At 38.5% G+C, this 72,089-nt stretch overlaps 1 protein-coding gene across 2 annotated transcripts; it reads left to right on the forward strand.

Annotated features, from left to right (window-relative positions):
- Positions 1-9,602: 9,602 nt before the first annotated feature.
- Positions 9,603-55,080, forward strand: plod2 (procollagen-lysine, 2-oxoglutarate 5-dioxygenase 2). Of its 2 annotated transcripts, XM_053494406.1 has the most exons (20): positions 9,603-9,971; positions 24,521-24,612; positions 25,566-25,702; positions 28,693-28,856; positions 33,629-33,741; positions 33,994-34,057; positions 34,307-34,404; positions 39,474-39,575; positions 42,413-42,538; positions 42,650-42,771; positions 44,421-44,525; positions 45,636-45,761; positions 46,183-46,324; positions 48,217-48,279; positions 50,751-50,864; positions 51,129-51,194; positions 51,333-51,437; positions 52,669-52,815; positions 53,173-53,298; positions 54,122-55,080. In XM_053494406.1, exons 1-20 carry the CDS (start codon positions 9,890-9,892, stop codon positions 54,275-54,277), a joined length of 2,250 nt encoding a protein of 749 aa, XP_053350381.1. In that variant the 5' UTR covers positions 9,603-9,889; the 3' UTR covers positions 54,278-55,080. The 2 variants fall into 2 exon arrangements, with proteins under 2 accessions (XP_053350381.1, XP_053350380.1); XM_053494405.1 differs by lacking the exon at positions 9,603-9,971 and having other exon boundaries at positions 24,517-24,612.
- Positions 55,081-72,089: the final 17,009 nt, after the last annotated feature.

The raw sequence follows: 72,089 nt of genomic DNA on the forward strand, positions 1-72,089 counted from the left end.
GGAACCCTATGGTTAGATGGAGGCAGATGATTCGCTGTGACGACCCCTGAAAGAGAACAGCCGAAAGTTCTGTTCATCATATTGTTTGATTTAGAACGTTCATGAAAAGTCATTTTATGTCACCACTTAGCACAAGCGTTAAACTGTTGTTTCCTGTTGTTACCAACAACTTGTTTTTCTCTCTCTAGACATTTATACGATAAGGAAAGGTAGTCTGTCATGTCACGGTAAAACCACGAAAAATAAAATTCTCTGTCGTAAATGCTGCACGGACATTAGATTGACTTAACCGCTAATTTACTAACAAGCTTTTTTTTTTCCTTCCTAAAACCCTCCTGATCCAGCATTTGATGATCCAGTACTGTATGTGACGCCTGCTCTCAGCTAGGTGTCACTTTTATCCCCGCCGTTAGGGGAAGTTCACTTTATGACCTGTTGCTACAAGGGTCTTAAAGTTACTACAGAGATTTACTGCTGGTTTACGGCCCCAGGACATCTGAGACAACATTGAAGGATTAGGTTCTGTTCAGGTTTAGCAGCTGAAACCTGTTTGAAGACCAGGTCGTAAAGTGAAGTTATCCTTACCAGTGGGGACTTTGTGTTTCTACCAGGGCTAAAGTACCATGTTTAGGCCTGACCTCTTTGACCTCATCATGACCTACATTGCTACCAAACTGACAAACACCTCAACACCTCACACTTTCACACTCTTAAGTGAGTAGGAAGTTTGGATTCAATGCAACATCATATGGAGACTTTTGCAGCTGACACGCACTTTGTCCTGCAGTTGATTGCATTACTGAAATGTGTGAGTGATTGGATGAGAGGATCTGAAAGCCAGAAGTGTAAAAGTGTGTCAGTTTGGTAGCATGTAGGTCAGGATGAGGTCAAATCCAAAGCAGGATAGGGAGAAGACATAAAGTTATGGTGTGCAAAACCAGATTTAACAATGCGATCTGAATCACATTGTGCCCACCATAACTTTATGTCTGCTTCCTATCCTGCTTCGGATTCATAAAAGCATTAAAACACATGCATTTTGTCTCTGAGTTCGGGATTATGATCTCATGCTGCTGGTCTCTGTAATTCACTTTTCTCCTAACAAGCCAACCACAGAGGTTCTAGCTGTGGTTATGGGTGGGTGAGGTCCAGCCCAGGCAGTGGTACAGAAAGAAAGAGACAGGAGAGTCCTCCATCAATCCGAGCGTGTAATTAAAGCGGCACAATCAAAAAGAAGGACTGAAATTTAAAAGGGACAAAGCTATTTCTGGGCTGTAGTTATGACAAAGGCTCCATCAGGGTTGTGGTACCTTGGCCTGTTGAATGAATGACTCAGTATTGTGATCGGGAAACCATTCAGCTCGAAACCACTGTATATTTTGAATAGGAAAAGCCAGATGGCCATCTTGGATTGTCATCTCATATAAAAGGTCCAAATGACTTTATAATTTAAATTCATTTTTTTTTAAATATGAACTACAGTCTGCTTGCTATTTATTTTATGCATTTGGCATTTCAGATTTGATTCTGTAAAGCTGCTTTGCAAGAATGATCCTTGTAAAAAGTGCTATACAAATAAAATGAAAAAGAAAAATTGAAGATTAATATCTAGATGGTGTACTGTAGATGATAAAGGGTAAAAGATAAATTAATAACTATTTATAGCAATAGTTAATTAGTTTTTGAAAATGTATGAATATTATAGTGGCAGCGTGGTCAGTTAGTGATTAGTCACCCGGCACCTCCAGGTCTTGGGTTTGATTTCCACATCAGGCCTGCGTGCATAGAGTTTGCATGTTCTCCACAGGCTTGAGGGTTTGCTCCAGGTTCTCCGGTTTCCTCCCACAGTCCAAAGACATACACAAAAGGCTAATTGTCATTTTCAAATAACCCTTAGGGTGTGAATTTGCGTGTAAATGTTGACTGAAGGTCCCAGTGGTCTTTATTATCCTTTACAGGCCCTAGTTGGACTACTGAGGTTCCTAGATGGATAGGTGGATGAATATTATAAATATGAATACTGTACATGTCCTAAATATAATAGTTCCAGGTGCCATGGTGGCGTAGTGGTTAGCACTGTGGCCTTGCGTCTCCAGAGTCAAGGGTTCCCACCTTGGGTTTGTGTATTTGGAGTTTACATGTCCTTACCATGTATATGGTTAAAAAGTCTATTCGTTCATTATTTATACTGTTGATTTTGTTTAGGTCATAGGGCACCTGTAGCCTATCCCAAAGAATTTACCTTGAAGGTGGTGCCAACCCAACACATGATAAGAGCACACATACTTATGTGCTACAGGAAAATTGGAAATTCCACTAAACATACAGTGCATGTCTACTGACAAACAATCTCTTGCACTTGTGAAATATTTCATTTAAGATTTGGTAGTTCCATGTGTACAGGCCGAATCACACCATCACGGCCAATTACATGTCACAATTGTGTTCAATTATCCATATGCTGGGAAAGTGATTTCTTTTTAAATTACTCGCTAAATAATTTTCATTCGACCTTGACAGCTCTGTAAATGCAGACGTCTGGCCTATAAAAATTTGCCTTAACAAGTCCTTATTGATCTTAAAAAAAAAAAAAGATTGGTCCAATTTCATTTATGCTTATTAATTACAAATAAAAAAAATCATGTAGTTTAAATAAGATGATTTATTTTACCCATTTGTGCACCAAGTTTAGTAAAAAAAAAAAAAAAAAAAAAAAAGCCTTTCCATAACAACTTAATACTTGTTGCCCAATTTAGAACAGATGGTGGCATCTAATATTTTTACAGTAAATTATAAATACGGGCTTATTTTAACCACCCCATGGCCACCAGTGTGATTTGAACAAATATGGTGCATGTAGTCGCTCTCAAACAGCTAACTGAATACAGATGTGGAACATGAACAGCAGGCTTGTCTTATTGTCTTGGCCAACAGTGAATCCAGATGCAGAGGGGCCCCCAGCCGCTGCCATTTCCTCTCGAGCCAACATAATGGATAAATAAATCCAGGCATGGCATGTCTAAAAGCACATTTTGACACTGCTGTACATATTTTTTTTTTAACTTTCATCTCTGATCCATTATCAACGAAACTAAGTGTATATGTACAGTGCCTCCCAACATTGTATATTGTCCCATTTTAAAGTGAAACTAAAGCCTGGCACTGAAATGGATCGAATTAGGATTATACACTCACCGAGCTCCTTTACTAGAAACACCTGCTCTTTGCTGGGGTTTTCATTCACAATGGCCTATAGTGTTCATACAGAATTGAGCAATTAACCAAAAAAAAAAAAAAAAAACATTATGAGAGACGTTAGAGGCCAGACTGGGTCAAAATTTGGTGTCAACAGGATGAATCCATGGGACCAAAGCCAGACCTACCAATCCTGGGGCCCTAAACAAAATTCTGCTAAGGAGCCCTCCTATCTGTTCCATGAAGCATTTTCTACTGACTCCCAGTTACACCCCAGTGCTCCCACTACAATCCTCCTTCCTCTAAAACAGCTTGCTTCATCCATTAGTGAATAAATGGACCAATACCGGAGCAGAATGGGTATAAACAATATTTATTAAATTAACAATAATTAAACAAACAGTTGGCGTGCTTGGTTGTGTCGGGACTGTTGCTTGCACCTCCAGGGTGTGGGTTTATTCCCACATTGGGTCTGTGTGCATTTTCTCCCTGCAAATCCCTCCGGGTACTCCACAGTATGTTTGCCTGTAGTGGGTGAATGAGTGTGTGTGTGCCCTGTGATGGATTTGGGACCCCGCCTCGTGTCGTAGGATAGGTTTCAGGCCCCCGCGACTCTGTATACAGGATAAAGCGGTATAGATGATGAATGAATAAACAATATTAATTAATATTCAATAGTTTCATACACAGTCTTTTACATGATAAACTCTGTGCTCACTGATGGTGATTCCATTTCATTAACATTGCATACTCTTGCATGTTGTTGTATCCTAGCGACCATAGGCGTCATACCATGTTTTACTGTAACACTTTGCAGTACCATGCTGTGATGCTGCACAGTATGTTCAAGCAGTAAAGGTCCTTGCTGGATAGTCTGTTGCTCTTACCCAGACAGACCAAGAAGCAACCACCCAGCTGGTTCAGCAACTGAGAGAGATGCACACTCCAACTTAACATCTGCTATTGCTGACATTGAATTGGAAAATACTGGTTTACCAGACTGCTGCGGGTGGGTCACTCTCATGGAGTTCTTTTTTTCTCCCCTTTTCCGTGTCCTGGAGGATAATTATGCTTCATCCTCTTAAGATTTGTCCACTGAATGTCGCTTTGATATGAGGACGATGGGGTTGTTTATTTTGCAGAGCCTTACACCATGTCTGGGGCCATACACAACATGCAGAGTTCAATTCAAGCTGCTTTTTGTCAACTCTTCTGGCTGTTATAATGGTGTAGGTAGGGTTTTCTTGGCACACATTGATCAGATTATTTTTACTCAGACATAGTGTGATTGTCACAGCCTATCTGAGTATTGTTGATGACCAGGTGCCTCTCTTTAGGGCCACAATTTTCCCAGCTTATAATAATTACATTTAGCATGTGCCATGTCACAAATCATAAGCCATCTTAAACTGGTTCCATCGACAAGACAAAGAGCTCAGTGTACTCCAGTGCTCTTGCCTCCCCAGTCATCAGATCTGAATCAAATAGAGCACTGTTGAGATGTGGGAGGACAAGAGATCCATAGCAATGTATGTGTAAGGAGTCGGTGAACAGGGCAGGAGGTGATTAGGATTAAATAACAGGTAATGTGTAATTCTGAACAAGCTGGACAGATCCACAGCTGTCCACCAATGTAAGAAGGACCACCACAGGTTGGATACACCACAAAGCTGTGAAGACACCAAAATCCTGTTTAGAGTTTGGGCAGAAGGTATGGAGAGTCAGTAAATGTGGAAAAAGGCTCTCTTACCTAATGGGACCAAAATGTAACTCCTTTTTGGTCTGGTGGAAACCCAACACTGATCATCATCCTAAAAAAACAGCCAATCAATGAAGTGTGGTTGCCTCTTGCCGAGAGTTACTTTTGGCTTTTTGTTTGCTCCTCTGGCTACATTTCTATACTTGGTCAATGAATTTTGTTGCATGTGCTCTTCCAGGCTGAGTCAGGGTTGTGGCATATTCTTTCCATTTTTAATAATAGATTTAATGGTGCTCTGTGGCATGTTCAAAGTTTAAGATATTTTTTGTACTTTTTCAAAATCCAAAGGTGTCTAAAACATAAACCAATAAACCAAAATCCAGTATATTTATAGTTAAGTCATGTGATCTGAGACGCAGGTGGACTTCAATAATTACTTTGTGCGACTTTTCATAGCAGCTGGCAGCACCAGAACTAATATCACAGGAACAAGGTGAATACTTAATACTCAAATGCCATATTGATCCCAATCAGTCCGTTTCTGTTTCAGGCTATAAAACCTCAAACTATGGACAAGGCAGCCAGCAGATTGCAAAGGAAAAAAATGTACAGACTCAACAAGGATGAACAAGGCAAAGTGGTTGGAATTTGCATGATTTCATATATAGCTATCTGTAACCTCCATGCATCCTTTTTTTTTTTTTTTTTTTTTTTGTAAAAAAATTGCTACACATTTTTATATATCTTTGTACAGTCCGTTCCAAAAATTTTGGAGGAAAGAGTTTTTTGTTTGTTTGTTTGTTTGTTTGTTTTTTTGTTTTTACCATTAGACCTCTGTACACTATCATACTATGAAACACTCAAAATGTAAGACAATAAAGACATTTAGCTCTAAATCAAAAAACTGTGGCCATTTTCATACACACACACCTATTTTGCAGCTCATAAATAATGGAATAATTATATATAATGGCCTGTTCCCTCATTACTGCATAATGAAGCAGATAATTTTCATAAATCAAGGAGATTTTTGAAGGTTGTTCTGACTGTTACATATGCATTTGGTAGCTGTTCACCCAAACACCCAACATTTGGTCCAGAGAGGTCTATGCACTGAAAAGAGCCCTTGATTATAATGGAAAAAACAACAACTGAAACCTATCAGAGAGATAACAGAAACACTGAGAAGGCCTATTACAACAGCTTGGAACATTCCTAAAAAGAGGCCGCAAAATACCTGGAAGACCATGGATGACTGCTAAAGTGATTGACTTACCTCAAAACCCTGCCCATGGTGAACCCGAAATGAACCTTTTACCAACATCTAACCAACTCAAAAACATTTGAGGAGGTGGGCGTGTCATTGTTTAAAGTCTAATGTTAAGAAACAGCTTTTTGTGTACTTCTTGTAATGTAAATACAGATGTTTCACTACAAGGTATAAACCACTGGCAGAGCTCAAGAACAGAAAGGCCAGATTAGACTTTGGCAGAAAACTTTGTCAGATTCTTTGGACTGATGAAACCAAAATTACCTTGTAGCAGTATGATGGGAAGAAAAAAATATGCTAAAAGACAGGAACAGCTTATGATCCAAAGCATACCGCATCATTTGTCAAACATGGTGAAGGCAGTGTTTTGGCATAAGTGTGCAAGGCTGCCAATGGAACCGTGTCGCTGGTGTTTAATGAATGATGACCTGACCACTGAGGAAAGTAGCAGGATGAATTCGGAAGTGTATAGGGCTATACTCTTTACTCAGATTCAGCCAAATGCTGCAAAACTGATAAGACACAGCTTTATATTGCAGATGGATAATAAACCAAAACATATAGAAAAAGCTATCCAAGAGTTTCTCAAGATAAAATAATGGAATGTTCTTCAGTGGCCAAGTCAGTCACCCTTAACCCAAAAGAGCATGTCAGGTTAGGTCCAGGGGTTTCAGGCAGTCGTTGATTGCAAAGGATTTTTTAAAAGTATTAATGGCAATGTTTGTAACTGTTAGTTTGTTCCATCATGTATGAGCTTCCCAAAATTAATTTGTGTGGGTCAATGGCTGTAATTCCTGAATGGGCAATGCCATGATCTAGGCCTTAATAATGCACATTGTCTTCTTATACAAGTACACACACACACACAGCATGGTTGAGCATTATGTGACTTAAAAAAAAAAAATCTTGATAGATAAGGAGACTCCTTTCTATAATGGGTCACCATAATTGGCCCAGATCACTACATGAAACAAACCCATCACTGATACTCATCACTAAATGAGTTAGGTCTTGTAGTAAAAATTCTGACAAACCTAATAAAGAGCCTTAGGGCGAAACTTGGGCTTCCCGGTAGGCATTCCTCATGCTTGATAACATCTGTGTTAATCCACACCTGGAGAAAAATGCAATACATGTTCACATATTACCTGGGGGTCAATGCTGAAGAATGCAATGTAAAACAAAACAAACAAACAAACAAACAAACTGCAAAAAAAATATTCCTCCTTCACCATTTAAATCTTCAGATGTGAGTCCTTTCATGTTTACCATTAAACTTTTGTTGTAGGGTTCAAGTAATAAAAATTGCAAAAGTAATTTCTGTATTCAGCAGCTGGTTGAGTTTAAGCCCAGTGAAGCTCTGTTTGGCAGCATGGTGGTGAAGTGGTCTGCTTTGCTTTGACTTTGCACCTCCAGGGTCTGGGTTTCATTCCTGCCTCAGGGTCTGTGTGCATGGAGTTTAGACATGCAGATTAGGCTAATTGTTGTTCCCAAATTGCCCGTAGTGTGTAAATGTTGACCGGAGGTCCTACCACGGTCGTAAAGATGATAATAAATACAATGGTCAAATACCATTGGCTTCCACGGTCCCTAGTTGGACTACAGATGTTCCTAAATAGAGATAGATGGAAGCAGTGTTTACGTTGATGGCATTTAGACAAAATCCTCTGAGCAATCCGATTTGACAATTCCACAACGCTGTAAAATATCTCACAGACTGTACTTTCATTTACCACACCTCAAGGAGAATCCGATACCTACTAGCACACACACACACACACACACTTAGTCCTAAATTTGTGCCTCAACTGTCGAATATAAACATGAATTAGCACATGAATTCACTCTTACTGTGCAAACAAACATGCTCTATCTCATTTGTTTATCCAGCTGGACCAAACAGCAGTCACAAACACCAAGATGAGTAACGTGATATGGGTAACTCTCACATCTGGCAGCTACCGCCCCGCTTTAACATCATGGCTCTCAGTGTAAAGTCTGAATATGCCCCAAATGTCCATAAGGCAGAGCCAGAAGGGATAATTAACTAATTGTCTGAGCATATGAAAAAAAAGGTTGTGCTGTTTAAGGGAGCAACACAAAACCAGAAAGTGTGTCAGTTTGGCATTGCAAAATATCCATATCATATTCGTACTTGGATTTAAACTCAAAGTAGAAGACATTATATTCTCACCATGCTTGGTAGGTTTCCTCCGGGTACCAAAAGTGGAATCAGAGCTACCTTAAAGGTTAAGGCATTGGCCTGTTCATCAGAAGGTCCCAGGTTCAAACTCCAGCCCCACCAGGTTGCCACTGTTATGTGCTTTACCTCAACCCCATCAAACACCTTTGTGATGAACTGAAACGGAGATTGCGAGCCCGATCTTCTCGTCCAACATCCGAGCATGACCTCATAAACGCTCTACAGAATGAATGGACACAAATTCCCACAGAAACACTCTAAAACCTTGTGGACTGCCTTCCAACAAGAGTGGAAGCCGTTATAGCTGCAACAGGGGGACCAACTCCATACGTATTAAAGTATATGTATTTGGATGTAACGTCAATGCAGGTTTGGCCAAATAATTCTAACTCTGGGATTAAATTACAGTCAGAACTATTGAGTTGAGAGCTGGTGCTGTAGGGAATGACTCACACCCTTTGACCAATCAGAGAATTGTAATAATGAAGGAAATGCTGGTTTAAATCACTGGGCTGGATTTTATGTGTGGAAAGTTGAATTATGTTTAATATATTGTATCTGGACATGGATCAAGTTTTCCATTGGATCTTTCTTTGTTCTCTCTCTCTCTCTCTCTCTCTAAATATTTTCAAGATTCAAAATACAAAGGTGTTTTATTGGCATTAAAAATATTTACATTTGTATTTCCGAAGCTCATAAATAAGTCACAGAAAAATAAAAGGAGTAGCTATAAAAAAAAAAGAGTATAAAAAGAGTAATAATAAATAAATGTATATCACACAAAAGTACAAGCATTTACTTCTGCAGTTAAAGAGACACTTGGGAACATCACTGGAAAAAGAAGAGCAAAGATAATAATAATAATAATAATAATAATAATAATAATAATAATAATCATAACAACAACAACAACAACATCAATAATAATAATAATAATAATAATAATAATAATAACAAAAAAACAATAACAACAACAACAACATCAATAATAATAATAACAATAATAATAATAATAATAATAATAATAATAATAATTATTATTATTATTATTATTATTATTATTATTATTATATAAATCTCTCTTTCCCTCTCTGTCTGTCTCTCTCTTTCTTTCTCTCTCTCTCGTGTGTGTGTGTGTGTGTGTGTGTGTGTGCGCGCGCGCGCGCGCGTTAGGGAGGAGGGGTCTTGCTGTGTAATGGGTCAAAGTGATCACTCCGCCTTTTGCGCACTGGACCTTCCCTCCTCATTCTCACTTTCTGCCCCGCTGGAGGTGCACCTCGTCTCCGGCTTCGTGAGTCCTTTGTCTTTTGGTCTGCGCAGGAACTCTGGGACTCCTGTGGGACTGAATGGATTTGGGTGCCCACTGACCCGCACTTCTGATCCGAACACACACACACACACAAGTGAAGAAGAAGGAGGAGGAGGGCGCAGACTGACCGGCGGACCTGCGCTTGTTCTCTCACCCTGTTCTCCGGCTCCTGGGCTTGTTCTCGATCTGTTGTCCTGAATCCACGGACACATCATGGGGATCCTCGCTGGGATTTACGCGCTCAGCCTCGCGCTCTTGCTGGGTTGCGCTCAGTGCGCCATCGAACAAATCCCTGGTAAGAAAATCATGTTTAATCCCCATACTGTCCTTAAAACATTATGTTTTATTTATTATAATTATAATTTTTTTTAAAGAAGCTTCTGGAGATTTTATGGAAATTTTCCTTGACGTGTCTCACAGGTTCATCTTGTGTTCACACGGCAAAAGTCGCACCTGGGTGTGTGTGTGTGTGTGTGTGGGTAAAAAGGGAAAGCTTGAAACTTTAAACAGGAGAGTTTAAACCCTCTCTAAATTTTTGAGGGTTGAAAGGTTTAAGAATAAATCATCCAATGGAGAGCAAAGTTTTAATGGTCTAATGCAATGATGATAAAAATAACGATAATAATTGTATCTAATATTATTTTAAATTTTATGTATTAGATTTAACAATATGCTATTTATACATAATATACTTTGTGTATAAATAAATTAAGTGCCATGGTGGAGGAGTGAGTGGTTAGCGCTGTTGCCTTACACCTCCAGGGTCCGGGTTCGATTCCTTCCCTCAGAGTCTGTGTGCATGGAGTTTGTCTGTTCTCCCCGTGCTTGGTGGGTTTCCTCCGGGTACTCCGGTTTCCTCCCACAGTCCAAAGATTTGCAGGGTAGACTAAGTGGTGTTCCCAAATTGCCCGTAGTGTGTAAACGTGTGAGTGTTGACCCCTTAGGTTCTACCACAGTCATAAAAATGGAAAGAAATGGTCTCCATTGGCATCACGGTTCCGATGACGGGTAATATAAATTATATTATATATAAAATATTACTGGCTTCTAAATCTTTTAAGAGTGCTAAGGATGGCCCCATTTTTTTGTTGTTGTAAAAAACACATCAAAAGAAAGGAATTAGAACCGTCTTAATGTATGACAACTGATGGTACAGAGATAACTTTCTCCTTCAACAATTGCAACTATTTCAGATGACCCAAAGGAGAAAAAAAACACATCATCTTGGGTTTAAAAAATCTATATGGATTTAGACCTTCTGGTTAGCCTGTAAAAAAAAAAAAAAAAAACCCTCATACTTCTAATAAATAGCATGTGCTTTTGAAAAAAAGGAGTAGATTTATTAAGTGAGAATTTCATCCCTTGCTCTGTCCTGTTCAGCACACTTCTCTGAAGTGGAAAAAAACAGAGTGTATGGACATGATCCAAGTAGAACCTCTGGACAATCTGTGATATGTAGGGCATGCAGTGTTAAAGAGGGCTTTACACATATTACCTTCTGAAAAGCCATAAATTTTTATAAAACATGTCTGTTCTGGTTGGATAGGACAAAACTGTATTAAAGCTTTTGCCAAACAACACAAAGGTGACGCCTTATTCCCGCTTGATTGCTATGTCTGACATATGAAGACATTTACTTGGAATAATCCCCCTCCCCCCACACATGCGCGCACACACACACACAAAAACAACAACTTCCCATCAGTGTTATTGATTGATAATAATTAGTTCGTAACCTAGTAACCCAGTGTAAGGATCTGTCTAGTGAAGGAAACTACAAAGCACTTTGTAAGTCGCTCTGGATAAGAGTGTCTGCCAAATGCCTAAATGTAATTGTACTGTACCATGTGTGCACTGGGTCACCCTCACAAATAGAACTTTGTCCGTTTAAATAAATACCTTTCTAATATGACAAAAGTGTTTGAGATACATATGCCTAGATATATAATTAAATGTTTATTTTACACAACAAATATAATGGAATGATCTTTTCTTTCTTTTTCCATACATTTCCATACATGCATACCAAAGGAAGATAGATAGACTGTAAATTCCTAATGTACCCTAGGCCTAAATGTATCCATAATGGTTCATTATCTACCATCTAATTAAATGATGCTCATTCCTACATGAAGAGAGCAAGATGATGATATTTTGGACCAGAGTTCAAATTCTGGATGCCACAATCAGCCATGAGCAGAAGCCCAAGGGAGGCAAATTAGCTGAGATGTCTGGGTGGGAACGGGAGACTCCTCCCCCATCAATCACAGTGACACCTTTGTGTGAGGTCATGTTTGAGAAACAGGGTATATAGCACCTTCCTCTAAATGTGACACGAATCCATCACACATCCTTTCGCAGAATTTACAGGCTGCACGCTGCAGTGAACCATGTGCCTTCATATCACAGAGCAGAGCCAGAATATAACACTCCGGGATCAGCCAGCTGCGGCTGCTGGCAGTCTGAACCCTGTAATTGGGATTCAGCGGGAACAGCGTGATGGGTTGCCACGTCCTTTAGTGAAAGGGCTTGCGTTCGAGTAAACGTCTTTATCTCAGCATGTCAGAGTTTGTTGTTTTTGTGGAATTCTATACAAATCGTCACATGAGTCCTTTAATAATCTGCTCGCTTATGATGATCTTCGGCCAATAAAAAGATGATGGATGATGGTGAAGGACTGTGCGCTACTCGTGGCCCCTTTCTGAAGTTTCTGACTTCTCATCTGTCCTGTCTAGTTATCCTGTTCTGTACAGAATGCTCAGATTTTCCAAAAACATTGCCTTCTCGGTGCTTCTCTGAATGTTGCTTTCACACTCTCGTTTAGAGTATGTGTGGACAGAAAAAAAATAAAGAAATAAAGTACATAAATATGTCTACTTCCAGCACTTGCATAGAACTTATTAATAACGCTTAAAATAGCAATGCGATGCTTAAATACAAATAAATACAACAACTGTTTAGTGCATGCTTTAAGAAAATGCTAATAAAATATCCTAGCAGGCCAAAAGATAGAGAGAGAGAGAGAGAGAGAGAGAGAGATTTCTTTTTCCAGTGCTACAGTTGAGACAAACAACCTCTTTTATTTTATATGCATTCGTAGTCATAATAAATCTCATTTAAATTGAAAACAAGTCAGTCAAACTGAAATGGTCTCATAGAGCTTTTTATCAATGTAGAGTCGAAATACCACAAGTTGTTCCTTTTTTATATTGCCATTTTCTTTAAAAAGAGGAATGGTCAAAGTGCTCTCATACAGTAGGTCACCATGAATGGTTACATGTGTTAATGATGACAGGTTTGATCAGGATTTGAACTTCAATCAAATAAAAATGAATGAAATCCAACCATGCAATAAAGAATTTCTATCCATCCAGAAACATCTGTACATCTTGGTGGTGACCATCGTATTTATTCCCACATTTATGACAGTGGTGAGACCTCTGGTCAACATTCTCACTCACACATTACAATCAATTTGGGAACATTAATTAGCCTAATCTGCATGTCTTTGGACTATGTGGGGAGCACAGAGAGAACATGCACACAGACTCTGAGACGGGAATCGAACCCCGACCCTGGAGGTGCAAGGCAAAAGCACTAACCAGTGCGCCACCAATTTTAATTTCTGTATGTAAATAAGGTGAAGTTATGTTACTTAATGTTTAATAATGAAATGGATCTTAATGCAAAGTCTTACTATTGCATTTACTGTGTAAGGAATCAAACATGTCAGGCTGTAATGTTGTAGGGAATTACTCAGTGATGGACTGATGCCACCTGACACAAGATAAATTACAGTAAAACTAACACTGGAGACTCCTTCCATACATTTTAAACAGTCATCTCATACAGAAAACTTTACTATAACTACTTTACCAAAGACATGCCTTTTTTTTGTCAATTTATGTGGCATGTTTTTTAGTACAAGTCCTTGTGGAAGCTATTACTATAAAGAAACCTTAAATAATAATATTATTATTAAATAGTATTAATAAAAAATACTATTTTATAACAAACAAAGTGAAAAAAGAGAGAAACAAACAAAAACAGTCATTTGTAATTACTGTCTCCTGTCAGAGCTGCTGTTATAGAAAATCAATCAAGAAATTTCTCACAATCAAGCATTCTAACAAAATCAAGAGACATGATTCAAGGCTACCCTACAACCTGTTTTTCTCGTCTAAACTCTTCCTGCAGTGTTGTGATGAAAGTGTCGGAGGTTTAAACAGCACGCTTTATTGCCAGTTTACCACAACAAACACAGCCTGCTGTTCTCATCTTGCTTTTTTTCCTAATAAAGTATTTCCTATGGCACGGCTTGACCTAGTTACGAGAAGGATGTGATGGAAAAACTTGCCAGCCAGTCAGTCAGTCTTCTTTTTTCTTTGATCTCTGTAATTATAATTATTTTCAATCTTTGGAAAAGTTAAATAAGGAGTGTGTGTTCCACCACTCGGACAGAGGTCTTAAGGATATAGGTTTGGCAGATGGAGATGATGTCACGCATTAGTCATCACCAAGAGGCCGTTATGGTAGAACCGGAGCAGCGTCACTAAACGCACATAACCTCAGCCGATACATGACATGACACGGTTCAGGGGTTATGAGCAGAGATGTGTGTGATTTTACCCATCATCAGCTCCAAGGGCCCACAGGAGAATAGACTTCTATTTTAGTCATAGGCAGCTGAAATAACGTCTGACCAAGGATCGTTTCCGTCGGTTTATTGCCCACCAGGGCCTCAAATTAGGTTTTGGGGTCCAGACCAGAAACACATGGGCTGCCCACCTTGGGGCAGGAATGTGTGTGGTGTGTGTGTGTGTGTGTAGTTTCCAGATTACCAGGAACGGTTTACTACTGTCATGTGGGAAAAGGACCTACATTACATTACATTACATTAAGAATTTATCACTGTCATTTTCTTTCGTTTTGTCTAGAAGTGCAGTGGTAAGGCTGGTATGTGAGAGTGTGTGTGTGTAAGGTAATATTGTATTGGCTGGTCTCTGATGGTTCTTGTGACAGTGGTGAAGGTGTTGTACTACTGATTGGACGGTCCCAGGTTTAAGCACCACCACTTCTGGGCCCTTGAGCGAAGCCCTTAACTCTTAAGTGCCCAAATGTATAGCAAAATAAAAATTTTGCACTATATAAGAGCATCTGCCAAATGCTGAAAATGTACATGTCCCTAATGTAGAGTTTGTGAATAGCGTAAAGGACAGTACCGGTGAGAGTATACAGGAAGGGTGAGGTTTTACCACCTTAAAAGGAAACATTTACTTTAAAAGTTTATTTTAACAATTGTTTTCGGAGTCAGCGCGATGATAAATTGGTTGATGCGAAAGAATCATGATACGATTTTTTTCCCTCCATCTTTAATGTGCAGTACATAGCCATGTATGTAGATGTATTATCCGTGCCAGGCTCATGCCTGTTCAGAAAGCTCAGATTGCCCATGGCTGTGGTGAAGATCAGACGTTTAATGAGGTCAGTTATGAGGGTAGTAATGTGAAGTGGCAGAACATTGAGCACATTTTTCAGATGATTGGAATGTGTCCCAGTGCTTTCTGCCAACAAAAAGCATGACCTAGTTTTTTCCTACATTAAGCATTTTTTCAACCTTTATTTATTTAGTAATTCTGTGACATTTTGGTTCCAGGGAATAATAAAGCCTCCTATCTACTAAATTATAAAGCTGATAAATTTGACTGTAAAATAAAGTTTAGAAAGAAAAGACAACTTCATAGACCTCAAATAACAGTTTTTTAACACCATATTCCATATGCATGATAATATCTCAGTTACTAATAACCAGATATACAAGATGATTGGATTGTTTGAGGTATATATTAGTGCATCTCTTCATTTTAAAATCATAATCTTTTGACAAATACAAAATTTCTTACAGGGTAAATGGATTTTTGGGAATACCACGAAAAAGTTCTTATTCCCAAAGTACAGAATCAGATCTGAAGTCTAAGAGTCAGTGCTGGACCTTCTGAACCTGATTCCCCAGCTCCTTGTTTCGTCTTGTAATTAAAATTTGGATAAGGCCACCTGCTACAAGATTAAGAAATGTGTAAATATTTTGAGACTTCATTTCATGCAAGAGCTGTCCTGCTGAGGATTTGTCCATTTTCACAACAGATGAATCTGATTTACGATGGAACAGAACCATAAAACATAAGCACCATGATCATGAACACATGCTGTATCTGTTTCCATGCACAACAGAACAGCAGCGCAAGTGTATCATATCAGACCCTCGCCGGCTGCATGCCAGACTAATTGAGCTGTGCCGAAGGGCTCTAAGAGTGCATTATTGTTAATCTGACCCTCTCTTTCTAAACACACACAGAGGGTGTGAAACTTAAACATGTTGTAGCTGTTAAAAACCAACAGGAGTGTTTGGTAAAAATCGAGTAGAGTTAGTTCAGTCACTTTTACCTTTGATTACATCACACAATGTGGTGGCCAGTGTAAATGATTCATTGTTCCCCCTGAACCACTCTTTCACAATTTGTGTCCTGAAATATGTCTGTTCCATCAGGGAAGGAAAACTGATTGATGTGATATCCTGATCATTCAGTACATTCAGGTCGTCAGCTGACTTTATTTTATTGCAACATAACGAGTCTAGACCGGATCGACTGAAGCAACCCCAGATCATAAGACTGTCTCCAGAGGCTTGTACAGTGGACACTATGCATGATGGGTGCATCGCTTCATCCTCTTCCCTTCTTACCCCATCATGACAACCCCATCACTCTGGATTAGGGTCAATCTGGACTCATCAGACCACATGACCTTTTTCCATCACTCCAAAGTCCTGTCTTTATGCTCCCTAGCAAACTCAAGCCATTTTTTTCCTCTCACTAACAAGTGGTTTAGTCCCAATCCTGTGAGTTCTCAACACAGTGTGTGTATGTACTTTTAAACATCCGGTGCAAGTTCACCAAGTGTTTAAGTGATCTTCATTCATGATTTTTTTTTTCCTGACCACATTTGATGTTGTGGTCACCAAGTTTACCGGTTTAGCATTATCCTTCCAGATTTTGATAATGTATTGAAGATTTTTTAGCCTTTTTTTGCGAGAGTTTTTGCTTGTTTGTTTATAGTGTGAATTCTTTCCATTTTTAATATCATTTTCTATGCTAGATTTGGTTTGGTGTCTTGCTTTAAACTGAGTATAAGCTGAATACATGTACAATAAAGTCACTGAATTCAAGACAAATGGCACAAAGAAAAAATTTTGACGGAGGATATTTTTGCGCAGGTAAGGACGTGACATTTTACAGCAATGTGTTGGTTTGGGCTGGGGTTAAGCGAGCGATGAAGGCATTTTTTTCGTTCTTTCTGTGTGTATGCTGTGTTCTCTAAGACTCAGGCATCTGCTGTGCTAACATTTACACAGACGACTGTGGTGTGAGTTCCTAGGAAAAGGGGGAAAAATCCCCTTAGGGGTGGGTTACATGGTAAATCTACATTCATGCGCAAGACCTTGTCTATATCGGGCTTAGTGTGGCAATGAAAAATAGCAAATGCTTGCAAAATGAGTGTATACTTAATTATTAAGAATGATAAAATAATACATATGATAAACTTATAAGGGTGTATATTAATGTAATGAAATCTCAGTTGATTTTGTGTTTTGTGCGTACATAAAAAAAGAATGACAGAAAACCAAATGGATGTTTTTATGCATAGTTAGACTTTTTCATCTGCATCTGGCAGCAATTTACACTTTTTACAAAAGTGGTAAAATACAGCTACTTGGTATAGCTGTATATATGCTGAACATTCTTACGCAAGGCAACACTGAAACCACAAATGTACTTGGCATATACTGTACAATTGAGCTCGGCTTGAATAGTGCTCATTGTGTGTCTGCTAATCCTCCAGTACAGGTACATATGTTCAACTGCTTGTTAACACAAATATCCATTCACTTGGGCACACGGCAGTGACTCAATGCATTTAAGCATGTAGACAACGTCAGGAAAATCTGATAAAGTTCAAACGGAGTATCAGAAAGGGCAAAAGAGGTGATGTAATTGACTATTTCATGGTTGTTGTTTCTAGATAGGCTGGTCTGAGTATTTTCAAAACTGCTGATCTACTGGGATTTTTACACACGGCTATTTCTAGGGTTTACAGAGAATGTTCTGACAGAGGCACCTAGAGGCAGATGGGCTAAAGCAGCAGAATACCAGAAAAGAACATGAAACTGAGGCTACACCTCACATGGGATCAACAAAATTGGAAAAACAACATTCACAACATATCTCAAGAACATTCCAAATCAGCTTCCACGGTCACGGAGACCTGCAGCCTATCCCAGGAGGCTTAGGGAACGAGGCAGGGTACACCCTGGACAGGGTGCCAATCCATCGCAGGGCACACACACATACACACACTCACACACCCATTCACACACTACGGGCAATTTAAGAACGCCAATTAGCCGAACCTGCACATTTTTGGACTGTGGGAGGAAACCGGAGTACACCGAGGAAACCCAACTAGCACGGGAAGAACATGCAAACTCCATGCACACAGAGACGGGAATCAAGATGGCAAAAACCACATCAAGTGAGGTGGATGAAAACCACATCTGGTTCAACTGGATCTCTTTAACATATCTGCTATCTTCATGGTTAGAAATGTAAACTGAAAGTGCGCGGGATTGTTAAATGCCCTTGTGCCCTGATGTGTCCCAGGGTTTCAAGGAGTCTACATGCTGTTTTTTCCTAAAATATTTGAAATGGGAACCATCAATGCATTAAACTCCATCTGTGGACTCTATAGCTTCGCATTATATCTTGGTAGGATAACCATATGGAGGATTCTCATATAGAAAACTGAACCTAGCGCTCAATTCAGACCAAGACAAAACATCCAAACTAATGTCTGTATGCAATAGATGAATGGAGCACGAAACAACTGTGTGGATTACGGTTGCTTAAGATTGATCAAATGTAAATGTTAAGAACAAAGTGCTTGTAAATTAATCCCCGAGGAGAGCTTACACATCTTTAATAATAAACAGTCACTCATGTGAAAGTGATTGGGATTTCTTTTGTCAGTTTCACTTTCTGCGCCAAAGAAATGGGAACAAGATGTTACACACCACCTTCAATTTGTCCACATGGAGGAAGACTACACCAAATTAGAAAGCGGCTCTTAAGGGTTGTTGGCATTGTAATGTGTGCTCGGGCGATCTATGTGAACCATTAATCATTCAAAGGACCGTTCGACTACTGAACTATTACTTTGTTTATGGGCAGATGCTGACAAGTCACACAGTTTAACCAGATTCATGTGCTGTTGTGATGTTTGGCTTGTATCGCAAGTCTCCAACTGTGTGTGTGTCGGTGTTGGAAAAGAAAGTCTGAAAAACTTTCAAAAGGGAAATCTGCAACTTGGGGAATAAATCATTTTATGCAATCACATTTGATTGGTTAGAAAAATGTTGATTTAGTTTTCTTTGAAAACAGCTCTATTTGTATGACAGATGATCCACATAAATAGGTTTCAAAAGAGATGAAATCAAAATGGTGAGGTTGGTTTTTGGTGAGGATTTTTCATTTTATTTTTAATTGAAGGAGTCTCCAGTTGTAGGAAAACTTTGGAAAGTCGTTATGACTCAGTACAGTCTTGGAGTCTACATAGTCATGCTTCTAATTAACATGAAAAGCTGTACTGTATTCGTTTATCTTCTAAACACCCCCTCTGTTCTGCATATGTCATTGGACAAATTACAGTGTTAACAGTGATTTTGCTTGATCACACTTAGGGCACTTACATTGATCCACTAATAATGAAAACAATAGACCTTATGCCTCATGTAACCACCTCGTCCGGATTAGTCTCACCCGATCTAGCCTGCTGGGAACGAATTTTCAATGGGATTGAAAATGTCAACCAAAGTATAATACTACAGTATGTATTATAATAATAGTACAATAATAACTGTGTATCTGAGGCAGGGGTAGCTCAGTGGGTGAGGTGATGAGCTACTCATTGGACGGTCCCAGGTTCAAACCCCAGCACCACCAAGTTGCCACTGTTGAGCTCTTGAACAAAGCCCTTAACCCCTAACTGCTCAGAGGTCAAATGGGATAATGTCGGTTACTCTGGATAAAGGGAATGTAAATAAATTCAAATTCAAATTCAAATTTTATTTGTCACATACACAAACATACACAGTACGAAATGTAGTGAAATGTATTATACGACTGCTATTGACCCTAAAAGAGAATTAAAGTATACAAATAAGAAATAAATATAAATAAAAGAATACGATAAAAAAATTAAATTAAAAATTAAATTAAACTAGGAAAAAATAGAACTAAAAATAAAAATAGAAATGTGCTAGAAAAAAAATTGAACTAAAAATAAAAATAGAAATAGAAATATGATATGCATAAAAATAGAAATATACTGTACATAGAAATATGATGTGCATAAAAATAGAAATATACTGTACAAATTGAAATATACTGTACTGGTGTGCAAATATGCATAGAAGAAAGTGTCTTTGTGCAGAGGTTATTAAAGTGTCTTTGTGCACTGGTCCAGGATGTAAACGTAAACATGTAGTGTAGTTGTGAAGGTAGGTGTGCAAAGTTATTAAAGTGTCTTTGTGCAATGGTCCAGGATGTAGATGTACAAAATGTAGTGTAGATATGAGGGAAGGTGAGCGTGTAATTGTCCATAGTGTTCATGGATGTAAAAGGATTGATAGATTTGATCGATTATGGAAAGATTGTGTTAGTTCGTGGTATCAGTTCATTAGGTGAATATTAGTCATGTTAGGAATAAGTACATTATTTCCACGCATTTTTTTTCTTACTTTGGGTTAACATTATGGGCATGAGTTTCCAGGAAGGAAATTCTGCTCCCATTAATTATTGGTAAACACTTATTAAACAATTATTGGGAAGCACAGATTGGCCACATGTTGTAAAGCATATAACCAATTTTAAGCATGATTTAATCTACCTGGGAAATTAAACACTTCAAAATGTTCTGATTAAATGCTTTGATCATATAAACACACAACTTGTTTGATCAGCATCCATGTTAACAGTTAAGTTAAGCTGGATGATATCGATCAGATCAAAATATCAAAATATTCTTCATGTAAATGTAGCGACTGATTACTTTCCTTGAACAGCACACACACCGTAAAGTGTGTCATAGATACAATACTTCACAAAGTCAGCATTCTAAGGAGTGTATTGTTCTTCCAGGAAAAGTTGACAATGTTGCAATCACTTTCTTTTGTCTGTATTTCTAATTTCAGACAGTCCCATTAAACGTGTGCCGCTATAAGCTAGTTTTGTATGTAAGCTCCTCAGGCGTAACACTGCCTTTGTGATTCTATTGCAACAGAGGAAGTGTCTGAAATGTTTTCTATCACAGTGAACACAGCTGTTTTGGCAGTAATACGTTTTCCAGATGTTATTCCCCCCCCTACCACTTTTTCAAGATTAAAATGAGTGTGTGTAATGGAGTAATGCTGTCTGAGTGCAGTCGAGGCAATGGCCTTCCTGATTCATGACGTGTAGTGCAGAAGGAAAAGAGAAACAAGACTCCACTGGTTGTCTCTGAGTCAGTGGTTTAAACTAACATTCCACTCAATGCATTACATTTCACTCTGGCTCATTAACTATAATTTATCTTCCTGGCATTATGTGAAGAGGGCTGAGATTTCATCCTTAAAAATAAAATCTTGTTAGGCTTAACATATTAATTGTGTTGTATTCATTGGAAGTTTTTAAGCATATTTTGCTAAATAATTTGAATTCAAGGATTCACAATGAATGTAATAATATTTTTTTCTATTGCTTTTAACAGCAACCTGTCACAACATTACAACTTCCAGACATCCAGATTTAGAATTAGATCCCGAATGAACAATACTCGTCATAGAAGTGGAGATGATGTAAGAACTCTTCTCCTTTTAAGTGATCCTGGAAACTGGGATTATAAATCCTTACCTTTTTTTTGCCACCATATGTGGAATTTATGATGTCATTTCCCCAGTAATAATGGATCGTGATGGCTTTCACCAGTCTGGCAAGAGCAGCTCTGTCTTCAGGGTTTGTTAGCACAAAGCAGTCTACCCCGTTATTTAATGCCTTTTGCACACTTCTATGTCCAAATCTTTTTTTTTTTTTTTCTTTTGTCTGCTATGTTGTCTGGATATTTCATCCTGCGCCTAACATTCATCTTTGTATAGTGTACATGCACTAGTCTGAATGGTGTTTTTGATCTTAACTTTTCCAGAGATGTAACATTCACATGCTTGTCAGTCCGTAAAATGCTTTGAAATATCGTGTGTTAAAAATGAATGAAAATCTGCTAAAAATCAATAGTGTAGCTATACAAGAACTAGTAAATGCAATATGCAGAAGTAAAATTGTCGGAAAATAGAGCATCAGAGATCAATTTTCAGCTCATGGTGTGACTTGGCCTTAGGTGCTCACCATTACTAAGATCATTATTTTGTTCAAAACACAATAAAAAATGAAAGAAACACATAATAAACAAGCAGGCCTAGTTTTGCCATACCAAGTTGGGCAGCCAGAACAAAAGAGTGAGACTTGAGAAGCATTTGAGAAGAACTAGTTTTCAATCCTGTATTCTGAAACATTTCTTTTGATACAGATTTTTTTAATTTCAATTCCGAATCTTGCAATTACTTGTACCACTAATAAAAAGTGTGAAGGTACAATTATGATGCAGTTAAGTCTGGCTTTTTCGGTATTGGTATGTGGGTTTTATTGTTCACTCATTTTTTAAAAACTTTTTTAATTATTGTGTTTTTTTTTTTACTATAGATAAAACGTGCTTACTTTGTACGCATTACAGTACATGCACATTGTATGTTTCATAAGTGTTTGCTTTGAGTTTGAGTTAACTATTAAAATTCTAATTGGATGGTCACAGTTTTCCCCATGCTAGCTAACAGGTTAGGAACAGAGCTGATTTTAGTTAGTCTTGGTTAATATTCCCGCATATTCAATGGATTTTATCACCATGAATGGAAATCAGAGGTGCACATTTTTTTTTGGTCTTTTGTAAATGTTTCTTGTACCTTAAGAGATTATATTAAACTGTTTTGTAAATGTAAGAGAAAAGAATTTAAAATAGTATTTCAGTTTCTACCAGGTAAATTATGTTAATGTTTCAAGGGGAGTGGTGGTTCAGGGGGCTGAGGCTCTAGGTTGTTGATTTGGAGATTTGAGGATCTGGGTTTGAGCCCCATTGTCGGTGAGTTGCCACACCCCATGCTACCCAGCCACTGCATGCAGTGCCGGACCAAAGTCAGGTTAGAAAAATGAGAGGATTACGTCAGGAAGGGCATCTGGCATAAAACTTGTGGATTGGATGTTCTGCTGTGGTGACTCCTTGATGGGACCAGCCAGAAGAATTAATTTATGCTGGTACTGTATTTACAGTACACTATAACTTGAGTGGAAACAAGTGAGGTATTTTAAATGTACAGCATTTGGCAAACACCCTTATTCCAAGCAACTAACATTCATCTAATTAATTAATTCACCTGATCAGTTGAGGGTTGAGGGCCTTGCTCAGTGACAGCTTGGTGGTGCAGGTGTTTAAATCTGCACGCTTCTGATCAGTCGTCTTAACCACTGGGCTACTCCTGCACATCTGTTCCAAACATACAATTAGTCTGAGTGAAACCTTTGGTTATACAGTAGTTGTTATCCTCATAAGTCAGTTATGCATTGTGTAAGTCATGGCTGTTCAAATACAGTGTGCAGCACAGATTGTTATTCACCAACACGTAAACACACATAGTAAACCTGGCTATTAACAGACTAGTTGAATCATCTGCGAACTGGCCCCTGGAACTGGATTTGAACAGCCCGGGTCTAATTGATAATCTATTGGGTTTAATTTTCACTTTGGTTGCTTAGATGTTGGACCAATAACTTTTGCATTTGGAAGAAAAAAAATGATCAGAATTAAACAACAGTTTGTTTTGACTGAGTAATTTGATTGGATGAGAGCCATTTCATGAGTGGCGTTATATAGCATAACAGCACTGGGATGTTTCACTATATGTATCAAAGCAAGGGTAAAAGTAGATCTGTACTGGCAAGTGGGAAGAGCAAACCTCAGCAAACTTCTCTAACTTCAGATCAAAGGCACTACTGGGTGTGTGGAACAAGGAATTATACACCCTAGATAGGTCACTAGATTTCTATTTAACACTATTTTGGATTTGGATTCTGAAGCCTGAAAGTTAGTTGACATTCTAAAGCGGAATACATGAAGTATATAAAGTATAAATTTACCTTTACCTTGCATTTTGGCTACATAGTACCAGTAAGGATTTAAAACTACTTTCACCCCTCTTAATGAACTGTCGGCCGCTCACTGTTGGACACCAGCTCTAGTCCCTTTGGTTCATGGACCACTGATTATAGCGATCACAAATCGTCTCTGTGTTTAACCATTTAACATGAGGGAACACACTTCTTGAACCAATTCTCATAGTGTTGACATAGGTTTGAGGTTTGGTTGCAGTTTGGTTTGGAGTAACCTGAGACCCTTTTTTTTATTCCATACTGTAGCCAAAAAAACAACATACATGGCATTATGGTAATGTGGCTCTTAAAAAGCAAGGGATTTTGGCATGGCTGATATCTCGTGTTGTGGACCAATGATTATGTCTTTTTTGAATGAAAAGGAATTTATAAGGTACTTGTATGTAACTACATTTTTTTTAAAAATAGCTTAGATCTGTTTGAATACATTCAGTGTAATTAAGCATGACCTTGTACGTTCCTTTTTTTCCCGTTTCTCTAGAGAAACTCCTCGTCCTGACTGTTGCTACAGAAGAGACTGATGGCTTTCTCCGCTTCATGCAGTCTGCAAATTACTTCAAATATTCAGTCAAGGTAAGTCTCATTGTGAGAAATGTTTCGCCAGTTACTCACTGCCAAATCTGTTTCTCCTAAAGCACTGACCTCGACTTAGTCTGAATTCTTTGGAGCTTTGTGTGATTTCAGAATGTCGGGATCTCGAGTAATTTCACAGGTGAACTAAAAGGAGTGAATGGCATTGGGAGCATCATGAATGTCAAAAATGTCTGGCTTTTAAGTCTGCTTCATTTTGCTTGTGGGATTGTTTAATTTAGTTTGATCTTTAAAAAAAAAATGGAATGAATTCTGACCAGGTCTGTCAAGGCTGGGTAGGGCTTGTGTTTTACTGCTATGTTTCCTAACATAACATGCAAAATGTATTTGAAGACTCCGAGCTTGGATCAGCTGGCTTTGCTTTGCCATTTCTGGAATCAAACCAAACAGTTTTCTATTTGCTCCTGGCCAGAGCACATGAGGATCCTCAATGTCAAAAGAAAGCTAAAGGGATTAGGTAAAATAAGGTTTCCATATTAATTTGTCCGTGGTGCTTCTATGCGTGATTATGTACAGTATAGCAGTGTCCAACATGTGAGCTGAGAGTTTCCAACCTGGTCGACCAGAAGATCTTCGAATCTGTGTAAAGCTAATTAAACTAGAAAATAGATTAGATGGCGGCACAGTGGCTTAGTGGTTAGAACTGTTGCCTTTTAACTACTGTATAGGGTCCGCGCTCGATTCCTGCCTCTGTGTGCATGGAGTTTCCATGTTCTTCCCGTGCTTGGTTGGTTTCCTCCCATAGTCCAAAGAATTTATACTTTGTTTACTGTATGAAGCCTTATTCATTTAACAATCTCAAATTTCAATTTGAGGGCCCCCCCTTTTTTTTTAATGGACTCTAAAGTGTACTGAGACTGTGTAATGTGGGCTATTATAAAAAAAAAAAAATACATGTGACACCTCTGATATAAATTGCTCATGGTCTTTTCCAGGTTTTAGGAATGGGTGAGCAGTGGAAAGGAGGGGACGTCGGAAACTCGATTGGTGGAGGACAAAAAGTCCGACTGCTCAAAGAAGCAATGGAAGCATTGGCTGACCAAGAAGACCTGGTGATCCTCTTTGTGGACAGGTATGGGGAAAGTGATGAGAGCATGAACATTATGCAAATTGTGTATGTAAATTTGGATAGTGTTCGAAATATAAGTCTGATTCCTTATATCCAAATCCTTTTTGGATCCTGGGTGGTGGGTGGTCTACCATTGATCAAACGTCTTTGTCTGGCACATCCTCAATCAGATTGAGATCTGAGGAATTTAAAATCTTGGAAACAACTTATTGACTTCTAAGACCTATATGCAGCAGGTTGTGATGCACCAAATGTTCTGATACCTTTCTTTCATGGCCAGTGTTTACTTTTTTTCAACAATTTGTGATACATTGGCTTATCTGTGGGATTGGTCTGGAGTAGCTGGCCTTTGGTACTCACAGGCATAGATGAGGCTTGGGTGCCCATGAACCTGTCACCAGCTTACTGGTATATAATTGATAATAAATTTTATTCAGTTCACCTGATGGTGGTGGTGTTTGGCTGATTGGTATACGGTATATGAAACAGTAGCACTATGTGGTTTTGGCACGTAAAGACTGATCTTTCTGACCAGTCTATAATAGATGATCTAAACAGCATTAGTTAGCTTTATGAACATAAGATTGTTGTAATTGAACCATATTGGCCGTCATTTCCCATTAGCTTCCTACAATTTTGTGGGGTTGTGTGTTTCTTTAAATTTAATTATGGCTTCGTTATTACCAGGCAGAAAAGACAAACCTCCCATGAGGAATATGCTCAGGCTCACACACTGGATGCCAAGACTTACAACAGCTGTGCTGTGGACTTGAGTTAAAATAGCCTCTTTCACCGATTCTTATTAAGACTTGTGGGTCAGTAGAAGGTTAGGGCTTTTCTTCACTTGCATGTGCGGAAATTGTTCCTAGGGTAGAGTTGGCAGTGAAATAGTTTGTGTCCTGTGCTGTTTTCCATTTGATATGTTACTGTGATTGGGGTTAATATGTTGCTAAATTGTTAAGATTCCATGGAAAGCTGTAAATGACTTCAGCAGGCAGTATGCTATTGTACAGGCACTGCAAAGCTACTGTATCATGAATATACATTTGTCCACCTACTAGCACTTATGCTATATTTTGTCTTTAATTTCACCATTCCTTATGTTAAATTATAGCACGTCTAGCATAATTAGCATGTCTGGCTTGCAAGAATAGACACGGACATTAATTAGCGTGAGACCAGTTTGAGGGAGACCTAGTGTTTTCAGCTCCCTTAATACCCACCTGCAATGTGTACTGTTTTTGGTTGCTTAAGATGGATCCCCAGAAACACCTTCCCTCAGTTCAGGGAAAGTCTTTTATATAACTTTCTGAAGATTCGAGACTACTAATTATAAATGCACGCGTCGCAATTCTGGGGTAAATTTTGGGTTTCTTTTATAGCTTCAAACTTTAGAGGAAAGCTCATAATGACAGCCTTTATGCAAAGATAACTAAGGCTTGTGCTTAAGCGAAGTATTTGTAAAAATTATAGTGAAGACAGATTCACCTTCTCTTCGTCTGCTATTCTTAAAATGGTTAGGTGTCTAGGGAGTAATGGAGGGCTGGGCGATATGTACATTGGAATATTGCACCTTGCTTTTAAAAAAAATAGCTTGCCGGAGCGTTCATATAAGAAATGTTGAAACCTGGTTAGGTGGGAAAAACATTCATAGTCTCTATTTGAGTTTGCATAAGTATGCAAAAAAATTCTCAGTTCTTAATGCAAAAATTTGGCATTTAAATGCTGGGCGTTCATATGCCGTTGGTACCACTGTATTCTAAAGTTTTATAAATCTGATGATGATTTATAGGTATGTTTAACTTATGAAAACATGCCTGTCAAACTTTATGAAATGATTAATAAATGATGCTAATTCCTGGTGAAAGTTGCTTATTCTCTAGGAAGCATTTTCATACAAGTGACTATTCAATCCAAGCAGAGGACGGAGCCTTTGGGTGAGCCACCTTGCCCACGGCTTCACCAGCGGCTAGAATATGACCTCACATTCCTCTGGATTATTAGTGCAAAACCATAGAATGAAACTCTTGCTATTTAAAGACAGTGCTTAGTGGTTTAGAATTGTAACATGGGGTGAACAGTGAGGTATGATGTGGAGATAGACATGCTTTTTTGACACAAAAAAGCCAGATGTGAGGCTGTAGAGTATGCTTCCGTTTTTGGAGATGTATGATGAATGTTCTTACCATGGATATTAATAGTGGCTGAAACAGGAAGCTTTAAATACCTCTTTGTGTTGACACAAATTTTCCGGATGGTTCTTAACTGAGGCTGCTAGACTGGTGACAGCGCAGATGGAAATGTTTTTTTTTTCCCCTCCTAAACTTTCATGGTTTCCTTTGACGGTAAAAACTAAAAAGGTGCCCATCAGTACAACACCACATAAAGATATACAATATAACATACTGTATAATAATTTTACCGCTTTATTGAAGCTGGTTTAAAAATTAGATAATTGTATCTAAATTAACTGCTTCCTTTTCTGAAATAGTTCTCCCAACAACCTTTTGTTGTAGTGTAGTGACAATGGATTGTATAAAACGACCAATTTAGGGTGTTAAAAGCAACATTACAATATTAGTTTGCAATATTCGTTTTTAAGATTTATTCTATTAATAATGTTAAAAGTGGACTGTTTCGCTGACAACAATCTCAGTTGTTTATCCAAATCTTCACCGGCAGACCCCAAAGACTTTAAATGGGATAAAGGGCGTGCAAATGTATGTATAGTCCAAGTCCTGTGAGTTTATGTCACATTGTGTGTTGAAATGCTCTTACTTCCAATATTAAATATAGCTCTGAGTTCTGTTGTTGATTACTTTCATGACAAAAAGATTTTTTTTTTCATTTTACTAGTACATATTTTTTTGGCCAAAACATATTAATTACTGACATAATTAAGGCTCTCTTACGTTGGTCGTTGGTCTAAATGGACGCACACTAACTGTGTTGGTTTAAGTATTCTATAAATGACACTTTCTCTATCTCTTTAGTTATGACCTTATCTTTGCTGGAGGCCCAGAGGAGATCTTGAGGAAGTTCCAGCAGGTCAATCACAAGGTGGTGTTTGCTGCAGAGGGTGTGATCTGGCCGGATGCGCACTTGGCAGAGAAGTACCCGTACGTTCGCAGTGGAAAACGCTTCCTGAACTCTGGAGGTAGGCATCTGGGGAATGTTTGGATCATGGGGTATTGGTAGAAATGATTAGGCTAATTGGTGTGAAGAGCGTGTGAGTGTGTGTGCAGGAAAAAAGCAGTAAAGGTGATGAGTGAGAGATAATAATTTAATGTGCATTTTAATGTTTTGTTTTCTTTGGTGATTGAATCAAATGTTTGCCAGCATAAGTAGAAAAAATTATTGGCGCCCCTTTTTTTTACAAATGTAAAACCATTTACAGGTACATGCAGTCTGTCTAAAATTCTTAGAACACATTCTTAAACCTTTAAAACATGGAAAGTAAATGTAATATTTAAAATTCAAGTTTTATTTATAAAGCGAATCTATTGGCACCAGTGTTGGGTGAGATAGGGGTATTAGTAGTTCACAGATTATGGGCCAAACTTCAAAGTGATGATGGTAGAATAATTATAAAGGTCTTGACTTAAACAACATGCATGAGGAATCACAAAGGAGTTTTCATTTTCTGCAATGGAAAAGTACTCGAACTAGTTACTTTTATCAGAAAATAACGCTGTAATGTAACTAATTACTTTTTAATGACAGTAATTATGTAATTTTGTTTTTTTTTTTACTTTAAAAAGTATCATCCCCAACACTGATTGGCACTATGTCTAGTTTCCTTTTTTTTAAATGTTAGTATATACTGTAGGTGATATTGACCATGTTACTGCTATGATAACTACATTCAGACCCAGTATACAAGTATAGCTCTAGGTCAGCGATGTGAATTCACTGAGCTGCCAAAACCCCTAAAATTATAATAAGCACAATGACTGTCATTAGCCTGTAAAAACAACAAAACTTTTCCGATAAGAATAGGATAGAGAAAGTGTTTCCTTTCTAACCTTCTACAGTCATACTGTGGTATTTCCTGAAGGACACCCAGCATACTGCTCTATTCATGTGAGAGTGCTCAATGAATAGGGTATTCATCAGAGAGAGAGAGAGAGAGAGAGTGCGTGGGGGAAAGAGGCAAAAAGGCAGTTGAAAAGGTCCACATATGAGAGGGGGAGTGTGTATATATATATATGGGAGAAAATTAGTTTTACCACACCCAATTCTTTCTACGTGGTTCTGTGGATCTTCTTCAATCCTTTATCTTTATCTTTTCCTGCCTCAACTCCTCCCAAGTTAAATGTAAACCGGGAGCTCATCATGGTCTCCAGACGCTCATCAGTCACCAGTTCACAAATCACAGTATTTATCTCGTGCACCTATTTTAACCAGCAGAATTACTGCCTTGGCATTCTGTTCAGTAGTACACCCTCCCTATCTGATCAGATCAGTGTGGATAAATGTATGGAATTATGGCGGGGTGTTGTTTGGTTTGGGCGTCACGGTTGACATGATCAGTCATGTGGAACTTCAGGGCTGGTCATTTTCTAACAGCAATCCAACACACTGCCACAGTAAACTGTGTCTAATACGCTGTAGGCAGGACATATAAATAAATAACGTGCTTGAGTGAGAACAGAAACGCCAGTGTTCTTCTCAAGACACTGATTTACACATCTTGCCAATGGACTTGCAAAATCCTTGCAAAACACATGCAAATTAATATTTTTTTATAATATTATAATAAATATACAGTATACCTGCAAAAATTTTGAGTTTACTTTCTTGCTTCAAACCTTTTTCATTTCATGCATGTTGAGTTCCTATTCTCAATCCTGGTCCTGGAGAACCCCCTGCCCTGTCTTTTTTAGCTCTCATATCAGATTAGTTAAATAAGCTAATTAACAGTCTTTCTTGAATTGGATTTGGTGTGATAAAGAAGCCTGACTGGGTTCCTCCAGGACCAGGGTTGAGAACCATTGCGATCGTTTATTTAAAACTTTTCTCCAGGTACACTTGACCGTAAGTGCTTTAGCAATAACAACACTACTGTCTCCCTCTCCCTGTAATGACTACTTACAGGAATAACAAAAATACACCACAACGTCATCACAGATATTTTAGTCCTGTTTAGTAAGCCCTTTATTCTTGTTAGGGTCCTGTCGGATCTGAAGGCAATCCTGAAAACACTGGACACATGGCAGGGCACAACCCTGGTAGTTTTCTTGCCAAGTGGCAATTTAAAGTAATCAGTCCAGCCACCAGTATATTTTTGGGATGAAACCAACATGAACATGGGAAGGACATTCAGAACTCTGCTTAGTACTGCAGACTTGCCACGTGCTGCCTCACCATCCTGCCCACAAATATTTCAATATAAACATATTTAGGGTAATTTAGGGTGAAGCCTTCCTTTATAAGCCGAGCTATTAAGTAAGTGTGATAATTTCATCCCAGGTTGCAGATTTTAAGGAAGATCGGCTGGAACAATTTACAAATTATTTTTGTAACAGCAATTTATTTTTACATAAGACCTCAAACACATTACAGTGATAAGACTCTTAGCCACAATAAAACATTAGAATAGTACAGAAATTTTGAAGAAGAAGTCTGTACATCCGTGAATGACGATCCTGTCTAAGGTGACTCAGACCCCACTGCAGTCGTTCCCTTGAATATAGAGCAGAATGCCTGACCCATGAAAAGCGACAGACGCTGTAGTAACTAGTCGCTACCTTGCGTACGAGACGCATCTGTCTATGTGAACTGTACACACAATCATTCACCAACACCACTTCCACATTACAGGAACTCGGCTGGGAGTTATTGCCACATTCCCCGTACAGCCCTGAGCATTTACACATGTTTGGGCCATTAAAGGAGTTCCTGGGAGGCCAGCGCTTGAGACCTGCAGCAGGCGGTTTGATCATGCCTCCGGTGTACTGAGAAAAACTTCCTACCTTAATGTTATCCGAGCACTAATGAAATGGGATAAGCAGGGGATTATATAGAGAAATAAAGAGAGTTTTTATGTGTTTTTTTATTTTTTTATAATTTCTTCATGTCTGTGCTCAATTAACTTAACTGCTGAAATTATAATTTGAGACATCTGTGCTTTATTGCTCAGTAGTAAACTTACCACATCTAATTCAATGATTTAATTAAGCAAGAGCTTTAAACCAGTGAATGATTCAGACACAAGTAGTTTTTTGTTCATTCTTGAATCCTATTTCTATTTACAGTATAGAGACCTTTATATTGTAGTATTATTGGCGGTGATGCTATTTTTATTTTGTTGTTGTTTGCAATATAACCTACAAGTTTGTTTTTGCTATACAGAGAGCTTTATATTATATAGTACATGTATACATCTGAGAAAACATCTCATTTAATGATTAAAAAAATCTAGGTTTGGACAAAAAGCCATAAACATAAGATTTAATAGATCTCTGATTAAAGATGTCCACACCTGCTAAGTCCTAGCTAAGGCTATGTTCACTTAGATCTGTTTTGGTAGGGCTGTCAGAGCACACAGAACTGATGTTTTCGGATCTGAGTCACTTTCGTACTTGGTTCTAGATCAGATTAATAACTGTTACGCAGTCCTGTGCTTAAATGGGAATGATCAGGTCTGAATTTATGTGACTTTGTGCATATTTGTGCTAAAATCCATCTATTGTTTGAAATGAATGAGTGGTTACACCCAGACGGTACGACCAAAGGGATATCTATGTGTACAGTACGTGTGTGCCACTGGAGAGGACAGATGTGTCCACATTAGAGTCAGATAAAAGTCACTTGTAATCATTAATGTGACCTGTCATGACATGACCAAAACTCGGAAATGTGGCTTGTAATGTGAAAGTAGCCTAAGTGTACATGGGTAAATGTTATCATGATTAAATCTCGGTTCCTATCAAGGTTTTAGATACAGTAGCCTATAATTGACATAAGTACAACCAGATCAGTGTGTAAACAGATAATGTTTGTCAAAATTGTCCTCATGCCACTATTACGACTTTTTTTTTTTACGTCTTTAAAATCCAAGATCCATGCAACATAGAAACTTGCATACAAGAAAATGTTAAAACCTTATATGTCTCGACATAAACAGTAAATGTTGAGCAGGTAAGCAAAATGTGTGTTTTTGTAAAAGTGGAATATTTCAGTTATAGGTGTGTCTGATAAGACTAAAAGACGTGGTAATTATTGCATGTTCTTTAATATGCAGGTTTCCTCTCAATACAGAGTGGTTTTTATTGGTTTTTCTACCCCTGACTAAAAATTACACATTGTCAAAAGGATCATTTATAAAGATTGAAGAGCTTCTCTGTCACAATTACTGCTTGTCTCGGACAGCGGTTACACTCTAAAAGTCTATTTATGAAACAGAGTTGTGGAAGCCATTTAAAGGAACCTTTTGCTTCCCATGGGTAATTTAAATGAGGGTCTTTGGTTTAGCACTCTTTCTCCATTTGTTTCATCTCTCTCATTCCTTCTTTCCACGGTATGCCGTGTGTAAAGGCACTGAGGACATCTTAATGATGGGCCCTAAAAGGCACAGACACCCACAACGTACCCGTGCCCTGCAATTTCCCTTTGCAGCTTGTGTTCCTGAGGAATGCAGCATGCAGGTCATGATTGAGGCTGAATAGCCGGAGCCATGAGCAGATCGCTGGACTCTCTCACACACTGAGACTCAGGGCCTTTCTGGGTTTTTACATTGTGTCACAACCCCATGATTTGCAGAGGTTTTTTCAGGCCCAGCGCCAGATTTGCTTTAAAGCCGAGGCATTTCCATGACCAAAATAATTGACATAAAGTAACCGCCTTGACAGCTGCCTGAAATATGCTCTTTTACTTTCTCACACGGTCTTTTATAGCGGGCCGTAAACTCTGATGTTGTTTTTCCAGGCTTCATCGGCTACGCCCCGCACATCAATAAGATTGTGAATCAGTGGCAGTTGCACGACAACGACGATGACCAGCTCTTTTACACAAAGATCTATGTGGATCCACTGCAAAGGGTGAGTGTGTGTGTGTGTGTGAAGTCCAGACCTTCTGTAGAGACCGTAATTCAGCTCGTAATCTGACCACGTGTTACTATAACATGCATGACAACACATCGCACCCGCTCGAAACAAACAGGATAAAATTACGGTTTGGAGGAAAAAAAATCACATGGCCGCACTGTTCATGCTCTTACTTCATATATTGTGTGTGTGTGTGTGTGTGTGTGTGTGTGTGTGTGTGTGTGTGTGTGGGATGCGTGTTTTCAGGAACGTCTTAACATGACTTTGGACCACAAGTGCCAGATATTTCAGAATCTAAACGGAGCAGTGGGTGAGTCAGTTCACAAAGAATTCCTACGACTATCTAAATGGTTTGGAATTGTGCCTTAATATACATGTAGTGATATACTGATACACTCTTCTGTAGCGTCTTTGGCCCATTTAAGATTATTCCATTATTTCTACCACTTTCTATTGTTTTTACTACAACAGTGTGGTTCATGTGGTTGCACTGCTGTCAAAGTGCCATTTAAAGTAATTGAAATTACTTCCAAGTCCAAACACTTTTATTTCCTTGCAGATGAGGTTTTGCTGAAGTTCGGGACAGAGAGGGTTCGGATCAGGAACATTGTCCACGATAGTCTTCCTGTGGTCATCCATGGCAACATAAACACCAAAGTAAGCAGTTCCCTTAGGTTGCTTTCACATTTAAGGTTTTGATATATTTTTTTTCCCCCACAGCGCACTTTAGTTTTAAACTTTTTGTTGCTTTTTTGCTTTGCTTTTCCCGAAAACACAATTTGGAAAAGAAAAAGGTTAAACTTTTCAGAAATGTACTCAGTCACATCAAACAAGTTATTTTTATCGCTGACTAGGAATGCAAACATATGTGAACACTTTAATTCATTTGAACAGACAATTTGTTCTAATCAGTTGGAAGTGCAAATAGCATGCAGAGTATAATTTTTTTTCCCTTTCTTTTTCATTTTCTTTAGTAAGGTTCATGGAGCATCTAGGTAAAATAATAGTGGTACTACTACTAATAATAATAATTATTATTAAAATAATAATAACAAATATATAAAAATATTAATTATTTTACCAGTCCCATATTTATAAAATTTTCCCTGCTACTAAATATTCCACATTTAAGTGTAACAAAGTTGAAGCGATTGGGAACGACAGCAACTCAGCCACAAAGTGGTAGGCCATGTAAAATCACAGAGCGGGGTCAGCGGATGCTGAAACATAGTGCACAGAGGTTGCCAACTTTCTGCAGAGTCAGTAGCTACAGACATCTAAACTATATGCAGGGTTCAGATTAGCTCAAGTCATCACTCAGTGCAATGCAAAGCATCGGATGCAGTGGTGTAAAGCACTTTAGAGCAGTGGAAACATGTTCTCTGTACTGACGAATCACGCTTCTCTGTCTGGCAAACTGATGGATAAGTCCGAAGTTGGCGTTTGCCAGGAGAACAGTACAGTACTTGTCTAACTGCATTGTGCCAACTTTTAAAGGGGGATTGATGTGGGATTGTTTTTCTGAAGTTGGGCTCGGCCCCTTAGTTCCAGTGAAAGGAACTCCTAATGCTTCAGCATACCACGATGTTTTGGACAATATCATGCTTTTAACTTTGTTGGAACAGTTTGAGGAGGGCCACTTCCTGTTCCTGTGTGAAAAATTTCAATAAACACACTCCTAAATATTATATATATATATATATATATATATATATATATATATATTTTTTTTTTTTTTTTTTTTTTTTTTTCAATAGATTTTTTCATGACTCCAAAATCTATTGCCATTCCTCCTTAATCCTACAGGTGGCACACTCTAAACTATTATATATTATAATATAGTGTGTGTGTGTGTGTGTGTGTGTGTGTATATATATATATATATATATATATATATATATATATATATATATATACACACACACACACACACACACACTGTGTCATGAATTGCCACACAAAAGAATTGCGATACATCACAGAAACGATTTTACTCCCATCTCTAATATTAATATTTATATTACACAAAGCCTGTTGTGTAAGCAAACTTACAGTACTTCTTGGCTAACGGGATATTAATGTGTAATAAGAAACTTCTAACTCCAACAACTTTTCTAATTCCTGAGCACACAATCAGTCATGTCTGACATACGTTCCCGAACACATTGTCTTTTTGGCAAACCACTCTCATTCTCTAGAATTTCACAGCCATATGATTCGTCAGTCGGGTGTGGGTGGACAGGTTTCCAAGAAATCCAGCCGATAGTTTTCTCAAGGTTCTAGGCTTGAGCCGAGGAAAGTTGGAGATGAATATAGAGATTCAGAATCCCTACCAGACCAGCTGTTCCTTTTCTTTTCCCTTCACCATGGCCATCATGATAATTTAAACAAATCCGGCCTAGGGTTGAGTCATCGTCTCTTAACCTTTAAACATCTGTATGTGTTACTTTTAATGACTAATTATTATCGACCTAGTAATGAACCTCTGCTTGTTTTTTTTATTGGGGTTTTCAAGAAAATCCACACAGTACTCTATAAATGCAAGCATGGCACCTAAGAGGAAGCAGAAGCACCAGTGCACTAATGTCAGGGACAGACGTAATCCGTCTGGTTTACGTCTTCTGTCTCTTTATAAACAACAAGAGCTCCTCACTTTCCGTTGTACACTGCTGACCTCATTGGAGCCCAGAGCATAATATCCCAGTTCCTAATACGGTCACGTTTATGTGCAGTCAATGCAAGACTTAAATCCAGGACTACTTACAACATTAATAATCTAAACTGAATGTAAATTCTGAAAGCGCTTGCATCTGCCGGCCATCTGTTGTTGGACAGGGTAGAAGATTTACCATTTAGTTTTAAAGGACCGCCTTCCAGGGGTGAAAATCGTTGTGGCAGAGTGTCCATGTCTACCTGGCATCAATCCAAGTACGGAGAGCTAATTTCAAGCAGGATTATAACACTGCTGTTTTGGCAAGAATACATATCAGGATTTTCAGTTTCTATCAGGCAATCCAATTATACTGAATTACAATATCATCAAAGAGAATAAAAAATGTGGATTTGTACCCAGGAACTGCTGCTGTAATCATAAAAAATGACCTCTGCTCATCTAATGAGTCACAGATTAGACTTTTATACTGTACTGATTCATAATCCCACTATCTGGTGTCACCCAGAAAATGATTTTGCTCCATTTTTAATCTGGTTATGGTTCGCCTGTATGTTAGTTTTTTTTATTAGTGGCTGTTTAATACATTTTGGAATTCGATCGTCAGTTATACCAGAAATCATGTATTGTCATGTTCCCGCTGTCTAAAAAATTAAACAAGCTAATTTTATGATATTCACTTACATATTTTAGGCGGCACGGTGGTGTAGTGGTTAGCACTGTTGCCTTGCACCTCCAGGGTCCGGGTTTGATTCCCGGCCAGGCTCAATTCCCGTCTCTGTGTGCATGAAGTTTGCATGTTCTCCCTGTGCTTGGTGGCTTTCCTCCGGGTACTCCGGTTTCCTCCCACAGTCCAAAGATGTGCAGGTTAGGTTAATTGGCGTTCCCAAATTCCCCGTTGTGTGTGTCCTGCGATGGATTGGCACCCTGTTCAGGGTGTACCCTGCCTTGTGCCCTAAGCCTCCTGGGATAGGCCCCAGGTCCCCGCGACCCTGAATACAGGATAAAGTGGTATAGAAGATGAGTGAGTGAGCGACTTACATATTTTACACACATATTCAAAATTATTTTATAGTTGTAACCATTGGTATACAGAATATACTGTATTAATATACAAGGTAAGCCTATTTATATAACAATATAAATTTTAATCAATAACAAGTGGATGCGCTGTAGAAGGGTCTGGAGAAGCGATATACTATAGCAGCTGGATAGTTAGTCCAACCTGTCTAGGTAGTTTAAGTGAAACCAGCGTTAAAAAAATCTAATCCCTCTATAGTCTTAGTAAAGTTTGAACAATAGGTAGTTGTAGATCAATGGCATGCTATAGATATCTGTGAACTTGTGGAGCTAATTCGTTTGTCTAGCCAAAACAACTCCTTATTAGATACAGTACACCTGTTTAACTGGTTGTTAAGTCAAAAATATAATCAGCCAAACACATGGCAGTGACTCAGTGCATTTAAGACGATCTGCTGGAGTTTCAAACTAAGCATTAGAATGGAAAAGAAACCTTTAAATAGAAGACATGACCTGGTGCACCTCCTTTCAGCCAAGAACAGGAAACTGGGGCTACAATTAAAAATTTCATCTTAATGGCCCGCACAGTCACCAGATCGCAATCCAATTGAAGAGTTTTGGGATGTGGTGCAACGTGACATTCGCATCATGGATGTGCAGCCGACAAATCTGCAGAAACTGCTTGATGCTATCATGTTAATATGGATCAAACTCCCAGTTGAATTTATGCTGTGAGGAGTTAAGGCAGTTTTTTTCACATGGACAAACTACACATACAATCCATATAATCTAAAAGGTTTTCTGCTGCAGATCTACATGCTACCGCTAACCATGCCACAATGTACACAGTGTAATCTGGAAGTGAGACATTTGTAAGTAAATGTTTATTTATATGCCTTACTGAAACCAAAATGGCATTTCCTGGACTTAGGATAAAGGTACGTTTGAGCAAGGAGAATTAGAGCCAGACGCGTTTACATAAAACAGCAGTACAGTAGATATTCAAGTCCATGATCTTTCAAGAAAATAAAGAGCCCTGGATGTAGCCATGGTCTACCCTGGTTGCTGAAAAATTGTTGTGGTGGAAATGTGCATCGTAGTATCCCAAAATGTTCCCGCATTCTTTCAAATGCTCCTGAACCAGAAATTTGCCTAACAATAAATCCAATACAATTTGAGACAGATCTTGGCAGATTCTCCCCTCAAATCTGTCTCTGCCAAAAATTAGCATTGCTATGAGTGTGCTAGGCCTTTAACACAAGTCACTGCTCCCCCAAAGTGTGTGTAGTATTGCTACAGCTGAAATACCCCACTTTTTTTCATGTCTAACTCCATTTATTTTACATCTTCTCTAAATGTGCGCTTTTACAGTCTATAGAAAGGGAGCTACTCCTAGGATAAGCGCTGCTAGAGAATACCAGAACTGGACAACAAGCCAGGACGAGAAGTATCTTCCTATATGAGGTCACAATAGGGGAAATATCTAATTGGCTTGTTTAAGCCCCAGCCAACACAAAAATGGAAAAATGACTAGAAAACATGACATTTTTTTCCCCCTTATGTATTAAGCTTGTACACAGAGGAACTGGAATCCCATATGAATGCATTACAGCTCCTGCAGTGTAATGTAGATTGAGGCTGAACTGAAGATGCTGGTAGATAAAATATGGGTAAAGGAATTACTTCAAAGGAATTCCTAATCTGATCTATTTGCATATTATCAAGTCTTTTTATGGTCATTGATATGTAGCTTATTTATGTAGTAAATGATTTTAGCGATGTAATCTGGAGTTGATCTTTCTATATGTTTTTGTCTGAATAGTTTCTTCCCTAACAAAAAGCCATTGTATCCCAGTCTTCACATGTATTACATTACCACCAGATTATCGCCATAAAATCCAGTAAAAGAGTCAGAAATTATATTTATAATAACATCTGTCCCTTATGTAGATACTGTTTCAATATTTGGCTAGGGCCGTATTTATCTAGGCTATACTAAGTCCTTACATAACTCCTTACATTTTTTCTTTCTTAGATTTATTTGAACTACTTGACCAATTACGTCCCAAATGTCTGGACCTACGAGCGGGGCTGTACCACCTGTGACCAAGACATGTTGGATTTGTCTCAACTCGCAGTAAGTAAACCATGAAGTCAGATTTCCTTAAAAAAACTCTTATCATTTGATGGATTTACTGGATTCTCATGTGTGGGAGTGTGTATGTTACTGTAGGAGTAATCCAGGAACTTGAGACTTTCTTGAGACTAACCAGAGCTGTCATCAAATCCAACAACAACAACAACAAAAACAGTGTCTGGAGAATTGAGTCTACAGTATGGACAGGAAATTCTGTGTTACTGTGTGGTACAGGAAATGGCTTTCTGGTTTTTACAGAAGGTTTACTTAGACGGGTGTCTCCCAGCACTAGGCCACTTTTTAGTGGCCTAAGCATTATGGGCTTCGTGCACAGGGCAAGTTTCTGTGGTTGGTCTGAAAATTTGCGCAGCAGGGTTCAACCAAGGCTGGCAGTTTCTAAAGGAGGTGTTTGGGCTTATCGGTGGACCAGCTGTTGCTTAGTATCCCCTTATTTAACCTCTGAGTTGCTCACCATGGATAATTACTGCCACATGGCACTGGCTGAATGGTGAAGTAATGCTGGAATGTTAAACTCCGGCTTGTGTCTGAGATATTTAGAGTACAAAATAAATAAATAAATGTCTAGATCAGGCTGGCATGATTATATTCATACAATTTCTTTTTTTTTTAATAAATATTGTGAAATAAATATGATGTCTAACAGTAACAGTCTGATTTTCGTAAAAATCTTGCAGATGTAATCTTCAAATTTATTTATCCATCTATTCATTTAATTCTTGTTTATTTTATGACATCATACATAGGACTCTCACTTTTACCCAACACGGTGAAAAGTATACAAAGATTTCAGTAGATGATCTTTCACAGTGCAATGTGAATATGTGGAATTATTTTGAGTTTCATCATAAATGATGCATGCATAAATCGCATTTAGGTCATTTGTGCAAAAACTTTCTGGTGTCTGTCTTTCCATCGACCAAGCCCAGTCACTTGACGTTGTGCAAACGTTTATGTGCAGACCCAATTTTGCATACAAATACACATCACTTGGCTGAGAAATGAGGAGAAACACCCTTTTAGACAACATTGTAACATTCAGACACATCTGGATGTATATTATTAGGTCTGAATCTACAGGCTGTACGTCTTTTGGTCCGGTGGTGTTTCTAAGATTGTCTCATGTTTCTTCTTTAATGGAATACATTTTTTGTTATTTGATGTTCATTGTTGAAAAAGTGATTATAGATTACAGGCCAGGCAGGATGGTGGCATAGTCGTTAGCACCCAAGTCTCCTGGGATAGGCTCCAGGCCCTGTGCGACCCTGAATACAGGATAAAGTGGTATAGACGATGAGTGAGAGTGAGATTATAGTCATACTGTAGGTGTAAAGTAACTAAGTACATTTACTTTGTTACAGTATTTAAGTACATATTTTACATACTTTTACTTGAATAGGTTTATTAAATTATACTATTTACTTTTACTTCACTATTTACTATAGGATATATTTGTGCTTTCACTTTAAGGAGGAATGTAAAAAGAGGACATTTATCTGAGTAATTTTTTGTACTTTATCCACCACTGATTTTAATCAGCCAAATTTTTTTATAAGAACTGGATACTTAGTTGTGAGCAATATTATGCATTGAAATAAATTATTTAGCTGATTACAGCTCAACAGGCCAGAAACCAATCTCAGAGATGTCGACATTAAGTTGAACGGGTTTTGTAGACTTTTATAGATTTGTCATTTCATTTATCATATCCAGAATAATTGACACTAATTCTAAATTTTTTGTTGCATCTGTTTTTTCATGTGGCTCATGAACAGTCAAGAAAGTATGTCCTCAAAATATTTCTCCCTTTCACTCGTTCTTGCTTTGTTAGTAACACAAAGTATTAAAAGATATCTGGAAGTTTTCCTACTCCCTCTATCCAAGGAATGCGGAATCAGCCAATCACACATTTCATCCTGGCTGCGTGCCATGGACACCGAGGTTGGAAGAGTGCATTATGTTGTCTTTAGATAAATGTCATGGGAAAGTATGTTTGAAACCCTGACCTAAGATAGTATCCCACTGGTCCACTGCTTGACCCCAGTTTCTGGCAGATTATGTTTAATGCACTTAAGTGCTTGGCCAGATTCTTCTAAAGATACAGTAATATACGCTTATCCACAATCATGATTTAAACACCCTGGAAGATTATGTATTTCAATTATTTGATTTTCTGCATCCATTCACGAATGACATGAAAATAAATTATGCCTTTAGTAATATAGAAAATTAGCATTCCTGAAAATCTATAATACAGTTGGTGTTTTAACAGCCGGAAAATTGACTTGCAACACTTCACACCTGGTAAAAAATCCCAACAAAGACTTTCCTTCCTGAGAAAACTGAAACAGCCACAGCTGCAACAGAAACATCTGGCAAATTTCTACCATTGAGAGCCTCCTGAGAAACTGCATGGGTGTGTGCTGTGTCAGCTGACCGGCCGCTGAGTGATAGGTCCTGAATCGTGTGATGAAGATGGCGTGGGGCATTGTTGGGACAGAGGTCCTGAGCTTGGAGAGTATTTATGCTAGCCAACAAAGGAACAATACTAGCAGCATTATTTGAGACATCACAAACCCTGGTCACTTGCTGTTTGAATTGTTGCCATTTGGGCAAAATATTCAGGTCAATATAATCCTGCACAAATAGGCCAATTAACAGCTTTCTTTATTTTCTTACTTTTATAAGAGAGAAACTCAACAACACCATTTTATCCAGTTTTGTAATGCTGAGAAAAGATAAATGTTGAATGTTTCTTGGCTGTTTAGTTGTTAATTGTCAAATTGGACAACTAAACAGTTCCTATTCTTCCTAAACAGGATTATCCAAGAGTTAGGATCGGCGTGTTTATCGAGCAGCCGACCCCATTTCTTCCCGAGTTCCTCCAGCGGATCTTGACTCTGGATTATCCCAAAGATAAACTGGATGTCTTCATCCATAATAGTGTAAGTGTGAAGCTACATTCCATTCCAGGAAGAAAAAAAAAACGTAAGCTGCAAGCTAGTGTTTATGATTCAGCTGACAGTATCCTCATTCCACCCTTTCTGCTCTGCTAGGAGGTTTACCATGAGAAGCACTTAGAGGCATTCTGGAAGGAGAACAAAAATGTATTCCATAGTTTTCAAGTTGTTGGCCCTGAAGAGATCTTGAGCCAAGGAGAAGCAAGGAACCTGGGCATGTAAGCGTTTTCATGTATTTCACAGCACTATTGGAAAATGAAGTTGAATAAGAAGGATAAAATATAACATAAATAGAAACGTGTTGAAAAGGGTACAATACAAATCTAAACAACCCCCAAGCTCATGAAAAAAAATATATATATTTCTTCTTTATTTTCTTGCATTACAATACAAATCTGTCTACTTAATATATTTAAAGGCTAAAAGATGGGCAGAGGTAAATCAACGGTTAAGGTGTTGTACTATTGATCAGTAGATCTTAGGTTCAAACCTCAGCACCAAGAAGTTGCCACTTTTGGGCCCTCAACCCCCAACTGCTCAGAAGTGTAATAAGATCAAATGTAAGTTGCTCTGGACAAATTAAAAGTTCAAACTACAAAAATGAGACCTGCCGCTGGGTATACTCAGTATGTATCATAGAAGTTTGTATGATGTCTCAACTAGCTAGCTCAACTAGTTTATATGGTCTTTTGTTATCATCCAGTTAGCTAACATTTTGAGGTGAGGAATATAGCTTTTATGTGGCTAATAACTTTAATAAAAGCTGTAAAAATTAACCTTAATCAATACAAAAAAGGTATAAAACCTGGCTTGGCTGTTGGAATTGGCTAGTAATTCTGATGCTACAAATTAGCTGAATACTTATAGCTAGCAGCACTTCGCCCTTATCTAGGCAGTCTGTATTGTGACACTAGGTCTTAGCCTAAAAACTTCAGAAATTTTATGCTAGAATTTGAATGCTACCAAACATTAGGAATTTAAAATGAATCTGTGTTAATAAATACTGTATGATGATACAAACTAACTGAACGCTAATAGCTAGCTCTATCCTTGCAGATTTCCTTGCTAACTGGCAGCAAGGTATAAGGCAAAAGTGTTTAGCATTGTCGCCTTATACCTCCAGGGCCTAGGTTTGATTCCCATCTCCGGGTCTGTGTGCGTTGAGTTTGCTTGGTGGGTTTCCTCCCACAGTCCAAAGACATGCAGATTAGGCTAATTCATGCTCCCAGCCAATTTGTAGTGTGAGTGTGTAGGTGTGTGCCCTGCGATGGATTGGTACCCCATCCAGGGTGTATCAGGCCTTGTGCCCTAAGACTCGTGGGATAGGCGCCAGGCCACCCGCGACCCTGTATACAGGATAAAGTGGTATAGACGACGACGAGTGAGTGAGCATGCTGCCCATGTTAGTCTTTGGTGAAAGGTGCTAATTTAACATCAGTTACAAGAGAATGTAAATATTTCTCATCCTTTTACTTTCATCCTTTATATAAATACTGTAGATTATACTTTCCTATGTAACCTTGAGTGGGGAATTTGAGAGTTATTATTCGTATTGCTATTATCAATATAAATAATAATCTAAGCATGAAGTGACACTAAGCCCCTCTTTCTGGATGCTTGCTATTACATTGGGGGTGTAACCACACACTTTTACATATGGTATAACATATCCAAGTCCAAGTGCAGGTGCTTTGTACATATAACATTCTGGTTATGGAAGCCATATGGAGAATGTTTAACATCTGATTCTGAAATATGCTCCTGTAGCAAATGTACAGGCAGGATTATAAGCCCTCAAGACAAATTTGTCTACCAATGTTTTTTTTTTTTTTTTTTTTTAAACTAAATAATTTGTGTTTCTGAGCAGGGACTTGTGTCGAAGAGATCCTGAGTGTGACTACTATTTCAGCATCGACGCCGATGTCATGCTCACAAACCGTCAGACATTGAAGCTACTCATGGAACAAAACAGGTAATCCTCCTGATTTTCTGATTCCTTTCATAAAAAAAAAGGGTTAGAAAAATGAACCTTGCTCGCTTCCTAAGGAAATAAGTAGACATTACACAGAATATACATTTTCCTAAACCCACTGTCCTAAGGATAGCATCCCGACCATGGTGCAATATTTAGCAGCGTCTATACAGTAACCAATACTCAAATATAGAAAGAAGCACCAAGACATTCCTTTAGAATTATGGGGCGAATTTAGAAACGGCAATGTTAGAAGCTATTTGTCCTGCTTGGGAGATTTTAAGATGCACTATAATTTGCTGTAATGCATTGGATACGCCACATGTTGATACAGTATATCCGTAATTTCTGTGGCAGTTACCTAAAGGGTCGGGTTGCCAGCTCGATGCCTGATTGTATTTAAGCACTTGGGGGTTGCTCAGGGTTCCAACAATGGCAGCCTGGCGGCGTCAGAGCTCAAACTGTGGACCTTATCCACCGAGCTACCCCTGTCCGCCCCGTGTATCATATTGCACTAATTAAAATTCACTAACTCATAAAACAGACGTCGGGTACAATTTTTGATTCTGTAACCTGCATCATGGAAACTTATGTCTGTCTATAAAATCCTTTTTTTTTTATAACTCAGTAAGCTTTGCTTGGATAAAAGATGTGACATCTAAAGCAATGTCTGTAGGCTTTTTGTCCAGGCTGAAAATAACCCGAGTTAAACTCTGCTCACAGTAGTGTCTGTCTGAAAAATGATTCTGGATCATCCTTCAGGGTTTTAAACAAGCTGCATGTGATTAGTGCACATTATCATGGTTCAATTCAGTATTCAAGAGTGCAAGGATTTTCACAATGTGTAATTAACTGTTTTATTGTCTTCATCTTGTGTGAAATGTTTTCAAACTACTAAAGTCGTCTTTATTGGCTGTCTTACTGATTTATTTAGTGCACATACTATTCAACTAGTTTGTGCAACCCCTAGGAGCCATAGTAACACTTTTAGGGATGATAAACTTATTCAGACCTTGCCAGGTCCAATACGGTATTTCAGAGACTTTTAAATGACAATGAATGTATTTTGATTGACACATGCCCTTTGGCTGTCTCTCTTTTTTTGCTTAGAAAAATTATTGGCCCTCTTGTCACCCGTCATGGCAAACTGTGGTCCAACTTCTGGGGAGCTCTGAGCTTGGACGGCTATTACGCCCGCTCTGAGGATTACGTCGACATCGTGCAGGGGAAGCGAGTGTAAGAGAACTCTTAAGTTTTTTTTGGAAAAGCATAAGAAAACCTATATTATTGAATTTATACCAGATTACTGTGGTCTCGCTAGCTTTCTCTGATTAGAACATACATAAGCAGTGACATATTTCCTGATAGACTCAATTCAATCACATGTGCCTGAGCAGATTTGGCAAGCAGCTCACGCAAAGTTGGGAAGCCGGTAATTGTTGATTATGTCATGCAATCTCACCGCAAACCGAATGGGTAAAATGGAGAACATGTGTATTTTTTTTCTTTTGCTACCAACACAAAACCATGGACTCTGTCCATAGAACACAAATAACACGTTGAGAAGTTTCAAATAAAAAAGCCGGCCTGCAATCAAACGAATCAAACAATGTGATTTATAGCGGTATTAAAATCTCCATTTCTGTCTTTGTTCCAGTGGCGTGTGGAACATTCCATACATGGCCCATGTTTACCTCGTCAAAGGTGAGGTTTTAAGGAACGAGCTGAAGGAGAGGAACATTTTCGTCCTGGAGAAACTCGACCCCGACATGGCTTTGTGTAGAAACGCCAGGGAGTTGGTGAGAACAATGGCACAAGAGATCACATTACAAAACTTAGACTTAGCGTAGGGTATTTTAAGCACAGATTATGGGTTAATATTGTCATATTATAATATTAAGCATGGATTAACATTATTATCTTGTAAGGTACAGATACATATGATTTTTGGAGGTAAGCTGTAGTCCTTCTTAGCGCCCATGGCCTCATTTATCAATGTTTTACACAATTCTAACGCGTTAAAATTAGTGCTGTCAATCGATAAAACAAATAATCTAGTTAATCACAGTCATAGTCTGTTTATCCCAATTTTAAAATACTAAGATTTACTTGTATAATAAAAATGCTAAATTTGAATAAATAGAAAAAACTGGTTAGAGAAAACAGATAATGGAGTTTTATAATATCTCAAACATTAACGTTTAACAAATGTTAAATTAAAATCTCTCAAATGGGACCAGCACTGTACTGCATGGTGTGGGTGCGGCTCGAACCCGGATTCTCAGATCCTAAAAATCAACAACTTAGAGCCTTAGCTGGCTGAGACACCACTCCCACATCTTACATCAACATATCTTTATCAAAAATAATTCCCCTTGAAGGTAGCTCGAACACACAACATGTGTTTTATCCAAACTTCCACCTAAAAGCTTTTTATAATGAAACATGCAGTTCAGTACGCATGCTGATTATGGAAAGCCATTAGGGTGAAATTTGGTTATATGAATAATTTGCTTAAAAAAGAAAAATGTGTTTTATAGCCAGCTTGATAAATGAGGCCTAAAACCTCCATCATTCAGACAGTGTTAATTTACAAATGTGATGTTTCTTAATGCCTTCAAACATCTGCTGCAGTCCTGCTGCAAAGACATAACTGGCAAGTATATCAGTGGGCTGTTTGTGTCCGAGGCATGACCTTTATGTGTTTATGTTGCCGTCTGTGGTGCGTTCAAGGTCTCTTCCTTTCAGTTTGTGGCCCGTCATCCTTTCCTCCTCCATGCTTTACATGTGACTTTTAACCCCTGAGAATGAGAATGTCTGGCTGGCATTCTTAGTCCCCAGTGTCTCTCTCTCCTAATACATTAACCCCATTAACAATTTCAGTTCTGAAGGATTTAAAGAGACCAATATTTTTTATTCAACACGCATTGTTATTAATAACCAGAATTAGAAAGAACAATTGGGAAATGTGAAGGAGAAACAGAACAAACACAAACCATGCATCCTCTTAGAAGGTTTTGGAAAATATCTTAGAGAAACTTCCAAAAGGAAATCCCAAGGATATGCTTAGAACTTAATTATTTGTAACAGTACACTTTAAACAGTTTTTAACATCAAGTTAAATCCATTGAGCATCCAAAAGCATTTTTAATTACAGGATTACATACAAGGAGCATTCAAGTCAAACTAGGACTTGTGATTGTGCAGAATAACACTCATCCCAATGTTTCACTAGTGCTTGGATACCAAGGACGCTGGAGCCATGATCGGATTCCTGCTTTATGTCTGAAACATTGGCCTCCCAGCAACCCCAAACATGTGGAAATCAAAAGTCCCAGTTTGACTTGAATACCCCTTGTATTTAACTCCAGGAATTAAATTAAAATGAATATATCTGTAATAATGACGATAGCTAGAACATCAGAAAACTCGAGATCCTCCAGAACTGATTTAGAAACCAAACCTCCATCAGTCAGCATGAACATGAAGCCTATCGCTCTCAGCTTGGCATGTGAGAGGAACTCCGGTGCTGTGGTTTACAGGCAGTGTTGGCTTTTCCACGTGCAGGGGCCTCCTCTCTGCTGAAAGTGGCCTCACGTCCATGACGTCTCCATCATGTGCTTTCTGTGAAACTCTGTTGTGTTCAAAATGGACGTTACAGATTTTACATGGTGCTTTTCCTTCATTCTAGACAATACACAGAGAAAAAGACTCTCCTTCTCCGGAATCATTCCATATGCTCAGATCCCCAAAGGTTTTATGATACTTTTTAATTACTCTGCATTATATCCACATCAACACAAACATGTTATTTGCTGTTAGCAACAGAAGCCAAACAGTTTCCAAACAGTTTGAATGGCTGAATATTGAGTACAGAGAGTAGAGCAGCATTACATTATCTGTATACTGTGTGTGTGTGTGTGTGTGTGTGTGTGCCGTGGCCTGGGAAAGCTTCTGTGTAAGGGTAGAAAAGTTTAACATTTTATACTATGTACAGTTCTGAGAACTTCATACTTTCCCCGAACAGTTTTTTTTTTAATGCATCTCAATCACAAGTACAGTTTTATTATAGTAAAATCTCCTAAACTATAATATAATAATAATAATAATAATAATAATAGAAAAACACGCCACTTATTGCATATAGCCAACTGCAATAATCTAGCAAGTAATAAACACAGTATAAATAATTAACAACCTCTCACTCCATCATTTTATAAAAAAGAAAATCGTTGTGCAGAGGTAAACACCCCAGCTTCAGAAACTTTAAGTCCTGCTACATGGTTATTCCACCCATTACCTAAATCAAGTAATTCTAATTAGTACAACTTTTCATCCAGATAGGCTTGAACTAATTAGTGACATCACCTGTTGTGTCCACGGGGAGAACTGCAGTATAATACATGGCATATATTTTGTCCTTATTCTTTTGGCCACCACAGTATTGGCAGATGTGTATCTTAAACAGTTATAATTAAGAAAATAATCCAACAATAGGAAAAGGCAAATGGAAATCAATTGAAAAAAATTGTCCAGATTTAATTTAAAATCAAGTGGACTGGAGTCTTATAATAATAAAAAAAAATACGGGTCACATTTGACTATATGTAAGATATAGCCTTTATCTCCTTGCCAGAATTCTGCAAAAGTGATAGCTGATGGCTTTTCCCAGACCACAGTACATATTATATAACCTCTGTATGTAATCTTACACTGTACGTACAAACTACACACACTAAATATGTTAGATATAAACAAGCATGTCCATGAGGAATGATTTAAATTCCAATTGATTGCAATAGATTATGTGGTTTATATCTGACACGATTCAGTTCTAGTGTATTCTAGTTCTATATTATGCTGTATTTTGATTATGCTGTATTTTTTAGTAGCAAAAGTCCTGCAGTCAAACCAACTGCTTCATTTAAGACTAAGAGCATTTGGAAAGCAGTCTGATCCCTCTCTGGCAAATCCTTTGCGAAAGTGATGCTCTTAGCTGAAAGACAAGTTTCATCTGTTCATTTTGTAATAGATCCGGAGAGAAAGCACCTGGGTGTTTTAGTCTTAGATGACCTTCAGTCGTAGTCAAAATCAGAGATTTAATTTCCCCTTCCCTAACATGATGAGAGGAATCATAAGGAAGCAGGAATAGTTACCTGCTTCAAGGAATTCCATTGAACAAACCCCCCCCCCAATTCCCTATGACCCTCAATAACATAAACTCCTTGACTTATCTCAGACTAGGCAGTGACACCTGCTCAAACAGTAATCTAATACTAGGGGTGCTTTTACTGATATATTTGATAGAATAAGTGACTCGTAACGGAGCAGGTGAAGCGTAGACTGACAGTGTCTTGGAGACTCACATACTTTAGTGTAAAATCCCTTCATCCCCTTCCTCTTCGGGTGCTTTCATAGTCGATACAATTGATTTGTTTGTTATTTGATTTTAAAACCACAATATACCGACCGTCATGATGTTAGCATCATGAAGTGAATAACTGCACCATACAGTAACTGCAGCCTAAACATTGTTACAGATCGAGTCCAGCCCTTCATGGGAACGTTAGGGGTCGGGGTATCTCAGTGTGTTACCAACCTGAAGGGTGGCATTTTATGCCCCATGTGATAGGCATTTGAGGAAGGAACGTAATTCTTGATTTTAGGAATGGTTTGAGGAACATGGCCAAAAAGTTCAAGGTGTTGACTTGGCGTTCAGATTCTCCAGATCTCGATCTGATCGAGTCCCTCTGGATTGTGCTGGTGAACGAGTAATGTTATGGCTGATCGGTCTACAGTATGTTCGATTCACTTTCTGTAGGTGGGTTAATTGCGTCGGTTCACATCCTCACCAAGCTTGAGAAGGTTAGCTGGGAGAAGACTGAGACCACATTTGCATAGTTATCCCTAAATCAATTGCTGTTGCTTAGTGTGATTATTGTGTTTCCACCTGCTTAAAGAAAATGCACATTCAAGCAGACTAAAATGAAAGCACCCTTAGTAGAAGAGATTCACTATTGCTAAAGTTGTCCCTTCCCTTCCTTAATCCTTCCTTGCTACTCCCTTCTACCATCAAAGCTCAGATTGACGAATATCCTTAATTTAATTCTCATTTAATCTTTAGCAACTCAACATTAGGGACTTTACCACATTCGGATATTTGTGTAATGTCAGGCATCGTTTTTTTTCAGCTGAAATGTAACAGGATATCTTTCTATGCTACAGGGAGTTTTCATGTACATTACAAACCGTCATGAGTTTGGAAGGCTTATTTCTACAGCCAACTACAACACATCCCACTTGAACAATGATTTATGGCAAATATTTGAGAACCCTGTGGTAAGTGTCCAGATGTTCCTCCTCTTTCTAAACTGTTGGGAAAAAAAATGAGAGAAGATAAACTTCTGTTAATATTTCTATTTCTTTGCATCATTGGTTGGGAATGTGCTTTAATGTGCTTGGGAATAATCATGGTTCTTGAATAAACCAGACACAGCTGAAGACCATTTGCTGACTAATAACTTGTATGTACAGTATAGCCAGTATGACAGCTATACTATGTTTAATAAAACATATAGCCCTTATCTGTATTTTCCATTTTAGGACTGGAGGGAGAAGTATATCCATCCAAACTACTCCCAGATCTTCACAGAGAACCGTCTGGAACAGGTAGAGAGGCAGACCTCTAAGATTACTGTACAACATTATGGTCAAATTAAATGCGTGTATGTGACTGGAGTTGTTCCTGGCATTAGTATGTTCTGTATCTGCATGTAATGTGTGTAATGGGTGTATGTGTGTGTGTAGCCATGTCCAGATGTGTTCTGGTTTCCTGTGCTATCTGAACAAGGCTGTGATGAGATGGTGGAAGAGATGGAGAACTTCGGCACTTGGTCTGGTGGAAGACATGAGGTCAGTAGTTCACACTGTTAGGAAATGGACTTTTAAATGATGGTCCAAAACTTGGTGTGGACTTGAGGTTATAAAATTATTGGGAGTGTATATATATATATTAATGCAGGGCATATTCACATTAAAGCACTAAGGGGTTGGGTAACAAGCTGGAATCTGTTATCTGGAATTTATCATCTCTCAATTTAAATGGAGAAACTAATACTGGGAGTAATCTCGTGCTGGAGTAGGTTTAATACAAGCCAATATGTAAGTAAATGCGTATTAACAGCAAAACATATAATATGTAACTAAATGTATACAGAACAGAAGGATTAAGTGCAAAGTAACTAGACTAAAAATTATTGATACAAGAATTATTAATACAACATTAAATCACCAAGTCATTTCGCTAAACCTAGATTTTGGCATAGGCTATAGTGATTACATACCACCAATTTCATTCAACACCTTAAGCTTTAATTACAGAACACGATGTGGTGTCCCAGTTCGTGTGTGAAAATTATTCCACATTCTCCCAGAATCATGGAATACTAAAAAACAACAGAAAATAAAACCTCCATAGATACAATAATCTGGTCATTCAGGTCGTCAGCTGACGTCATTTTATTGCCACATAATATTACTATGAGTCTAGACCTGAGCAACTCCGGATCATAACACTGCCTCCAGAGGCTTGGACACTGACACGCCCATCACTCTGGTATAGGGTTAGTCTGAACTCATAAGATCACAAGACCTTTTTTCATTGCTCCAAAATAAAATCTTAATTATAAATAAAAAAATAAAATAAAATAAAAAAAACACACACTTGCCAATAGTGTTTGACTGATCACCTGTTCAGTGAACCAATGTCATACCAAAGTAATGATTTATTTATTAATGCAAACCTCAAAGCACTTATGTAAATCACTCTGGATGAGAGAGCTTGCCCAAATGTAAAATTCCACAGAGTTGACGGTTCAGCGCTATCCTTCCAGGTTTTGATATTGTGTCGAAGGGTTCTTAACCCATTTCCAGTCATTTCAAATCTCCTTGGTTGTTTTCTTTGCTTGATGTAGCCCAATAAATTTACCCTCCTGAAATGGTGATTTACGTTTGGCCCGGGCAGCGTATAAATCTGTCAGTCGGAGCTTGGAGCCTGTCTAAAAATGACCACTTTTAAATGTTCCTGGAATAGGCAAATTGTTTCCAGTCCAGTTCTGTAATTAGCATATTTATCACTCCACAGGACAAACGCATTTCTGGAGGATATGAGAGCGTCCCTACCGACGACATCCACATGACACAGATCGGGTACGAGAAGGAGTGGCTGCACTTTATCCGAGAGTTCATCTCACCAGTCACACTCAAGGTCTTCTCCGGATATTACACCAAGGTGCCGAGACATGTTTTTACCGTGCAGTGTTAGATTCTTGCTGGCCTCTGGAGAGTATTGCTGGATGAAATCATGTCTACACCCATAAGACAGATTTAAAAGGTGGACTTAGCAAGCATAAACTCAGCAGTCTTCGCGGTCTGTCCGTTTGCCTTTCAAGCTCTCTTCTCGGTTTGTTGCAAGGAATGTTGGCTATAGTTAAATTTGAAAGAAAAAAAAAAGGCAAACAATGGAGCTCATTCTTCCTTTATGTTTGGACTAGAAGCTGTTTTTTGTGGAATGTGTGTGTTTTGATTCGACAAGACTTTGAATGAAATGCTTTCTATTAACCTAGTGCATTTGTTGTGTCTCGTACAGGGCTATGCTGTCATGAATTTTGTGGTGAAATACACCCCTACCAGACAGGCCTATCTAAGGCCTCACCATGACTCCTCCACCTTCACCATCAACATCGCACTCAACCATAAGGGCCTAGATTTCGAGGTATTTCATTTTTTTTCCCTTCCATTGACACTTAGGTGCAGTGATAATAAATAATAATGCATAATAATCAAAGTGAAATAAATGTCAAAGTGGCTTTTACTGTCATTCAACCTTATATACTGTAGGAAGAACGGTACACAGCAAAAACAAAACAACGTGGTGTTACATGAAACAACACAGACCTACATGAGAGTCCACATACCTAAAATTATATACTGAAAATAACTTACATACATAAAGTGTATAATGAAAGCATGTGCAAACAGTGCAATACAATGCAACAGACAATAAAGCTTACAGTCATCATGTATGGAGCAAATGAGGTCTATACGAACATGCTATATGAACTGCTGCTGTGTTATGTGCTGGTGGCACTGTGGCCCTGCACCTCCAGGTTTCAGGTTCGATTCCAGTCTCAGGGTCTTTGTGTATAAAGTTTGCATGTTCTCCCCGTGATTGGTGGGTTTCCTCTGGGAATTACACAGTGTAAAGACACGCAGATACCTAACCTGACCTCACCCAAAATGAAGATGGGTTTCCTCTTGAGTCTGGTTCCTCTCAATGTTTCTTCCTATTGCCATCTCGGGGAGTTTTTCCTTTCCACCATCGCCCTTTGTGACAAAAAAATGTTGTTTAAAAAATGCCATGTAAATGGAATTAAATTGAATTAAATACCATGGTCGTGAATACAATGGTCACCATTGGCCTCCACGGTCCAGAGGTTCCTAGATGGATAGATGTCCTATGTCCTACTTAAATTATGTTATGTTTTTTGCAAACAAAGTTAACAAAACCTTTTTTTTTATTTTTTTATTTTTTCCAGGGTGGAGGCTGCAGGTTCCACAGATATAACTGCTCAATAGAGTCTCCAAGAAAAGGCTGGAGTTTCATGCACCCAGGCAGACTAACGCATCTTCACGAAGGACTTCCCACCACCAGAGGCACACGCTACATCGCAGTGTCCTTCGTCGACCCTTAACTTTACTCACTCAGGGGCGAGTTTTTAAATTGATGTGCGATTTGACGTTTTGTTCTTATTGTACGAAAGTTTTTGGTTTAAAATTGTTTGTGTCTTTTACTGCTGTGCAAAGATCAAAACCAATTCATCAAAGATGCACAGAGATGGTTATTATAATAAGGATATAATAAGGATATTCTGTATTATTTTTATTTTTTTACACAGTAGTGCTTGGAAAATAATTGGAGATCATTTCTTCCCTTTGTTACCAAATGATCAATGAAAACATTCTTTTTAATGTAATTCTTCAGGAATGATAAAACTGCTGATGTAGTTAATGAGGTGCTGTTATTCATTTTTATTCATCTCCAGACTTTTTTTTTATTATTAAGATTTGTTTAAATCCACAAGCAAAGAGATGACAACCGGATTTGATTTGAATCTGGTTGAACTGAAGTTTTTTTTTATAAAAATGAATTTTTACTTGAAGTGCTAAGTTTCCTGGCCACAGCATGGGCTTAGTTTAAATTAAATTATATTCTTGGTTGATATACACCATTGTAAATGGTTGGTCTAGGACTAGGACTAAGCTTAGTACTGTATGTTTCCAGAAACTGGTACTGTTAACCCGAAGCAAAAACGTCTGGCATGTCCTGAGTCCTTGAATCGAACCTTTTGGAGATGTCAGATATTTTACTTTCACTGAAAGATGTTGTTTTAACTGAACTTTGAGCCTCTGCCTCATCCATTTCTTTTAACTTATTTTGAGAAAAAAAATGTAATAAATGAAGATGTTCTTAAAAAAATAAAAGCTTCATTTTTAATTATGACTCACACTTTTAGAGAAAAGAAAAGAAAGGTGTTATCTCACATCAGTGCCAGAGAAACGTGCAGGTACTCCTGTAACCGTGACGGAATTTAAACAAACCCACACTGAAAAAAAAAAATCCAATGAAGTTGTAATATCATTTACTTTTATAAACATTACCATGTGATGTGTCATTTATTGCCCACATTTAAACCTTTTTTAAATCACAGTGAAATAAGCAGAATAACACACTCATATAGTGCAGAATACAGGATGAATCATTTCATAACCCTATGGTCTGCTCTGTTTATATCTTATATATTTTAGTGTTAGTAGTGATTTAACTGAATATGAATATGTAAGTATAGGAATTATAGGAATTGTGGTGTGCTCTAAAAGCCAGACTTAATGCTGCCCTACAGAGCTACAAAGTAAACCCATAATTTTACAATATTTCTGTACAAACTGACCTAAAATTCACCAAAAAAAAAAAAAAAAAGGTTATTTACAGCAGACCACATGTCTGTGAACAGAATGGTACATTTCTGCTGCCTCTCCAAGAAATAATGACTTTAAGAATTAATTTCAACAGTATCAACTGGTATTACTGTGTCTCAGGTATTCTAACAATTGGTCACCAGCATGGATGAATGTACGTAGGTCTGTACGGTCCGCTGTACTGGGAAGAGAGGAGAGCAGTTGCCTGCCAAAACCAACATTCAAAACCAGTGACAGAAGCCTTTTCAGCAATAACGTTATGTCATCTTAAACAATACTATGTTTCTTTAGAAATTGCTTCAAAATCATTCTGAATCACCTCCGAACCATTCGTGTTGTTTCGTTCACCAGTAGATAGTTTTTAACACAAGCCAGAACCTTAAATCACCGCTTTAACCCTTGATTAAGGGTCCAACTTGGTATCTGGAACAAGGTATTGCACACTAGCTTTGCATTTTATGCTTTTTTGGGATTTAACCCCGAAAGCCAGAAGCCAGTCTCTGCCAGTTATGGTTAGGATGTGAGTTAGTAGAAAGAAAAAAAAAAACACAAATGAATCAATGTGCCCTCATGCTTACAGTACAGGCTGATATTAAGTACACCTTCAGTCCCTCTCATGTGATATTGCTTAATTAAAAAAAAACTCTTTTGACTCACAGCAGCACTACATCCAGCAACAGAAAATGCACTGAACCTTTTTTCAAGTTTAAATGAAAAACTTAAATGAATCTGGAACTCATTCATCGTCTACAGTATATCGCTTAATCCTGTATACAGGGTCGCAGGGATCCTGACGCCTATCCAAGGAGACTTTGGAGACAGGGTGGGGTACACCCTGGGCAGGGTGCAAATCCATCACAGAACATGCAAACTCCATGCACACAGAGGTGGGAATCAAACCTGGCCTGGAATCGAGCCCAGACCCTGGAGGGGCAAGGCGACGGTGCTAACCACTAAGCCGTGCCCTTTATTTTTTTTTATGATATTACCTATGCTTATTTAAATTCAAGTATTTTATAAATAAAAAAATATAAAATTAATATATTATATTATATTATATTATATTATAATAAAACAGCACCATTTACATAATCGTCAAAAGCAGAAGAGCCAATACCACAAGGAGCTTCTATCTTGGGTGATAAGACAGAAATTGACGTAGGTGATGCTAATAAGTGAGGAGCTATTTTTAAATATAAGCTTTTCATTTTTAGCAAATTTAACAGTTATGTTTGTTTAGCATTAAATTAGGTTATACATATAGACGAGGTGTTATGGGAAGTGCACTTAAAATTTTATATTAATAGTGTAGAAGCAAGCAGAACAAGTACGGATAATTAAAAATCAGCTTCAGTACACCAGCATGGGTCAGGTGATTTGCGAATAGTGTAGTAAACTGGGAGCTAAACTGGGGAAATAAGAAAAACTAAACTGGGTCTAAATACACAGGAAGGCAAACACAATAATAAGGCTTGGTAAAGAACAAGTCACTACTTCACAGTGCCGGTGTGTTTCTCAGTGTGTAACTGATTGCAGGTGTGTTAGAACTACTGAACCTGGGATCTGGGAGTTGTAGTTCCTTACAGCAATATTCGGCCTATCGGTTGAGCATTGTGTAATAAAATCTTATAATCTATCTTTTTTTTCCTTTTTCATATTCAAGTTAATTCTTAAAGCCAATTTTGTTTTAATTTTATAAAAAAAAAAGAGAGAGAATCATTTTGATTCAGGAAAATCTAATTTTGAGTGCTTTTAAAACTTAATAGTAGAAAATGGCAGGATTTCAAAACTGTGGAGTCCTTTCCCAGTACAGTACAGTAATGACCCAGATTTTCTGCTGTATTTTACTGTAACTGTTTAGCTCCAAGCACACTGCTCAGTTTTATATCTGTCTATAAGATTAACACACTGGTCGGTTTGGAGCTCACTCGAAAAAAAGGAATTTGAGATGCTCCAGGGAAATCAAGTTTCAAATCATTTCCTATGAAGTTCCAGGGCATCTGGGGCCATTTTACAAGAAACAGGGATGAAGTCATGCTCTACAATTTTATCAAATCATCATGGAGGTGTAATTTGTGAAGGCGAGTCAAAGACTCCCCCAGAGCTCTGTGGCATGTGGGAGGGGATGTCTGGTGTTACTCACTCGTGGGAGGGGATGTCTGGTGTTACTAGACCCCCCCCCCCCCCCCTGAAAACGCTGCGTGACCGGGTGCACATCTTCTGAGAATATCCACGCCTGCGTGCGTTAGGAGGAGAAATGGGGAATGAGAGAAGGGAGGGGTCAGAGTCATGAGAGGGCACACAGAAACAGGCTGGAGAATAACGTGTCTTTGTGGACAAGTGAACCACACATATGCACGCTAGGCTACTGAAAGGTAACATTGATGCTGTACAGCAGTAGAGAAAACCTGCCAAACTAATGAGCTAAAAGATCCCCAGAACACCAATTTAGTTACAGAGAGGTTGGAGGATCTGACCCAAGTGTGAGCGAGTGGGTGAGAATGAATGAGGGGAGCTTCGGGGAGGAAATGTTTAAATGAACATTAAATTAGTTTTACATGAGATCCTATGAGGACAATTTGCAAAAGTACATGTCATAAAAATGTCATGAAACCTGGATGTAAACTCATGTAAGAATCACGCAAATAATCAATTAATAGGATAAATTCAATTAAAACAAAAATAATGAAATTATTAGATAAACAACATAGACATAATAAAATACATAAAAGTTTATAAATAACTTGTGTAAGTACCTGCCATTGAGTTTGTAGAAATAGTTAAAACTGATGAGCTTTAATGTAATCAATGATAATAATAATAATAACAATAATAATAATAATAATAATAATAATAATATTATTATTATTTGAGGTTGAAGCCCACGTACATGTCTGTGTGTCTCTCTGTACAGCAGAACTCTCTGTCTAACTTATTAATACAAAGAAATCACATTCTGTAAGGTTGAGTATCTTACGCCTTGTTTATGCTAAGTTGTCCTTCTTTCGTCGTCAGACAAATACACTCCCTGTTCTGTAATCGGACAGTAAATCACAGATGAGAAATCGAAAAAAGTAGATCAGCTAAGATGAGGTTTTGTCTTAAAACGACTCCAGTGTGTTAAAATTCACTTATACCACTTCAGCGCTGTTATTTCAGCCAAAGTGAAAATATGAACTAATCCCAGTAAAAATATTCACTTTATCTTTTCTAATTAATATCTATTTGTATTGGTGTTGGCGGCACGGTGGTGTAGTGGTTACCATTGTCACCTTGTACCGTCAGGGTTCGATTCCCGTCTAGGCTCGATTCCTGTCTCTGTATGCATGGAATTTGCATGTTCTCCCCATTCTTGGTGAGTTTCCTCCCACAGTACAAAGACATGCTGATTGGTGTTCTCAAATTGCCCGTAGTGTGTGTGTGTGTGGCCTGTGATTAATTGGAACCCTGTCCATGGTGTACCCTGCCTCATGCCCTTAGTCTCCTGGGATGGGCTTCAGGCCCCTGTGACCCTGAATACAGGGTAAAGTGGTGTAGACGATGAGCGGGTGCAAGTGTTTGCTTACATTGAGCAAGGATCTTATTTTAAAGCACATTAAATCCAGCACATACCCATTCATAACATCGCTTTAATTAACATTTTGATTTCACTCATGGTGCAGGTTAAAGTTCAGGCAGATATCTACATACTGCAAACGTTTTATTTAATTTTATAAATCTGGCACAAAACTGCTCATAACTTCATTCTACTGAACATTTTCATTTCATTTATGGCGCAGGTTTAACAGGCAAATACATAATTCATTAAATTCTGTTCAGCCACTTTTGCTTGATGCTGTGATAAAATATGACTGCACACACACTCACCCAAAGGATTATTAGGAACACCAGTTCAATTTCTCATTAATGCAATTATCTAATCAACCAATCACATGGCAGTTGCTTCAATGCATTTAGGGGTGTGGTCCTGGTCAAGACAATCTCCTGAACTCCAAACTGAATGTCAGAATGGGAAAGAAAGGTGATTTAAGCAATTTTGAGCGTGGCATGGTTGTTGGTGCCAGACGGGCCGGTCTGAGTATTTCACAATCTGCTCAGTTACTGGGATTTTCACGCACAACCATTTCTAGGGTTTACAAAGAATGGTGTGAAAAGGGAACAACATCCAGTATGCGGCAGTCCTGTGGGCGAAAATGCCTTAGGGGCCGACTGATTCAAGCTGATAGAAGAGCAACTTTACCTGAAAAAAACGTTACAACCGAGGTATGCCGCAAACATTTGTGAAGCCACAACACGCACAACCTTGAGGCAGATGGGCTACAACAGCAGAAGACCCCACCGGGTACCACTCATCTCCACTACAAATAGGAAAAGGAGGCTACAATTTGCACGAGCTCAGCAAAATTGGACAGTTGAAGACTGGAAAAATGTTGCCTGGTCTGATGAGTCTTGATTTCTGTTGAGACATTCAAATGGTAGAGTCAGAATTTGGCGTAAACAGAATGAGAACATGGATCCATCATGGCTTGTTACCACTGTGCAGGCTGGTGGTGGTGGTGTAATGGTGTGGGGGATGTTTTTTTTGGCACACTTTAGGCCCCTTAGTGCCAATTGGGCATCGTTTAAATGCCATGGGCTACCTGAGCATTGTTTCTGACCGTGTCCATCCCTTTATGACCACCATGTACCCATCCTCTGATGGCTACTTCCAGCAGGATAATGCACCATGTCACAAAGCTTGAATCATTTCAAATTGGTTTCTTGAACATGACAATGAGTTCACTGTACTAAAATGGCCCCCACAGTCACCAGATCTCAACCCAATAGAGCATCTTTGGGATGTGGTGGAACGGGAGCTTTGTGTCCTGGATGTGCATCCCACAAATCTCCATCAACTGCAAGATGCTATCCTATCAATATGGGCCAACATTTCTAAAGAATGCTTTCAGCACCTTGTTGAATCAATGCCACGTAGAATTAAGGCAGTTCTGAAGGCGAAAGGGGGTCAAACACCGTATTAGTCTGGTGTTCCTAATAATCCTTTAGGTGAGTGTACAGTGCATACAGAAAATTTGTCTGAAATGTATAAAACGTAATAATATAATTTAAAAAGAGCAAGTTCTGACTAATGAACAAAAAAAAAACTTTTTATTTTATTTATATAGATGGGTGAAAACTTTACTGTACTGTATGTCAAAATCAATTAATTGTTAAGAAACTCACCTGTAAAATAAACTCAGGGCACTAGGTGGGGTATACCCTTGACACCGGTCCATAAAAGGGCACACAAGCAAGCACATACAGTACTAACACAATCACTCAGACACTAAAATCTATTTGGAAACACCAGTTAACCTGATCTCCAAGTCTTTGGACTGTGGGAGGAAACCGGAGTACTTGGAGGAAACCCATGCACACAGACCCATGGCAGGACTTAAAACTTCAACCCTGGCAGTGTGAGGTGACAAATCTAAAGACTATGCCATCATGCCACGTTTTTGTAAAAAGAAATTGGAAAAACATTTTGTGCAAAAAAAGAAAGCAGAAAATAACTGACGCATTCATAGAATCACATTGGAAGCTGGATACATGGACCTTTCTCTCTCACTTAGTTTCTCTTTCTCACACACACATCCTAAATTGAGCAATATGCAAGATGTAAAAGCACTCTCAGAATCCGGGTGTGGCTGTGGATACTGTGAACTCTGGTCCACCTAAAGAAACCACACCATGTGTGAAAGCAATTCAGGCCTGGGGCTTGACCTGAAATAATGCGATCGGTTGAACTTGCCACTTTACTTCCTTTTTCAAGTTGAACAATGGTGAGAAGAGACATGCGGTGGTCTGCAAAGAAGACACAGTCCGTCCGTCCAACATGATCGCTTGCCTCATCTAGACCCTGACCTACATTAATCATAAATACAAAAAAATAATAATTATACATTCATGACATAAATATTACAATCCAAAGAAAGGGATCTTGTGATCGTAAAGTTTCCTTTATGTGTGCAGCATGTAACCTTTACTGAGACGAAAGCTTTCTGTTTTAGTAATTAACAAAGAACCTTGAAGGGTATTCCCTAAAAAGTGTGCGACCTAGCTTGAACTTTAGCAGGGGGAAACAGAGATGAGTTTTCTGGCAAAATGTAAAAAGTGCTCTCAGATGTAAAATAATACCAAAGTCTTAGACCGAATGACTGGACTTGCATTTTTACATAAAAAAAAATAAAATCCCAAAATCTGATGATAGACTGCAGACTGTGAATGTTAGCAGAGCCTAAGTTCTGGCCTCTGGCTGTGCCTACATAGTGCTTTATATGCCATGAGTGTTTAGGTTCAAATGGTGAAAGCTGCGTTGGCAAGAAAAAGAATTTCCACTGGTTTGGAAAGCGGAAATGTGTCTAACTGCAGGGTATGGTGTATCGCATAATCATCACTCGCTGTATGACACACTGTGGCCGTGACCACACCGATGATTGGGCCTCCGAACAGTTTATAGATTACAGCACTGAGCACAACTTACAAAACGCACTTCATACACAGGCACACGTTTGCCTAAAGCTGTTTATTTATGTGTCAACACATACTGTACATTTTAAGGACAAGTATAATGTAATACACACACACACACACACACAGATGCAGTGTCTATGCACTGGTGGATAAATAGCACATTTATTATCTAGCTCACTGGATAAGTTAAAGCGCTGGTGTTCTAGTCAGTGCCTTCTTAACTTGCCTGGAAATGAGCTTTATTTTAAGTTTTTTTTTTTTTTCAACACATATACTCTATAATAAATGAACTCAAAATAGTAATTGTGGAATGTGCAAAAGTTTGCTGCCTTGCATTTGTAAAATCACAACTTTCTTAGAACAAAATTCTCGTTCCACCTTAATTGACTCATCGGGGCTTGTTATTGAGATCAAAAACCGTTATAAATCTTTTAGTTCATAATTTTAGTTTATAAGTGTGTAAATATGAACTCTAGTATTCCAACAATAATCAGAACAGTAGCCCAATCTGGATAGAAATCCATCATGAAAACAAACACCTCAGTCGGAACAGTCTATCCCGATCATGCTAAATTTCTAATCAGAATGAGAGAGGTGGCATTAACATTCAATAAACAAGTTAAAGTGATCAATATTAGCCATGTAAAGACTTGACCTTGTTGTTTCAGATGAATACATTCTTTCCATGCATGTTTGCTCTTTAAAACCTTTGCGGTAATTCACTTGACCTAGCCACACACTTATATTATCTCAACAACATTCTAAACATTATAATCAAAATTCTTGTAACTAATCATAACACAGAAGGTGAGATTTAAAGAAAAAGAAAGGAACCCCTTTTCTTCGTCTACATCTCTTATCCCTCCAGCAAAGTCAACACTGCACAACAGGTCAGAATCTGTCAGAAAATTTCAATTATGATTCAATTCTTTGTGCATGTACTGTAAATGCACATATAATCAGAGCAACATGGGAAAAGTGAGTACTGTAACTAGTTAAATAAGGAATCTCTAATTGCAAAAAGGAACACTGCACTATTGCGTGCCCAAGCATAGTCTGCATTAAAGAGTAATCAGAAGAAAACCTTATTATCAAATCAGTTTGTTGAAGAGGAAACACATGGTTTGTGCACTGCATGAACAATAAAAATTGTGCCCACATACACATATGTTTGGTTTACTACGTCTTACTACAACTACGTCTTTTCTTCCTGAGAAGGCTGAGGAAGGCCCAGCTTCCACCACCAATCCTCACCACCTTCTATAGACGGACAATCGAGAGCATCTTGAGCAGGTGCATCACTGTCTGGTTTGGAAATTGTGCCATATCGGGCTGCAAGACCCTACAGCGGATAGTGAGGACAGCGGAGAAGATCATCGGGGTCTCTGTCCCCTCTACTGAAGACATACACACCACACGCTGCATCCGCAAAGCCACCAGCATTGTGGCTGACCGGACACACCCCTCACACTCACTCTTCACCCTCCTGCCATCTGGAAAAAGGTACTGAAGCATTCAGGCACACACATCTAGACTTTTTACCCACAAGCCATCCCAATAGTCTACTCAATACAAAGGGACTGGACTGATAAAACACACGCACACAAACACAAATCACTCAGACGATCTAAATAACACCAGGACTGGACTGATAAACACACACATGCACGAACACTTTGATCTACAACCATCTCACAATTTGTTCATACTGACCTACCTGATCTCTTCTTTTTTGCACTATATTGCATATATGTACTGTAGCACCTTGGTCCTGGAGGAACGTTGTTTCGTTTCACTGTATATGGCTGGAATAACAATAAAAGCCTACTTGACTCGACTGGAATATCTTTTCGAGGATCTTCCACTGGAAATCATTAATGCATTTATTTACTGCTATTTTATAACCCTAATAACAAACTTAAAGTGCAGTTAAATTTTATGTAAGTAAAAGGAAAACGTATTTAACAGAAAGCTACTGTAGAGAGAGGGGAAGGAAAACAAATGCAGAAAGCCGATGTCAAGACAGTAATAATCCAGTCCCCACTAGGATATAAAGTCGTAACCACACACAGAGTTCAATCATGTGGAAAATAGCCTACAGTAGCCACATGAAGGACCTCACTGCTGTTCCGCCATGCTATGCTACCACATAATCTTAGTTTATTTCATCCATAGTTATTTTATCCAAGTACAAGGTTATATAATCGGTGGTAGGTCAGGCGGGAGTTTTAGCACAGCTATCTCAGCTACCAGCGGTAACACTGCACACATTACAGCGGTCTTACTCATTTGGCACATAGAAGCAGGATTTATCTTTAAGACCACAAGACTATTCTTGGGTGTTCTGCATGTTTCGGGTTCCTTCCACAGTATATCTACAGTATGCACTGTGTGAACTTTTTTAATCTTACGAGTCTCACTGGTCACAGTTTTATGAGGTTTCACTCTAGATTGAAAACACCTGGACTCATGCTGCTGTGTGTGACACTGGACTGTAGGTCTCAAGCGCCTTACTGTTTCTTAGAAGGAAAGTTCAAGGTTATTTTTAGTTTTTTCAAGTCCGTCTCAAACCAAAATTGAGGTGCATATAAATACATTACAATAGGTCTTGTGAGTGTGAGTACAATGGAAGTAACTGGGACCAAATTCAACAACCCTCGACCAGTGCAAAAATGCATTTCAGAGTTACAGGGTGTTTAGTACAAATTTAACTTTTTTCTTTCCCTGGAACTACCCAAATGGTACCCAAAACCCCTGGGTGATAGGGAGGTCACACAGACAAGACAATCCAACGTTTTGAATAACAAGGTGTCAGATCTGGAAAAAAGCAAATGCCTTTCTCTGAAAATTCCAAGTGGTTTTTATTTTTTTTGTTAAGTTAGAATTTATATTCCTAATATACAGTACCGATCAGTCACAACACTAAAATCCAAAACATTATGCTAAGTATTCAATGCTATTCGATTTACCTGGCAGTGATATTAATGATGTGGCTGATTCAGTCGTGGGACATTCGTTCTTAACATGTGGCCTCCCCTTCAGCAGGTGTGTAAAAGGATGGGCCACTAAATCTGACAAGTGGCGGAAGATGATCATCAATGGACCTTGGGCTTAGTCCACTATTTAAAAGCCAAGTGTGGAACTTGAGGTCCAAAAGTTCAGGTGCGAGGAAAAAGCGTGGTAAAGGTTAACTGTGAGAGTGGCTTCAAAGGAAGAGGGGTGGACGGTACTGTACACCACAGCTTGATCGTCTTCCAAGAGATGTCGGATAAAGGACTGCATGAGCTGCCCTGGCACTTTCCGTTTTTCACTGAGAGCCAGCCCTCATGGTCCAGTTCCAGAAGAGGAAAAGGCTGCTACATTAACGTTAAGACCCTCTACACCAGCTGTGTAAGTGCACATCCTCACTTCTCTTCTCCCCTTCCTCCCTCCTTAAAATCCGTTCATTTCCTAAAAAAAAACTTTTCCTGTAAGACCTCGCCTCAGGTATGTGGGTCGCCCCGAGTTAACATCTTACAGGCAGCCCTTGAAATGCCATATAAAGTACATAATGAATGCCAATATTCTTTCACAGGATAATAATATATAACAGATCAACTTTCACTCGATAGTACCTGTTCTATTTCACCCTCTGAGCATATGCATGAACTGCATTCATGTTTTTCTTTGAGTTTCTGCATTACATGTGGTTATGTCTGTGCATTTGTTTTTAGTCTAGTCTGAGCACCACTCCTGTTGTGTCTTTGGTATTTTTCCCAATTGTGTCCACCTGTTTTTTTGTTTAGCTCTTGATTACTTGGAGTATTTATATCATGTGGTTTCTGCCCTTTGTTACGGAGTGTTATCATCCATTTTCTGTTATTAAACCTGAGCAATGTTCTGCGTTTTCTGGAATTGACCGTTACTTATTTCCCTGATGTTCCATGATTATGGTTGCCTACTTGTTCTTTGAACGCTGTCTGGAATATTGATAATGGTCTACACACTTGCATACAGCTTCGCAGCCCAAACATCTTTCCCGAAGGTTTTGAGGTATTCCTGATAATTACTGTATACTAGTGCAAAAGGGTACTACTGTGTTTAGCTTGAATTTGTAATTACATGGTTAAACATTAATGGCACTTTAGTGCCTCAGAACTCATCATAATTGGAATACTTAGAATTTAATATAACTTCCAATTGCAGTAATTTATGTACTGTATAAAAATGTTAGGATTTCTGACCATATTCTTATACAGTAAATGTCTCCTTATCTGTATATAATGGCAAACATATCTGGAAAAACAGACGGTCTAAAGGCAATGCTAGCTATAAGTGGTATGCTTATACTGTATATTTAATGTCATACTGTACTTTAATCAAGTTTTTGAATTAGTCTGTGCATTTGGACAAGATTGGATTACCAGTGATGAAAAACATTAACGTGATGTAAGCCACCACTGCATGGGTAGAACAGTGGGCGGAAATGAGAATAAACTGCAACGTTGCTGGTTTTACTGTCCATGAAAGGCTAAAGAGTTCATCTTGTAAGCAGAACCTTCTGGAGGAGCTACAAAACCAGATGAGGCTTGTAACAACAATGTACCATTGTGTGCTCCCAGCAAAGGTCTGTAAGGCACATCTTGCTGGGTGGAAACCTCAGGGAAGATACAGGACTCACTGAAGATCCCAAGAGGAAATTGGAAGTCTTTGAGTGGGGATAGAGAAGCCTGGACTGACCTTCTCAGTGGAAATTAAATGGATGGAAAATAAATGAACAAATAAATGTTTGAAGATCGAATTATTATTTGCTGAAGAAGTAAACATCAAAGACCAATTGTGTGCAAAAAACTTTGTATGCCTACATCTCATATTCATTTGGTCAAATCAGATACAAGTATGAAATATGTAAATGCTGTTGTAAACTGTAAAATTACTTTATGTGGAATCTTCTTCTCTCTAATAGACTAAGGGTGTAACATCTCACATCTCACCACTTGCAGATGGCTTAAAATGTGTAGAGCTTCTGAGTACAGCTGCCTGAATTTAAACTCTGTCTAAACAACAAATTAGATGCCTAGAGAGCATTAGATTTGAAAAGAATGTTTATAAACACTAAACAATAGACTAAGACAATAAACCTCCACAGTCCTGGCCAGAAGTGGACTTTTTTTCAGGTGTGTGACAAGCTCATTCTCCTAAATACGAGTTAGGGTTAATTGGATGCTGTAATGTATATTCAGAGGGACTGTTTACTAGAGCAGCTAAGCTCGTTTTAGACAAGTTATACAACAACACCCTGGAAAAACAATCCAAGCCCTCAGCACTTCCAAACAGAGTTTTAATGATTTGTGAAAGAAAAAAAATATATTAAAGAGATGATTGAAAGAATAATAATAAAAAAAAAGATATGTTTCATTCATGTTGTTCTCATGTGCACAATGGACTTACAGTAATTTAACTTTTCCTAAATTTTACTTTGTTAACAAAGCTCAATGGTGGTAATTGATTTTATTATCCATTCCTTATTGGCTTTTTATCAGTTATGGATACATTATGGATAAAAATTTGCATTCCGCTTCCCGCCCCAATCTCACCTGCTGTTGAAATATGCTTTAAATACATTATTCATAATTTCATTAGTCATTTGTTTTGGTGGAGCAGTCGTTAGCACCGTAGCCTCGCATCTCCAGGGTTGAGGGTTTAATTTCTGCTTCGGTCTGTGTGTGGAGTTTGCAAGTTCTCCCCAAGCTTGGTGGGTTTCCTCCGGGTAGTCTGGTTTTCCTTCTACAGTACAAAGACATTCAGATTTGTCTAATAGATGTTCCCAGTATTGCCCATAGAGTGTGTATATATATATATATACATATATATATATATATATATATATATATATATATATATATATATATATATATATATATGTGTGTGTGTGTGTTTGTGTACCCTGCAATGGATTAGCACTCTGTCAAGGTTGTTCCCCTCCTCATGCCCATGTCCTTGTTTAATTTGGAATGGAATGGTGGTGTACTGGGCCTCGGCTCTGTGTGCATGGAATTTGCATGTTCTTCTTGTGCTTGGTGACTTTTCTCCGGGCACTCCGGTTTCTTCCCACAGTCCAAAGACATGCAGATAAGGCTTATTGGTGTTTCCAAATTGCTTGTAATGTGTTCTCAGTGCTGGACACATTACAGGCAACAATGGTTGTAAAAATGGAAATAAATACAATAGTCACGATTGCCCTTTATCATATTTGGACTACAGAGGTTCCTGAAAGGATGGATGGCTTTTTTTTTATTCTCTTTTTTTATAATTTTTTTTTTTTTCTTGAGTTAAAACCTATCTTTCTTTACTTGGGACAAGTATGAGGCTGTTCCTACCTCTGTTGAAGAAAAAAAATATTTGACTTGCTGTCCAAAGCTGAGAGTTTCGCTTGTTGATTTTCCATAAGGAGCATTGTTTAAGATTTATGGAATCTGGCTGCTTTTAATTGAAAGAGTTCAGTGGAGACAATGATGATTTAGTCTTGTACTGAACAGAGGTTCTCTAAGGGGACATGCTTTTTTTGTCTGTTTACTTTAAAAGTCATAAAACATCAGGTTTTATAACCTCAGGTTAAGCACAGTGTCCTATTTTGAGTCCAGAAATGAAGATACTATCACCAGCCTGCCACACTCATAGTATACGTTAAATAGTGTGTACATGCAGAATCGTAAATGTTAAATGGAATCGTTTTGGTCATTGTTTTTCTTGGCATGTTTTGGCTGTTCTGGCTTACAAAACTGCAGACACTAATATTCGAAGATAAAAAAATAATAATAATTGTATAAAATGAGTCATTTATCAGCTTGATGAGTATCAAGTGCTTCCATAATGCATGATTCCAACATAGGGCTCTAGTGGCTCTTCTAGGCTGTGGTTCGCATTAGCTTTAAGGGCTACAGCACATCTTACAGAATTACAGTTCTCTTCACCACCATCATAAAAAAGCAGCTTTGACAAAACTGATTATGCTACTCTTTTGACAGATTAGAAAATGTTGTAGTAGTTAAAGGAGCTGCCCTTTATTGGCTTATTTGACTGACCATTATCAGTTTGTAAATGTAAAGGGCGACTTCTCTATGCAAACTAAAGTGAAATTTGGTGTTCCACAAGATACTATTTTAGGCCAATTTCTTTTGTTTTTTTGTACGTTTTCCCTAGCTATTGTAATTCCCAGATATGCTTTTTGTTTCCCCAGAGTTATGTCTCAGCAAGTCCTTATTAGAGACACCAGATTAATAAAATTAATACATTTGTAAAGGACATTAGACATTGCTTGCTAATCTTTTTCTATTTAATTCAGACAAAATATAAGTACTGTTACTAGGACCACCTGCAACTACTGTAGAAGTGAGCTTCCTGGTCACACATTACCACTGGATAACATTTCTGTTTCATTATTGACATTTACAAATTGCCTGTAGTGTTTTAGTGAATGTTTGAGTTTGTGTGTCCTGCTACAGATTGGCTCTCTTTCCCCACCTAGTGCCCCGCTTCCCCTGGAATAGGTTCCAGACACCCTGTGACCCTGTATGAGTAGAAAATGCAATGCCTGGCCAAATGTTTCTCCCTGATTCATTTATTTTTCTTTGCGAGGTAGAGATGTGGTCTGTATGTGTTTTGTTACAATTTTGTGCATGCTTGAACTAGTGTAACAGAGATGCGGTCCCGACAGTCAAGAACGAGGCAAGATGCAGCCTTGTAAAGATTGTGAATGTTGGTGAAAACTTGGTATGAAAGGTTTGTTTCATTGGTGATGAAATAAACATGCTGATAAAAACTTGGCAGGACTGATTTCAGTTCAACATGGTCCTAAATGTCCCTGACAATCCAATTCAATTCAATTCAATTTTATTTGCATAGTGCTTTTACCAATTGTCATTGTTGCAAAGCAGCTTTACACAATCAAAAGAATTATGTCAGTTTGTATGAAATGTAAATGTATATGAATCAAAATAATAAGATTGTCCCTGATGGACATGTAGCCGGATGAGCTGTCTCACCATATTGATTATGTTTATGTGGGCACCTTATTTACAACCGGTTATATTGCCATACTCCTGGTTGGAGGACTTCCGGGTTACCTGGTTCATGTCGGAGATTATTCCCGGCGCTAGCCAATCCAGCTGTTATAAAGGTAGCGGAAGAGCCTTTCGTGTAGCGAGCCCGCCTCCTTTTGGTTGTGTACCTGACTTCCGGTCTTGCCACAGGTTTCCTCTGGACTCATTAACCGTGAGGTATTTTCCTACCAGCCCTGTTTGTAGAGTGCGCGCGCTGTTTTATGTGATGTCCTTTTCTGTGGACTCTCCTGTGTGTAGCGTGCGCATCGTTTCGTTGCGCGTCTGATTTCCGCTTCCGTCTCAGTTTTTACCTAGACGGTTGGGTTCTTTTGTTCACAACATTGCCTGACTGGAGTCGGTAAGTGGCTCGTTTCCTGTACTTCCTGGTTGTACCGGGATGGCTAGGGGTTGGTCATTCAGCATCCAGGAACAGGAACTATAGGTTGGAGTGGGTGCTGTGGACAAATGCATGAACGCTGCTGCTTTGCTTCTTGCTTGCCTTTTTGCTTTGCCTTTTTGCTTTCTTTCTTTCTTTGTTTTGCTTTCTTTTTTTGTTTTGCTTTGCGTTGCCTGAATGCTGCTTCGCATGAATGCTGCTTTTGCCTGAATGATTTATTTTTGGTTAATTTTGTTTGCTTTACTGTTACTGGATAAATATACACCATATATTTGCTTCACTGTTGTGTTGCATGACTGCTGCTTCATTGACGGGCTGCTTGGCTATCTTACGGCGGTGTATGCATTATTTTTTAGTTTATTTTTAAATTATAAATTGTCTCTTTCTGTTTTTCCTCTTTTTCTCTGTTTTTAACTACATGTTCCAATTTTGTAGAGTTGTGAGTTGAAGGTGGTGGCAGTGTGACGTGTTGGGGTTTGTTTCCCCTCTTCGTGTGCGTGTTGGTTACTCCTCTGTGTCGATTGTCACAGTGAATTGTGTGTGGGTGTGATTCACGTGTGTTTGGGGTGATTCTAGCCTGGATTTTCATCCTTTCTTTGTCTTTTATAGTCTGCCATCCACTGGTAAGCTCCAGCTCTAGTTTGATAGTACCTTTTAACGTTCGTCTTTCTTAGCTTAGCATATCCCTGATGTTGCTAAATTAATTTTATTTCCTTGGGTGCAATTCCCAAGGTGGCGTAATTGGCGTAATAGGGGAGCGGCGGAAGGTAAGATAGCGCCCCCTAGCATTTGCCACAATCTGGCGTAATCGGCAGGATCACTGTTTTAAGCAAAGGCGTGGTTCGTCATATTTGTTTTTTTTTCTCCTGTCTTGTACTTGGTAAGTTTTCTTTTTTTAGCGTATCCTATTGTAAGGCAAAGCAGCAGTGTTCTGCAGGGGACCTCTACTTAGTGGGGTGAGATTTTCTCTCTTGTGAGTGGTCTTAGTGCCTTAAAAATTTCGATTGGATTCCAGCCATGGAGGACGAATTGCAGGAGCTGAGAAGTTTGGTTGCCCAGTTGAGAGCTGACAATGAACAGCTCCGCCAGGAACGAGCTTCTGCCACTCCAGAAGCCAATGTTGTGCCTTCTACTTTGCACGCCCATGCTCTAACAGGTAATGCCTCTTCACTTCCTAGTGTTCCTGTGACCGGGCGCTTAGTTTTCGTACCTCGGGATAGGCGGTGTCACATGTTTAGAGGGGAAAGGCGGTGTTGGGTTGAATGAATGGCTTGAGGAGGTACGAGCTTGTATGAGGTCTCGGCATTTGTCTGTTAGAGATCGAGCATATTTCCTGTTCGATTACTTAGAGGGAGAAGCTCGCGACAAGATAAAGTATCGTTCCACTGTTGATAGAGAGGACCCGGAGAAGGTTATTTCAATACTGCAAGAGCTGTATGGGTGTTCTCAGTCTTACGTAGCGTTGCAGGAGGCCTTCTTTTCTAGGCACTAGTTAGAGGGAGAGACTTTACGGGAGTTTTCATTAGCATTAATGAG

This window comes from Clarias gariepinus, chromosome 4, assembly GCF_024256425.1.
Source record: "Clarias gariepinus isolate MV-2021 ecotype Netherlands chromosome 4, CGAR_prim_01v2, whole genome shotgun sequence".
Lineage (NCBI taxonomy): Eukaryota > Metazoa > Chordata > Actinopteri > Siluriformes > Clariidae > Clarias > Clarias gariepinus.

Excerpts from the sequence above, each read along its gene's own strand:
- plod2 (XM_053494406.1), top strand. The coding sequence starts at position 9,890 with ATGGGGATCCTCGCTGGGATTTACGCGCTCAGCCTCGCGCTCTTGCTG. Across the intron at positions 25,703-28,692 it reads GTGATCCTCTTTGTGGACAG|TTATGACCTTATCTTTGCTG; the intron begins GTATGGGGAAAG and ends CTATCTCTTTAG. Across the intron at positions 53,299-54,121 it reads ATAAGGGCCTAGATTTCGAG|GGTGGAGGCTGCAGGTTCCA; the intron begins GTATTTCATTTT and ends TATTTTTTCCAG.